The sequence below is a fragment of the Neolamprologus brichardi genome, chromosome 17 (genome assembly GCF_056152115.1).
Source record: "Neolamprologus brichardi isolate AB-2024 chromosome 17, ASM5615211v1, whole genome shotgun sequence".
Taxonomy (NCBI): domain Eukaryota; kingdom Metazoa; phylum Chordata; class Actinopteri; order Cichliformes; family Cichlidae; genus Neolamprologus; species Neolamprologus brichardi.
Window position 1 is genome coordinate 26,240,876 of NC_142120.1, and position 60,349 is coordinate 26,301,224.

General features: G+C 41.1%; 2 protein-coding genes across 3 annotated transcripts; one reads left to right on the top strand and one right to left on the bottom strand.

The window, feature by feature from the left end:
- Nucleotides 1–12,820: 12,820 nt before the first annotated feature.
- On the top strand, nt 12,821–31,851 carry igfbp3 (insulin-like growth factor binding protein 3). 2 transcript variants are annotated; one of them, XM_006797854.2, is made up of 4 exons: nt 12,821–13,287; nt 16,935–17,182; nt 19,604–19,723; nt 31,595–31,851. In XM_006797854.2, the coding sequence occupies exons 1-4, from the start codon at nt 12,924–12,926 to the stop codon at nt 31,718–31,720; spliced, it is 858 nt and encodes a 285-aa protein (XP_006797917.1). In that variant the 5' UTR covers nt 12,821–12,923; the 3' UTR covers nt 31,721–31,851. The 2 variants fall into 2 exon arrangements, with proteins under 2 accessions (XP_006797917.1, XP_006797916.1); XM_006797853.2 differs by having other exon boundaries at nt 16,935–17,178.
- Nucleotides 31,852–36,788: 4,937 nt separating this feature from the next.
- On the bottom strand, nt 36,789–39,512 carry igfbp1a (insulin-like growth factor binding protein 1a). Its single transcript, XM_035910767.2, has 4 exons — nt 38,980–39,512; nt 38,685–38,857; nt 38,248–38,376; nt 36,789–38,083 (listed from the first exon to the last, which is right to left on the bottom strand). The coding sequence occupies exons 1-4, from the start codon at nt 39,359–39,361 to the stop codon at nt 37,973–37,975; spliced, it is 795 nt and encodes a 264-aa protein (XP_035766660.2). The 5' UTR covers nt 39,362–39,512; the 3' UTR covers nt 36,789–37,972.
- Between the last annotated feature and the right edge of the window lie 20,837 nt (nt 39,513–60,349).

Here is a 60,349-nt window from a genome sequence, read left to right on the forward strand (position 1 = left end):
CGTTTGACTTTGGGACCTGAGGCGGATGGAGTTTTGGACCCAGATTACTCCGCAAGGCTCCTGACTACGGTAGCTGTAATGCTCCGAAAATCCATCAAGCAGTGCGGATTATAAGGTGCATTGACAATTTTTGAGAAAATTAAAGGATTTTAAGTGTGCCTTATAGTGCGGAAAATACGGTAATCACATGCATACTATACCTGACACCAGCTGAAATTAATCTGGGCCCACCCTTTGAAGTATGCATGCAATGATCATAATAGTAGTCAAATGAACTGGACAAGAGAACAGTTGCACCCAGATGGCCTGTGAGTATGGCCTGTAGAATAGCAATAAGTGTCATGGTAACAAATTAAAATACATTAAGTTATGTTATGTTATTAACTGCTGAATGAAGATGAATACCGTCCATCTGGAAAGAATTTGCAGCGCTTCACTTGTTCCACATTTTGTCTTGATTGTATGATTGTATCAAGGCACAGATTTGGGGAAGGGTACGGAAACATTTCTGAAGGTCCCAGTGAGCACAATCTGACTGATCAGTGTAGAAGGGCCTTATTTGGGGAGGTGACCAAGAACCTAATGGTTACAGTGACAGAGCTTCAGCATCTCTCTGTGGAGCAAGGAGATCCTTCCAGAGGACGACCATTTCTGTAGCAATCCACCAATCAGGCTGGTATGGTAGAGTGGTCAGAAAGAAGCCACTTTCTAGTGAAAGGCACATGACACTCTGCCTGGAGTTTGCCAAAAGGCACCTGAAGGGGTCTCACACAATGAGAAACAAAATTCTTTGGTCTGATGAAACAAAGATTGAACTGTTTAGCGTGAATATCTGGGGTACACCAGGCACCACTTATCACCTTGCCAATACATCCCTACAGTGGAAGCATGGTGGTAGCAGCATCGTGCTGTGGGGATATTTTTCAGCAGCAAGAACTGGGAGACAAGTTGGGGTCAAAGGAAAGATACAGCAATGTACAGAGACATCCTTGGTGCTAATCTTCTCTGGTCCAAGTTGCTGTGGACCTTAGACTGGTGCACAGGTTCATGACCTTATGCACACTGTGAATGTCTGAGAGCTCAGACTTAAACCCAATTAAACATCTCTCATCTGTAAATGGTTGTACATAAATCCAGCCTTAAGCAGTTTTACAGGTTCTGCAAAGAAGAATATGAGAAGCTACCCAAAATAGGTGTGCCATGCTTGTAGCATCACAGAACTAAAATGGTTTTGGGAGCAACAAAGAAAAGTATTGTGCTGTAACATCTTTTTGTGTCTTTCACACACAGGGGACCTCTGGCCTATTCAGGCTTGACTAAATTTGTTCTTAGGAGCCTGTGGCAATAACATGTGTAAATGTTACATACTATACCTTTAAAGAAGCATTCTAGTTTCATGGCAAAAAATAAATAAATTCAAATTGCACTTTACTGGTCGCACATACATGCACACAAATACATGTACAATGTTATTAGGAACATGGAGTTTCTAATAATTCTAATTATTAGAAACATGGAGTTTCTAATAATAGCAAAGAACTGAGGAATGGATGTCAGAAAGTGAGTGCCATACATTATCTTACAGGTGGAACATTGCAGCAGCGCCACACCAAAATCTTCTGTTAAAGCCTGTAAGTCCCTTCACATGCATAAGATGGAAGACATCCATAAGAACATGGCTAGGTGGACCGAGCAGCTGTTAGTTGGATGACTGTAAGTTTAGAGACATTGTGGTGTAAAGGGCTCCACATCATGACCTAATCAGTCACCCACAATCCAAACAGCATGTCAGATGCACAGGTTTAGCAGGCGGTAGGGCTTAGACAGATCCACTCTGCAGCTGGTGCGAAGGACATGCTGCTTTTCACCCAATTCAAACACACAACTGCTCAGTGTCAGGTCAGGCCCCGATGTATGTCAAAATACAAAGTATTACACTCATACATAATGGCCTACACTTTGATGTTTTTGACAGCACACTCTGGAGCAGTAACATTTTATCAGTAACAGAGGTTTTTTTAAAGAGGTCTTTTAATTTGAAATCCATAACCCTCTTAATATTTAGGATAAGATGAACTTTATTCCCACAGTTGGGAAATTCAGATTGTTATAGCAGCAGAATGGACAGGGCAGGAATAAATAGATGGAGCATAACTTAACAACACACACACACCCATTGCAAATGTGCACCCATGCAATCCTCCGAAATCCCAACACGCACATTGCATAATGTGAATAGAGCAACATCCAGAGGTCATAACTTTACTCCTCCAAGGTAAAATTTCTAAGCCAGCAAACCTGAACATGACATCCTAAATCCTTGCATATTTTTTTTTTTAAGTTTAAGCAGTCGTGCCAGCACAAAACTGCAAATCAAACTACATGTCTCGTTCAGATTTGGCTGAAATGAGCGTCAAACAAAATTTGGGAACTACTGCCAATAAGAACTAGCTGGTGATACCATATAGTAACATCAGAAACTTTGCCACATCAGAGTTCTTTAGCAATAGGTGAAGCACAAAATAAAGATCAAAGATTAAAAATAGAGTGAAAGGTACAGACAGTGGCTGCAGGAGACACTTTCCATTTTTTTTAACACTTGGTATGTTGGAACTTGTTTTTTGGGCCAACAACATCACAAAGACGAGCAGCCCCCAGACTAGTTTTACTACATATTTTTTACACTGCCCCCACCTGACAACAGACACTCCCTGCAGGTAGATGGGTCATCTGTAGCTGCCCATGGACTGCCAACACACTGCCACAGAACCTTAATTTTCTCTTTACTTGTCATTAGCTCCCAATAATAACATGTTAAAAGGTCATCCCAAATTGCAAAAAGCATACTGATGTTGAGATGCCTGTTTCCACACTTGTATTTAAAGCCTTTTTAGGGTGAGTCAAAGTCAAGTCACAATTCTTCACTGACAGTTTTAGTGTTTTCTCTGGATTAAAACTTGAGTCACTGCAATGTTTTTGTGCAAGTCTCAAGACTACCTCTGTGAGATCTTACATGGTGAAGTCTATTCATCTTATGGTCAACGTCAACTCTTTGTCTGTTTGTCCTCATTAACCCTTTTAATTTAAATTGTTATCAAGGAGCATTGCAACAAGGAATGAGCTTAAGATTAACACATCTCTGTGTAACATCCACCAGGTGATTTGTGATCCAGCTTGGGTTCGGTAAACATTCACTCCTTTTAATAGAATTCAACTGTTTGAAACACCAAATGGTGCTTTACCTTTAATGCCAAAATGAATAACACTTTACATGAAATGTAACGTGTTAAAGTTTCAGAAAATTTGAAGTTCTTAATGGTTGAAGAAGAAGCGTCTGCAAACATTGTTGCTTTTTGAAACAGCATGCACTATAGGCTGAACACATACTGGCGATTTTGTTAGATAAACCTTGCTAGTTAGTACGAGGTTGGACCAACTTTTGCCTTCATCATTACACCGCCACCAGAGTGAACAGTCGATATATGGCAAGATGGATCCATGCTTTCATGTTCCTTGCAACATATTCTGACACTACCATTTTAATGTCACAGCAGAATTCAGACTCATCAGTGCATACAGAACTTTTCTAATCTTTTATCTTCCAATGTTGGTAATCTCGTCCAAATTGTAGCCTCTTTTTTGTTCTTACCTAACAGGAGCAGCATCCACTGCGGTCTTCTGCTGCTGTAGCCCATGTGCAACAAGATGTGTCCAGAGATGCTCTTCTTAATAAATTAGCTGTAACGAGTGGTTATTTGAGTTATTGTTGCCTTTCCATCAGTTCAAGAGTGTCTGGCCAGTCTCATCTGAAATCAATTTGACATTTTCACCCTGTCACTGTGTCAAGACTAAGAGCATTTAAATCAAGCCTTTGATTTAAATGCTGGTCAGAGAAGTTCAACAGGTTAACTGTGAACATTAAGGGCTGACACATTAATAAAGCTGTTTAGGAATGAGGGAATGAGGCAGCAGACAAGTAGGTAAGTCAACAGATTTAGTTGAATAGCTTTGTTTCCACTGCAATATCTCAAAGTCACAAAGCACAGAGGGAAGTGAGGTGAGTTCTAAAAAAATCAACACATAACCCCAAAAATCCACAAGGCAAAACACAGCACAAAGAAGCCAAACCATGGGTAGTGGTGTCTGATCGGACTGCTGTCAAACAAGGGAATTCTTCAGCTTTAAACCCTGGTGACCTATCCAGGGTGTACCCTAAGACAGCCCCCCCTGCCTTAGGGTACACCCTAAGGCAGATGGAAACAACTGATTGTACCCAGTTGAATAATTGCTGACAGGTGTGAACCAGGGGGGCAGGGAGTCCCCACCCACCAGGAGGGTGTGTGAGTAGAGTCAATTTTCTCTCTCTCTCTCTCTCTCTCTCTCTCACACTCACACACACACACACACACACACACACACACACACACACACACACACACACACAAAGGAAAGAGAGAGATAATAAAAGCAAAAGGAGTGAAACAGACCTGGGGACCATGATGGGTTGTTTGGGAAAATTCCAGTAGATCATTAGTTTCTGAAATACTGTACATTTCACATTAAAAAATGTTAATAAGGTTTGATCAAATTTCCCACACAACCTCAGGCAGAATAAAACCATGCTCAGAGAGGGGCAGCCATCTGCTGAAAGAGCAGAAAGCAGAGAGAGACAGGATAAAAGGTAAACAATAGGAGAGACAGCCAGAATTTAATAATTGTTAATGATTAAGTACATCAGTGTTGTATAAGCACACAGAGATTGAAAAGAGATGAGCGAAGAAGAAACAGTGCATAATCAAAAGTACCCAAGCAGCCTAGGTCAATAGCAGCATAACTAGGGGTTCAGGGTCACTTACAAGCCTTCACTATAAGCTTCATAAAAGCCTAATCTTAAAAGTAGAGTCCTGAATCCAAATTGGGAGCAGGTTCCATAAAAGAGGGACCAGAAAGCTGAAGGTTCTGCCTCCAATTTTACTTGAATATCCTAGGAGCCACAAGTATGCCAGCAGTCTGAGAACGAAGTGTAATAGTAGTGAGCCTTAATAGTGTAGTGGTTAACACATTTACTTAGCAAGTGAAAAGTTGGTGGGTCATTCTAGCCATGAACATAAATCCCTTTTGTGATCGTCTCAGAAAGAACAAAACTCTGCCAAATCAAACATTTGGAGCAACCTGTTGAGAAAAGAGAGGAAAGTAGCTTCATCATCTACATAGCAATTACATGTATGCACCATTTTCAAATATTATCTGCTAATGGAAGCATGTATAATTTAAAATACTCTAATCTCTGTAATAAAAAATTGTGGTCAACAGCGTTGAACGTGGCACTGAGGTAAAGCAGGACAAGCACAGAGATGAGTCCACTGTCAGATGCTATAAGAAAATTATTTGTAACCTTCACTATAGGTCATGCATCATAGCTGTTTCTGTGCTATGATGCATTCTTAACCCTGACTGAACTTGCTAAACAAGCCATACCTCTGCAAATGGCATTAATGACATGTCTGTGGGATGGCTGTGAGTAACTTTTTTTTCCTAATGGTTAAGCTTTTATTCACAAGACTGTATTCAGCTCTTTTGAAAAGAAATCTAAGGTTGTTTGTGTGACACATCAAACTTATTGGTAATGTCACAAGAAAAACAACGGTGTGCTGTGTTCCAACCTAACTTTATTCTTTCATGAGTTATTTACAAGTTTCTCTTTGTTCACAGCCATTGACATGTCAAAGAGGTTAATACGTGAGGAGTGGATCGAAATTGTGTTGATATCTGGTGAACTCGGTAACCGGGTCATTGCAGCAGATTTCAATGCAAGACACCCTATGAGACCACCCATCTCCCATGCTACAATCAGCAAACTGCTTCCTAAGTTTTGTGAAACTGGTTCAGTGTTGGATTTGCCAAAATGTGGACGCAAAAAAACTGTCACTAATGAAGAAACATCAGTGGCTGTCCTAGCTTCATTCAGCAAGAGCGTAGCACTGGCCGCATATCACTGAGAGTGGCATTAGTCGAACATCCCTTCGGCAGATATTAGCTACTCACAAATGGCACCCTTACAAACTCCAGCTACTGCAGCATCCCAACGAGGATGACCCAGATCGGCGCACAGAATTTGCAGAATGGGCAAAACAAAAATTGGAACAGGACCCTCAGTTCACGCAGAAGAGTTTGTTCAGTGATGAGGAAGAGAAGAGTTTGTTCAGTGATGAGGAAAACTTTTATGTGAATGGTGAAGCTAACAAACAAAACCACCGCTATTGGTCTGACACTAACCCACATTGGATGGATCCCTCCAAGACTGTTGGAACAACAAAAGTGATGGTTTGATGTGGTATATGGGGTACAACGATAGTGGGTCCATTCTTCATCAATGGAAACCTCAAGGCCACTGGATATTTGAAATTGCTACATGATAATAATAATAATGGATTGGATTTACATAGCGCTTTTCAAGGCACCCAAAGCGCTTTACAATGCCACTATCCACTATTCATTCACTCTCACATTCACACACTGGTGGAGGCAAGCTACGGTTGTAGCCACAGCTGCCCTGGGGCAGACTGACAGAAGCGAGGCTGCCATATCACGCCATCGGCCCCTCTGGCCAACACCAGTAGGCAGTAGGGTAAAGTGTCTTGCCCAAGGACACAACGACCAGGATAGAGAGCCCGGGGAACGAACCGGCGACCTTCCGGTTACAGATACGCTTCCCAACCCCCTGAGCCACAGTCGCCCCTTGAAGATGATGATGATGTGTTTCCCTCTTTATGCACTGAAGCTGGCACGTTCCCTGAGTTTTTCCAGCAAGATGGTGCACCACCACCTTATGGGTACCAGGTCCGAGCATTCCTAGATGAACAGTTTCCTGGAAAGTGGATTGGTCGTCGTGGGCCAGTTGAATGGCCCCCTGTCATGATCCTGGGTCTTATGACCCAGCGTTTTGAGTTTTAGTTTATTTTGATGTTTATAGTATATGGTTAAGCTCATTAGGTTTTCTAGTTCATTTGTTATTAGATTCCCCTTGTGTCTTCCAACCCCTGTTAAGTCTCCCTTGCCCTTCATGTGTTTCATGTCTGTTATGTTGTCAAGTTCATGTAGTCATGTCTGCATTTCATTAGGTTTCCTATTTTATTTTCTAAGAGGTTCTGTGTTTTGTTTTACTCTTTCCCTGTGGCGTTGTTATGTCCACGTTGTGTCTACTGTGCCTTTCTGTCCGATGTTTCAGGTTCCCATGTTCTGTCTCCCCAGTTGCTGTTAAGTTTACATGTTTAGAGTTCAGTCAGTGTGTTTCCTGTTTTACTTTCATGGTCCGTGTTTCATGTCAGCGTTTCTAGTTCTGCTTCCCTTGTCTCGTCCAGCCTGATTACTCCCAGCTGTGCTCTCCTTCTGTGTCTCATTCCCTCGTTATCCCTCAGTGTATTTAAGCCCTGTGTTTCTCTTTGTCAGTGTCGTTGTCTCCCACATGGCTGTGTTTTCCTAAGTGTCAGTTTATCCATGTCCCAGTTTATTTTTGTTATTTTTCATGCCATTCTGCAATAAAGCAGATATTTGAGTTTAATTCCTGCATGGTGAATTTGGGGTTTGGGTCCTTCTCCTGCCTGCACACAGCCGAAACATGACACCTCCAAGGTCTACCGATCTTGACCCCCTTACACTTTTATCTTTGGGGTCATCTGAAGGCAATTGTCTATGGTGTTAGGTAAATTAATTTGATTTGTGTTATTATTACTTTTATGTGATTTGGGTCTTGTAATAATACCATGGTGGTATTATGGTTTCTCTATCCCAAATACCCATTCACAGATTCTGCTAATGGATTTGTTAGTCTGCCTGTTCAGCTGTCATGTGACTGCATGTGAAGTCCCAGAGCAAGCTGTGCTACACCAAGATCCAAGATTAGACACGTCTCTACGTCACATACTGTGTCATAATGCTTTTCCTCTGTCTGGATGTTCCCTTTCTATAGAACCGATTTCAATACCTTACCTCACAAATCTATTTTGCTCCTGTAGCAGACCTTTGCCTGCTTCTGACCAGTAGAGTTTCTCGTGTTTTTGTTGTTTCCGTTAGAGTCCAGATTCCATACTGCAAAATCCCACTAATTTAGGAAAGCTTGGAAAAGTGTCTGAAAATTTGGTGCCTGATGAACAGCAATCCTGAAGATTACTGAGTAGTGCTAGCTGAGTATGTGTGTCATGGCAGAAAGGGGAAACTGATCCTCTTAGCAGCCTGGAATTGGCCCACTCTCAGGAAAGTGTCACTTGAGTTGGTCAACCTGAGAGTGCCAGGCAAGATTGTCTAGCCGTGTATCTCCTTCCCATAGCAACCTCCTACCTCCGCCAACTCGCAGTGGGAGTACTTCTGACCTGAAGACAATCAGCACTTGTGAGCACATGACTCTGATCTTTCCTTGAAAGTATGCCAAAGCACGCTGTACCTGGCCTCAAGGCACAAGTTCAATCCAAGGTGCCACACTGCCTGTTTGTACAATTAGTGAGCTTCTGCTGGGCAGGACCTCCTGCTGAGAGCTGCCAGGCATACCAAACTCTAGTCCAACAGAGCCCAACAAAAGACACAGACCTCACCGCAAACACATCATAACACATACGCAAACCCTAACTTCTTTGTCTCTTTGCTCCTACATGTAGTTTCCTTGATTTAAAAAATGTAGAGCTTGTGATCTTTTTTTATTCTTTTTTCACCTTTTTAACTCCCCACATTCCTCTTCTTGTCTTTCTTTCTTGCCTCCAGATGTTTCTCTGCACATGTCACGCAGACAGTGACAGAGGGCCGTCAAGCCATGCTCATTCCATCAATTTATTGAAAACAGATACACAGATGAGTTCATTCCTGAAGTGCAGCCCCCATTGTAACAATCAATAAAAGAAGGGCTGGTTTTGAAAGCATGCTTGGCATCTGACTGATATCAACAAAAAGCTGTACCATTGTCTCTAGGAAAGGCCTCCATTATGTTACAGAAGCAAAACCTGTGTCACAAATTTGCAAGTGAAATAACAAAAACACATATTCTATTTTTGTATATTGTTTCAAAAGTCAGCACTATGCTTTCTAAGAATGTACATCCCTATGTCACTTTGGTTGCTGTGTGGAAGAGTCATGTCTATGCAAGTGGGAAAACTTTAAAAAAAACTATCAGGGAACATTAAGAGAAATTCTAACTGATGTGACTACAGTAACATCAACTGCAGGCCCTTAAGTTTCTGGAAAACAATTCAACTGTCAGTCCTGACCTCAAAACAGCCAAATTGATAGGGCCCAAGGATGGTGGTTAACAGAGGCAGATGTCTGCCACCCAAGTTGGCATCCAACATATGGTTACATCCCTTCTTCTTTAATTTGCTGGAGTCAAAAGACAGCTAAAAGCATTAAACAGTAATGTTAAATGTCAGTTCTGATTATGATAGGGATAGCAGATTCCCAAGATCCACCAAGAAATCCCTACATTTTTCTAAGTTTACCAGATTTTACTACATACTTTACAGTCTTGTCATTTGAGGCCCCAAACAGCCCAGAAGCAATTATCAGCCTGCAGAAAAGATCCCGGCTTCATCAGCCCATCTACGTGTTCCACCATGATGGACGAGGCCTGTCTTTGCTGTCAGCACCCGGGTTGAGTTAAAGAGCACCAAATGATTTTCCTCAACATGCTGTTGGCAGTACACATTATTTATGCCTTTTCTCTGTAAGCCACAGTCAACATAATTCAGACAAATTACATGTTAATCATCCTTCTGATGGGAAAGCATCCCAACTCCTTAGAAAAATAGTTAACATTGAAAGTGGCTCAGCAGTGCAAATAAGTGGAACTACATAGCAAAAAATCTTCAAATATTTGGGCTGCAGTTTGAGGATGTTTGTGAAGCTGGGATGGATTCTGTTGATAAGAAAGACCCTTATTTGACTGCTTAAAGGAATGCCTGATTTTTTTTTTCATTTCACTTCGACCATTGGAATGCACTTAATGCCATAGGAAGATACAAAAAAACGAAAATATGTGAGGAAGTGTAGAACTAATTTTACTGTGATGAAGAGTCAAATTGGAACAGAAGAGTTCAGGTAAATTTAGGTCGTTTGTTCAGTCATCCTTTAAGAATGAGTTGCTCTTAAAAGACTATGGAGGGATACATTTCTTTTTTCAAGAGAGGAACTTTTTATATTAATTGATATATTTTTTTTTATGATTTTAATTTTGGCCATCATTTCAGTAATGTAACAGACCCTCAGAAACTCGGTGCACTGTCTTTATTGTTCCTAGGACTGCTTCTGGACAGAGACCTCTGGTGTTCTCTTGGGAATCTGCTGGAGTCGCTCTTCCAGTTAGTATGGTCACAGCTCCGAATGCTCCTGTTACCATTATGACCACTTTAGACTTCATATACACGTAGCCAATCACAAGGGGGGCTGAAACAGACTGAGTGCAGGGGCTCCACCAGTATCCCATTATTGCTAACAGCAAGGTGACCTAGTGTTTTTTGTGGGTCACATTTAAAGTCCAACAAAATCTATGCCAATCTCATTCTTTCCACTATTTCTTGATAAAAAAAAAAAAAGAAAAGAAAAGAAGAGGTGATAAGAAAACAAGATCTCCTGTAAGCAAACTAGAGGCTAACTGCAGCACACTGTGATGGGCTTGAAAGTCAGCCAAGTAACATATCACTAAGTAACAGTGCTGTCAACGTGATCTATGAATAGAATGTAAAATGAGTGTTTTTATATGAAGTGATCTGCAGGTCATAATGTGGTCAGTGAGTGCAGTGCCTGCTGATGGCATAGCCTGAATATGAAGACAGTACATGTTGACAGAAAGGAAATTCACTTCTTGAATCACTCTTAGGAGAAGGAAATAAATAAATCAGCTCAGAACCTTTGGGCTTCACAAAACCGCAAATTATAATGTACATTGTGCCAGTGTTACTGAAGACCATCAGTGACTTTGTGTTTCCAATTAATGATTTATGGCCTGAAATGTGCTGCATTGTGAAACTGTATCACAAAGGAATGTTGACTGGGACACTTTAAAGAAGAGATTAATAACCAAAGGATATCAGATTCCCCGAGGCAGAGGAAGACAGAGAGGGTGAAAGACAAAAGTGCAGATGCAAGACCAAGACAAGATTGTTGAGTGAGACAAATAGTATCTCTTATTGCAGTTTGCTGAAACTGCAACAGAGACGAGTTGAACATATGGTTTAGGAAATGAGATGTGCATGTTTTTGCTAGCAGTTATCTGATTTCATTTTATCATTTTATTATACCCAAACTGTCCCGAGGCAAATTACAACATACTCTGTTCTGACTCCTGAATCTTGAAATCAGGAGGATCCAGTGAATGTCTGTTTACCTTTGCCACATGCCATTGTATATGTTTTGCGTTTCGCAATATCTAATCAAGCAAATTGTCATAAAACTGGAGAACAGCATATCAAGTCTGTTTACATGTTTTATATGAGGGCTGGTTTAGCGAGCCAAACAATAACAACGCATCACAATGAACCCGGTCACCCCTTACAGACACAAACCAGAAGTTTTCTGTATTCATACGAAGTGGACACAGTTTTCCAAAAGTGTCTTTTTGCTGAATTCGTCTAAACTGTATGTTTAGCTAAACCCAACCCTGGACAGATGGGCAGACAATAAACAAGCCACAGATCAGAAGCTAAATATTTCAGATGCAAAAAAAGCTGAAAAATGCAAAAAGAGAAAAAACATGTCAAGTAATGAGAAAACTAATCTCAGCTGGAGACATTTTCTCGCTATTCTGGGGGTGTTTCCTTACCTAGTGCTTGTTTTTCATAATAGAGTCTCAACACTTTTTCTGCTTCTGTGGTGGAAATCACACAACGGACTATACTTATTACTTTATTTTCTCAGCGTGTGCCCCCGTCTTGCGTTTGTTATTGCAGAACACAAGGATATGCTGAACGTAGAGGGGGGCAGATGCTGAGCCTGCACAATCACAACATTTTCTTTTTAATAATTGGAAGTCCTGTGGGGTCAATGACAGGGTGGAGGCATCCAGGAGGAAAGGCACAAGGGGGTCTGGATACCGAGCGAAAAAGGGTCAGGTATGCAGTCTGGTCTGCACGTGCTTGGTAGCTGGCATGTGCATCCAATCTCTGCAGCTTTAGCAGACCAGAGCAGTTAAACAATACCTCTTTGGCTGCACCCACAGTCCAGCATGCGGTCACACTTATGCAAACACTATATGCAAAGAAATTATTGTTATAGTATGAGGCCACCTATACAACTACCCAGAGGAATGTTTTATCAGTATTGCGTGTGGGTGTGGTGGGGGAGCTGGGGGTAACACCAGTGGCACTCACTCACATAGGATTAATGCCAGCAGGAGATGCGACCAGTGGAGCAGAACCCTCAAATTCCCAAACCCGGAGTTTTGGGAGCCGTCACCACATGAGAACTGTCCTTGGTGCAGTTTGTTGTCTTATCTGCAAAATGAAAATGAAAGTGATTTATACTGGTAAACAGTATATAAAAAAGCCAACAGCTTCAACCTGCTGACATAACTTGACTTTTCCTTTTACAGGGGAACCACATGGACGAAGCAGATTTGGAGCTGGAAGCGCACTAAATGAACAGAACTCAGTAAAATACGTTAAAGGATTCAAAGAGTTGAATGTTTTCAGCGGCTGCCCCCCCACTCACCCCCACCCGAGACTGGATATAGCGGTCCCTCATATCGGGGCTCTCCATTTACATTATTCATACGGAGGAGGGTGTGACCTGTTGGCTGTTTTTTTCTGTCTGTATAAAAACGAGAACTTCGCGTAAAAGAAAATACAGATGGAGAAGGCTAGCCAGCTCGCTGTGTCACAGAGAGTCCCCTTAAGCCTACGTGACAACTCACATACTGTCCCTTTGTGACCAGCTTAATCGGTAGAATGCCCGATGTCTGTGTGCTTTGTCTGGTTGCCGCGCTGGCTGCATTCGCCCGGCTCGCCGGCACTGTGGGCCCCGTGGTTCGATGTGAGCCTTGCGACGCCGGCGCGCTCCTGCAGTGCAAGCCGCTGCCCAAAGACTGTGTGGAGCGGGTGAAGGAGCCCGGCTGCGGCTGCTGCATGACGTGCGCCCTCGGAGAGGGACAACCGTGTGGAGTGTACACGGGGCGCTGCGGCTCCGGCTTGACCTGTCGGCACCAGCCCGGGGAGAGCAGACCCCTGCAGGCTCTCCTGGAGGGACGGGGAGTGTGTTCGAGTCCCGCGTCCAAAAAACTGAACAGCGTTCTCATGCCACCGCAAAAAGAAGGTGGGAAGTCTTTTCTTTTCTTTTTTTAATGATCCCTGACACCTTGTTGCCCGTGTGTGCGTGTTTGTGTGGGTATGTTTGTGTGCGCCCCTGAATGTTATTATGCATTGACTTTGACAGGCGCCCTGCCCATTAGGGTGCTGTTCTTCGCTGACCAAGTCCAACAGTTCCCTCCTGGGTTAAATGTGTGGCATTTGTAGTGGCTGGGCTAAAGATGCTGTGACAGAGCTGCTTGTGATTAAAAAGCACAAAGAAAGATGCAAAAACGTATTTTCCGGTCTTTTTGGCAAATCAAAACAATACGTGTGTGTCTGTGTTTGGGGGTGGGGGGTTACATTGCACAGTTGTGCGCTGGCCTGCGTTAAACAAATCCCACTAGACTCCTAAAAGTTTGACTTCATAACAGGAGTTTCTAAATTGGAGGGTCCCGCGTCAGCTAATACTGCTTTACTACAAGTCCCTTTGGAACATCGTCCGTAAATACGAAACAGAACACGAGGAGTTTTATGATTTACACTTGTAAATTGTTTTAAGAAGAGGACACTACTGCTCCTTCCCTTTCTTCATAATGCACACAGTAGCATATGCACACACAGAGTCCCCCAAACCAGAATTAGCCATTTACATTCTGTAAGTTTATGGTTTATAGTATTTAGCTGAGGCCAAGTGCAGACCATGTCCCTATCTGCTGTAAAGCCCTTATGTTAAAGCTAATGGATTCTTGGACACAGCATGGATGTGCACAGTATGTGCTTCCCTGGTGCAGACAGCCTAGATCACAGCTGTCAATGTCATTTTATATCTAGGGCCAATACAGCCCACTTTGATCTTATGTGGGCTGGAACAGTGAAATTCCCCTCACTCATTTTTTCTACATGCCTCTGTAGTAAATGGAAAATATCTGTCATAACTATGGGGTCAAACTGTAAGTAGTAAATGTGTAAAATACAGATATGTATAACTTAACTATTTTGATTTAATATAACTGGATGTGACAAAGGTCTTCATAAATAGGAAAAGCTGTAAAACTTGTGAAACTACAGTTAAAAGTCCAAAATGTATGTCCTTCACATTCTCCAAAGGTATCCAAAGGGCCGAATTGGCCTCCGGGCCTTATGTTTGATACCTCTGTCTGACAAAACAGGGATGAAATTCCCAACGCAAGTATTCAAACACACAAACACAGCCAATTACCATTGAATACCAATGTCAGATTTTCTAACTGTCACACTGAGAGCCATCCTATGCCTGGTCTTTTATTTAAATGTATGGCTGCTGCTCACACTAGTCAAATGGCACACATGTCACCTACATGTGAATACACATGGTTGTGCGTCTGGGCACACAACTGACGTCAGGCACCCAAGAGCCCGTGTGTGTGTTTTCTTTTTCCTGGTTGTTTGGTTTGGCCACACTAATGCGTGGTGTACAAGCACTCAGCAGTCACAGTGTCATACAAACATAAACACACACACACACACACACACACACACACACACACACACACACACACACACACACACACACACACACACACACAAATACAAAGTTCTCACTCTTTCACTTACTTTCCAGCTTTGCTTCTTCTCACTACCTCACCCTCTAATTTATGACAAACTAAACTCATTGGGGAGCAAAGAGATCCACCTAAAATGAGAACTACCAGTAACAGCATTGACATGGGTATTGATCTGTTTCCTTCTCCATCTGCACAACTGGAGAAGAGATCCAGAAAAGGAGGCGGAGAGGAGGAAAATGACCCCAAGTGCCCCTGTTGGTCAGAGTGTGTTGATGCAGCTCAGCGGTTTCCACAGCCATGTCCCCAGATTCAGCACAGGATCTCCTCCCAGACATTAACAAGCTCTCCTCCTCACCACAGTTTGTGCTGTTTACCCCTGTGCTATTATACAAACAAATTGCGTAATGTGTCAATCTAAAACACCCCAGACTTCCTAGAAGGGTTATAAAAAAGTTTATATTGACAATAAAAAGGAATGCTTGCAGAAATCTAAAACAGGGCATAATTCTTTTGTCCCTGCTTGTGGACATATATGGCTGTTATTGAAAAGTTTGGGGCAAAACATGTGGAGGGTGCCTCAGGTTGAAAGGCACTTTCCGATTCTGCTCTATTGCAGCACACGCTGTTGTTGACATCTAAGTTGTTGTTCTCAGTTCTCGTGAGCCTGGGAGACTGTGGAGCTCCACCGCATCACTAACTGATCAGGTGGTCACAGAGAAAGGGTGGGCTGCTAGCCTGCCTGCCCACACGAGCTACACCCCTACATGCCCGTCCGCCGCCTTCACCACAGCTCTTAAACACAAAATCTGCTTTGAGTTAACAGTTTAAAACTGTGTTTGGGTGTGTATGTGTGTGTGAGTCGCTGCATGTGTGTTCCCATCATCCCTCTGCCTCTCCAGGACGTCGTCTCTGAGATCAGTAAGCTCCTTCCACTGTGGCCTTGCGGTGGTGTGGTCGACCGGGTGGCACATGGGTGGTAGTTTGGTCCTCTCCTATTTCAGTGAGGAACATCTGAAGCCCCCCTCTTCTTCTCAGACAGATGGTCCCTGATTTGCTGTGTTTAACAATTTGACAGGAATCTTTGCCAACACCACTGGCTATTAATATACCTGTCCCAGCCTTCTCCCCACCTTATATATGCACACATAAACATATATACAACCGTTTCTTCTAAAGGTCCTTAAAATGTCTTGTTTACGCTCAGTTCCTCCTTGTGACTCTATCTCTTGGCCTGCATACTGTGGAAATTTGTGGATATGAAATTGTCATGTTTCTGTTTATTACTTGGCTTCAATTCTGGCTCCAAACATCCCACAAGGCAATGAGCTAACTTTATTTTGTCTGCTTTTAACAGGGTCCTCATACACAGTCAAGAATTTCCTGCTGGATTGAATGAGCACAAGCGAGCATTTTGCAGTCATTTTGTAATATGGCAATTTCTATACAAAACAGAACAGCGATGACATGTTGGCTTTTGATTCTGAGGTCGCAGCTTAAGCTCCACTTGTGCTTCAGAAAAGAGATAATAGGAAGATGTTTCCATTAAATATTAACGAAACAAAGAAATGGCAATTTTACGTCCATATCAAACAAACCTAAATACACTTTCAATTCAGTTTCATTTATACAGCGCCAAATCACAACTACAGTCACGTCAAGGCGCTTTATATTGTAAGGTTAACCCTACAATAATACATACAGAGAAAAAACCTACAATCATATGACCCCATATGAGCAAGCACTTTGGCGACAGTGGGAAGGAAAAACTCCCTTTTAACAGGAAGAAACCTCCGACAGAATCAGGCTCAGGGAGGGGCGATGATCTGCCATGACCGGTTGGGAAGAGAGAAGGAAGACAGGTTTCACACACTTGTGTGTGGCTGACTCAGATTTCAAAAAGCTTCTTCTTTACATTTAGACAACTTAACACCTAACAATCTCTGGTGTCTTTTCTTAATTTAATCCAGATATGACAAGTTTTAAAACTGACTTGAGGGTTGTAAAATTTTTACAAGAATCAAGACAGAGAATCAACCATTAAATGTCACTATTTGTCTTTATTAAGCACCAATTTATATGTATGAAACCATAAAATTGTTAAATTGAGAACTTTTCTTTGTCCATGTAGAAAATGCTGGAAATCAGGTCGAAGACTCTGCCAATGTCACCCAGACAATTACAGTGCTTCCTGGCGTGGGAACTGTGAAGGATGGACATAGTAGGGGCTCGATGGACACCAGGCCTCCTTTGCACAACATATTAATTCAGAGGGGTGAGAACAGGAAGACCCAGAGCTACAAGGTGGAATCATTATCAGGAGGAGCCAATACGGATGTGCACAACTTCTCTGTGGAGAGCAAGAGGGAGAATGAGTATGTAAGTCACACCAGGCAATGAAATTTCTGTTAAAACTATGAGATTATTGCTATTTTTCGAAAAAAAAAATACCTGGAATCTCACTAAAATATATAAAATGCCCATGCCTTTCTTTGTATGTATTGTTTTGGGGCATTTCAGCCTGATTTTAATAAGCTAGTGGACAGAAGACAGGAACGCTGGGAGAAGGACCAAGGAGAAGACACAGTAAATGCCCTCAGGGAAGCTTCAAACCTAGGCCTCAGTATTTAGGCCTTTACACACCAGACGTGTAAAATCTGTGTGACTATATCATGCGTTAATAGTAGTTTAAATTATGACCTCGTAATTTTGCTGGACAAATTTGCGGCATTTATTTTTTCTAACCAAGTTTGATATTTCAGATTTTTTGAATCTGATTAAACAGATTTGAATAATGAGGCCACTGTAACAATTTTGACCATAGCTCAAAATGTTCATCTGTACAGTAATAGTAAATAGTAAAGTAACACTAATTTTCCTCAGACAAATTTTCCCCAAACACAACACTTTCATTGTGGATATACATTACACGAGCAGTTCAGATCTGAAAAATTTGTTATTTTGTGTCACTTTTTCGCATCATGTGGATTGCTGAATCAGCAATCCACATGCTTATGGCCATTTTTTATTTGCTGTCAAATAAAACGTGTTTACCAAAAGGACTACTGCACACCTGCTTTCTAACAACACTGCCTTGCACACTGGCCATCCCAGTAATGGCACAAATCCCAAAGATGAGACGAAAGACTAGTGTCACAGTCTCAGCAGAATTTTTTATTTTTTTTTGCTAGCCAACTAAAATGAGCTCTTTAGCCATTTTGTAACACTATGGGGGAAACAATTGCAATCAAAACAAAAACAACCAATTACAGAAATGAAAGTAAGTTGCTACTTGAAAAGTCTGCAACTGAGAGTTGTTAGGAGGTTGTTAGCTTGCTAGGTTTTTAGCTAGCTTTTTATCTGTCCTAGCTCTTTTCACTGCAATAATTATTGTACTTTAAGACTAATATTAATTTTTGAACTCAAAGGTAACAGTAGTTGGTCAGCTGCATTATTTATAAGTACTTTTTATTAAAACTGTGAGTGTAACAGTCCGTAATAAAAATCCCATTTATATTCTCCACAGAGATTTTCATTACGTACCATAATTCTGTAACCATAAAAGCAGACTTACTGTGAGCTATTACATTAGCATGTAGAAATTCAGCATGATATCCACCTTGATTTAATACAAAAGCGTTTTATTCATGATGTCATGGAAAATAACTATAATTGTAAACTGAAACAGAGATGTTTCTGATATGTGAAGGTGATTGCAACCACAAATATTTAAACTGGCAAACTTCAGGTCACTTTTATACACACGTGCAATACAATACAAACTACAATATGTATGCAAAGCTATTATCATATGGCACTGATAACAAATACTTTTGAGACATTACATTTGAGAAAAAGGTTGGAAATGCCAGAGAGTGAAAATAGAAGAGTGTTCAAATCAATAGCTGCAATCAAGACATGTATTATGCTTGCTGATATGCCACGATGCTGCGGCACCATTTGAAGCAGTGAAATGTAAATGATGATATGTGTTTGCCTGTTCTTGAGGAATATTTGCAACCCAGGTTTCAACAAACTATACCAAGTTCTGGCACTATTTAGTGTTGAATTAACAAAAGAAAGCTCTCTATAAAGAAGCAAACTGTGCATTAGCCAGTTTGTCTCATAGATAAAGTGGGTCAACATTCCACTGTGGCCCAACTATGATCGCATAAATGCATACTGTCAAGCCATGGTAGGTGGTATGAATGTGTAGCTTCTTTCACGTGCAGGAAAGAAACAAAATACAAACAATATGGCAAATCTCTCATTATAGCGGAGCTATACGGTGCAATTTGTGGTCCAAAAATCCACAGGGTACTTTTATGTTATCTACTATTGTTTAAACACCAGTAGTTTTGATTACAAACATTTTGTAACAGAAGGTACCACTTTTTCACAAAGTGACTATCTCATTTTGGGATTTAACCTCTTCAACCTGGACCTTACAGTGTGTTTGTTTCTGCACTTCAACACGGGCTCAGCATAGGTTGCTCAAACTTACAGAACTTTATTTAAAACCGCAGGGAAATTCCAGAAGCTCAATGGCATGTTAAACATATTATAAGAATAAGTATAAGAATAATGGATTACATCAGAATTGATATGATACGTTTAGCTTGTAGCTTTGGAGCCGATTAGTAGGATAAAAACATTAAAGGTTCGACACGGTACCTTTTATAGGCTTTGACGTTCACCACAAACTTTTGAACTTGCATGGCTGTGCCCGGTGTTCTTCCTGTTTGTGGATGTGTAAGGATGGCGGCCTAATATTAATGCTTTTGTTTGCTATGTTGCTAGGGGCCATGTCGGCGGGAGATGGAGAGCATCCTTAACAGCCTTAAAATCAGCAACGTGCTTAACCCGAGAGGCTTCCGCATACCCAACTGTGACAGGAAGGGTTTCTACAAGAAAAAGCAGGTGACTGGTTCTCCCTGCTGTTTTATCTCTGTTGTTTCTTTATACCTCGTCTCTGTCCCTCAAACACACACACACACCCACACACACACACCTGCGGACATACAAATAGACCCACCGCATGCCTGAACACTTCCAAAGAATCCTCAAAGACTCATCCCAACCACCCACACTTACACAATCCCCCTTTTTTGCAGCCCAGGTTGCCTTGACAGCCACATCAACACTATATTATCAGAATGGCTAATAACCATGTATTACTCCAGTAAATGCACTCCAGCCGTCTGACTCATGCCTCACAGGAAATGAAGTCGGTCAGGTGTGTTTGTGGGTGTGTGGTGTGGGAGAGTGTGGGGGGTAGGGATGTAAGAATGTGGTCCAGGAGTGTGTGTGGCATGGTAGATGTGGCAGCAGGGGAGTATATGTATGGCGCTTGTTTGATGGCAGTAGTTTGGTGTGGGAGAGTAGGTGTGGGGTGCTGTTGGCGAGGTAAAAAAACAAACAGGCTGTCACTGGTTTAGTTTTTCGCGTTCGTAGTGCAGACTGGGGCCACCCATAGGCTACTCATTTGAAAGATGGCGGGGAGGGGAGGGAGAGCAAAGAAGCTGACATTTGGCAGAGCACTGTAGGTGGGTGACATGTGCTGTGACCTGAGGAAAGAAGGGATAAGACGGGGGAAGGTGGTCGATGAAGAGGAGGGCTTGTGGGGCATTAGTGAGACACACAATGTGACAAATACCACTATCCAATTTCCTGGGGTGGGGAGTCTTATCGGAGGGATTCCACAGGCCCATTCTGAGAAAAGCATGAGTCACCGAAAACCCCCTACAAGCACCATGAGTCAGAGTCCAACTCAAGCCGTAACACACACACAGAAAAAAAAAAGAAAGAATTGTCTTCTAAATTCTTACCTCACTCGTTCCCCACGGTCTCTCCACAGTAGTTTCATTGCTACTTTCATTAAAGTCAGCCTCTACCTTGCTCATTTCCTGGATTCCTTCAACAAAATATCTACCGGGAAAGTGTCAGTTCTGGTTGGAGTGTTTGCAAATGTGTGTGTGGCAGTGTGCCAGCTCCTGTTGCCCTTTTCTCAGAGCACCAGTGGGGTGCGGAGTGTTGTGTTAAATCCGTCTCAGGGGATGTGCCTTCACGGTGTGTTGTAGAGATTTATGACCGGAAACATGGTGAAGAGGAGACCGTGTGAACCGTCTAGGGTGACAATACTTTGAAAAGAAGGGAGCAGGGAAAGGAGGTGGGAGGGATGAGGTTGGGGGGAAGGACTAAACAGAGGAAAAAGTAGCATAACTATATACCTAATATGCAGGTTCTGTACCTCTGTATGAGTATATCCCCTCAAATATGAAATGCTGTAGAAATGTAGCTTTTTATTTTACTTTTAACGATGATGGCTCAGAGGGAACTAAAATTGAGAACTTTAAGTCAGCATTTTGCATCCTTAATTGTGTTACAGCACTTTTGAAGCGCTTGTTAGGAAGACGCTGATGATGGATTCAATAACATTTTCACACACAGATTCACAGAAGTGAAAAAGGAGAACAGAAGTTATGCTATCCCAATTGTGTCTAGGTTTCTGAAGTTCCAGTAAATAAGTGTGTGTTTATCTAAATCTGAATTGTGCATGCTGCGTGTCCGTCTCTGCAGCTTAAGATCAAAAGCCCTTAAAGGGCACATATAATTGTCATTTGATTTTTTTAAGTACAACAGCAGACAAAAGCGATTTAATAGATGTTGAATTTCAGTTGCAGTTTATTGGGGTTTTTTTTCCCACAACTTTTGCTTAAAGTACTATCAAGTCCGACAGTTGATAATACGAGACCTCTTCCTGGTAGTTTCAGGGAAACCAGAAAGTCCTGTACTCAGTTTAGGGACTTTTTTTTTGAAAGGCAGGAGCTCAAACCATTTTATGTGCTAAGTGTAACTGCTTTTCTCATTGAAATCAGGAAATGGGCCTTAAAGATTTTTTCAAAGTCAGTGCATGTGGGTAGGCATGGATTTGACTCACTTCAGTAACAGTTAATTCTAACAGTGACATTTTTAATGGCCAAAGACAAAAAAAATCAATTAAATAACCACTTGATAGCTTATATAGCTTATATTTCTGCTGAACTCTCCGTGTAGTTTGCTCAGTTGTTGCAGAATGTATCTTTCTGGGATTATGCTGGCATGTTTGTTGTTGAGCCATTCACTGTGAAAGGTTTTAATTAGAGTTGGGGAGTAGAGAACGGCATGTAATAAAACAAGTAATTTAACAACATTTTCCCGGAGCTTGCTGGTAGTTAATTAACTTCTAAAACTAAAACTAAAATTGTGGGCCATAAAAAGAAAGGAAGTTTAAAAAATATCACTTGTCTACTGTAATAAAGGCTCTTTTCCTGTCCAGATCCTTCCCACTATGATGGCATACCCAGGTAAAGATCCTGTCATGGTACTGTGGTGGCCATCCATAGGCATCCATAAGCTGTATTACATCAGCAGGGGTCATTGTTAAAATGTGATAACTTTTTTTGTAGTGGGCTGAAGCTGGACTTTGCCCTTTGCCACTATTTCTATTTGCATTTTTTTTTTATTGGATAGAATTCCTTGGTTCAGCCAAAGTGCGGTCAAGAAAATGGTGGTGGTCTCAGGCCATGTCCACACTAATACATCTTTTTCTCTTTGTTTTGGCTTTCTGTCCACACTGAGACGGCGTTTTGAAAACGCTCTCCAAAGCGGATACTTTGGCATCACAGTGTGGACACAGCGTGGACAGCGAACAGTGTGGACAGTGAACCCGGAGCCTTTTGGAAAACGATGACACATTTTAGTCATGTGATGCAGTCATGTGACCAATGAAACTAAGATAGAGGAGGCATTAAACAGCAGTTGTTTTGTTTGCTCTCAATCTATTAAGGATTGATATCAGTCTGTACATGCTCCACATAGCTTTTCTTCAAATTCTTTAATTCTCGCTCGCTTTTGCAACTTTGCACTTTTGTGTTACTCACAGCAGCAACTCCACCTCATTGTTAGTCCATTTAAAAAAAAGGTCGAATCGTCTTGCGTTTCACGCATGCACAGTACTGGAATGTAAGTGTTTTCGACCTTTTCAATGTGGACGCACAACTCTGTGAAAGCGACTGAAAACGATAGTGCGGACGCAGAGCGTTTTCAGACGAAAACACCGTTTTCAAATTCATCCAGGCTACTGTAGACGTGGCTTCAGGATCTGCTCTCTGCTTTTTGCAGACGATGTGGTTCTGTCATCAAACAGTAACCTCCAGGTCACAGTGGCAGTGGGGTGGTTTGCAACAAAGCGTGAAGCGGCTTTGGTGAGAATTAGCACCTCCAAGTCTGAGGCTATGGCTCTCAATGGGGAAATGGTGGCATTCATACTTGCCCCCAATCGAGGAGTTCATATCTCAGGGTCATGTTCATGGGTACCCTGCCATCCTTTATGATGGAAGGATGGTGTGGTGTCTATGATCAAGAGCTGTGTGCGAGGAGCTCATTTCCAGTCAGGGCAGGAAATAAGTTTCTTGTTCCGACTCTACAATAGAGGCAGGATGAGGAGCTTTGTGATTCAGAAGTGATCCTTCCACATTGGAAGAGCTGGTCTAGGCATCTGAATAGGATGCCTGCTGGTTGCCTGCTTAGTTAGGTGTAGTATGTAAATGAAGACATTTATGAAAACAATGCGTGGCTATGAATATGGCTTAATGCATTTGTCAAGACAAAGTAGACGCTTCTGGCACACCATAACCTACTTCCAAGACAACAAATTATGAAGCTGTCAAAGCTGACCCTAAAGACACATGCATTTGGTCAAACATTGTTGCATGAGTCAAACAAAAAGGTTTTTATGTATCCTGCAAGTGTTGCTGGAGTTTTAAACAGGTAACCCTTAAAGTGACGACCCTAACTTTAACCCCAACCCTATATTTTTGAGAAATATATGTTTTTTGTCAAAAAAGAAAAAATGTAAACAGTTTTTAGGATCAGTTTGAATGGTTATCTTCTTTGTTCACTGTTAGCCAAGACTTGAGAAGAACATTTTCTTAAATAAAATAAGTTAGGTTATAGTTAGGGTTAGGGTTTGGATTGTCATGAATGACGACTTAGACCACAGAGGGTTAATCCATAGGCAACTTGTGGAACATGTGCAAAAGGGTGAGTGTGGCTCAGAGCTCATACAGCAATGTCATTATAGATAAACAAATGTTCAGACAAGTTGTCACATGCTATTTGAGCTGAATGAGTTATTCTGCTGCATGCAATACCCCCACCTGGACTCAAGTCTCTAGAAGGCAGGGTTCTGACTCACAGACATGTATGTAAACCCAAAGCTGACTCAGTTACCAACTGAATAATGTACATTGAACTACTTTTTTCTCAACAGTTTAACATTATTTTACACCATTGGTTAGGTTTGCTATGGTTCAGCTTGTTCCACTGTCAAGTTAGTGGTAATTTTGAAAACAACACTTTCAAAGTGGTTCCCCGGCACTATTTTTATTTAACCATATTTTGGAAAAAGAAAAAGAATTCAACTATTTAGCTCCTATGGACTGTCCATATAAGTGCATATACTCCCTCTCAAGTCAGTTCCTCCCATCCTGGAATGACTCCAACTCCACTATAATGAACTGCAGGTAGCAAGGTTAGTTGTGGCTCTTCTGCAGCCCTGGTGAGTTTGCTTGCGTGGCACATGGACGGTTTCACTATCTGAGACAGATTCTAGTAAGAGTTGCTGTCTAGCTAATTCCATTTTTCTAGAGCAGAAGAAGAATTACTGCCCCCAGTTGCATTCTGCAGCTGTCTGGATTTTAGCTAAACAATGCTGAGGTCCATCACAGCACTAGTCAGACTAGTGTTAGGGGAAGGACTAGAGATAGGGGGTTAACAGCACCTGAACTTTCAAAAATAAGAGCAATAGAATGAAAATGAAATAAATGCTGAAATAAGTCATAATTAATTTATTCCTCCAATAAAAAATCTATGTGTCGGAAACACTTCAAGTTGCGTTAATCATTCAAGCTTCATTCAACCTCTGTTGCTGTACTTTTCTATTTAAATGCAAAATGGTGCAGTAATGTAGCCAGTGAGGAGAGTGAAAGCAATAGCCTTGACCTCTTAACATTCACCCAGTCACAGGTGACTGGTTTAAGGGTGGGGTCAGGGTTAAGGTTAGGTTTCCATCTTACCTCTTTGGCATACCCATGCTCACGTATCAACCCTATAGTGGTGTCATTTTCATATAAGAAAGGTACGTGCCATTAGCAAAAAACTGCAAGGAGGAACCTATTTTTAGCTGGAGTTATATGAATTGGCTCAGTATCCCCATTCAGGCCAGACATTCCCAACACTGACCACTCATTACATCCCTCAAAATCTCACTCTCTCTTTAATTCATCATTTCACCACCCATCATTACCCCCATTGTGCCGTGCCTACGGTCATCCACACATCTTTTGTTCTGCTTGCCCGCTCCATCATTCCGTCCATCCTGCCCTTCCACCCACCTGGCTTTTCCTTCCTTGTTTGGACAGGAATCACCCCGCAGAGGGTTGTGAATGGAACGACAGTGTGTGTCTCTGTGTGTACTCTTTTAGAGTTTAGAGTGTGTGTCAAGAGGAAGAGGAGCAGGAGGAGGAGGCCGTGGGTTAAGGATTTGAGCCAGGTGCCTGTGTACCCTTCTGCGTCCTCATTCACTAGGTCCTGACACTGCCAGGCCCATAAGGGTTGACTTATTGAGCGTGACTCAGAAGGATCTGTGGAAATGTACACACCAACCACAATGGCTTTATAATAACTGGCCAACCTTTGGGGATCCAGACAGCTATTTTCACCCTGTCTCTCTCTAGTTCTCGTCCCTCCCTAGATTTATAATCCATCTCTCTTTCTTCTTCACTCTGAAATATAAGCCTTTTTTTCCAGTGTCTCATGCATAATACGCAGAGCAGGGGAATATTTTTTATTATTGAACACAGACACAACACAGTACCTAAATTTAGATGCCAATAACCAAACTGTACTTCTCAGTAGTTTTACTTGAGCATATAAACATTTTCAATAAAGAAAAAAAATCCCCTTTTCATGCTGCAAATTAGGCAACTCTGTAAAGTCCTGAAAGGTGTTATTCATATTCCTGTCAGAGGAATTTCCATTTATTTTCATATTTCAGATAAATGTTTGAAATGTATTCAGTTTAGTGGCAAAGTCAAGGAAATGTGTGATGATGATATTTCTGATGCAAAAAAATAAATACCTAATCTTTTATTGGTGATTGCAGCTCGTGAGAACCAATATTTAATAGCGCAAACAAAACAAAGTGACAGACCTAAATCCCCTAAATCAAAGTCTGAATCAGTTGCCACAAGGTGTCAGCAGCAGCATCTTGTAGTGTAACTGTAGTGATACAGCGTAAGTCAATATGTAAGCACAACAGCAGCATAGGTGGTGTTTTTCTCTGAAATTTTAAGTAAAAGTATAACATGACTGCTTAACACTTTAGTTTACACACAAGTAAAACTTTGAAACTCTTCCCCAACCTTGTCACACAAAAAATCTGAAAGTGAACATTATTTTCTACCTACAGTATTGTGTTATGTCCCAGTCTAGGAGTACTGGAGCGCAACAAAAGGGTTCAAAAGGGTGTCCCCGCCCCGTCCCCAAAGCCAGACCCAATAGCCGTTTTATCATTAAAGGTGAGGTTTATTGCTATACCAATAACACCAAAACTGAAAGGATAAAATCCAGGGTGAACAAAGGCCAAAATAACAAACCAAACAAGCTATTCCCGAAAAGTGCTACCTCAACCCTACATGAAACAAAACCAAACAAAAGACAAGTGCTACCTCTAACTCCCTAGCTTCATAAACAAGACAAAGCGTGCAAAATTATATAGACAGTTCACCTCTTCTGCTTTAGTGCTATTTACAGATGGACACGACTAGTTACAATACTATATACAAAACCTAGATGTTGTCAAAATACACACAAGATCAAGCACTGCAAGTTTGGAGGCTGAAGACAGATCTGCTGCTGCCAGTTGCTGCCAGGGGAACAACTGCTGGAGACGGGCTTTTTGAAGCAGCCAGTTGATAATGGGGGCCAATCAGCAGCCACCAGGCCAAAGCCGGCCCAAAACAGCTCAACCAATCAGGAGGACCTGGAGAGACTCTTAAAGGCACAGAAGACACATACAAAACACAGTCCAGACATACTGACACACACTAATTCAAAATATGGCTGTATCTTGGGTCGACCTTTTTAAGTAGTTGCTTAAAGCCCTGCCTTAAGCAACTACTTAAAGCAGCACCATTAACTCCATCAGTAATCCATACACAATTTATTCTTCCTCTCATATGGAATGCATTTAGCAAGTGCTCCGGCAGTGCTGGGTTTGAGCCATTTATTTATTTTTGGGTTGCACATCACCAACTGCCAGTATTTCCTCTTTGTATGCTATGTGTTTTTGCCTCAAGTGGTGAAACAAGTTTGTTTCTTCCACTTTTAGCAGGAAGCTCTCTGTTTAGGCTCTCAGATATGCCTGTCTTGTCATTCGTGATAGGGAACGTAAATGCACAGTGCTCTACCATTAACAGTAATGTAAATATTTTTTTTTTATCATGAAAAAGTATATCTGTTTTTCAATAAATTAATAATATTTCCAAATTTACTGACCAAAAATAATGGTGATTATTATTTTTGCTTTAATTGAATTCAATTACATGTGTCAACAAACATGTATGAATGTTTTTTGGGAGGTATACATCCATTAGCTGCAACATTAAAATCACTTGCCTAATATTATGTCCCAGCTCTGTTCTGACAGGACATGCTGGCAGAACCTCTGGGGGTGTCCTGGTTGTCACTGGAATGTTGGCAGTGATTCCTTTAGGATTCTGTGTGTTACTGGATGCAGGCTGTGGAGCAGCGTATCCACAGACGCTTGATCAGGTTAGCATCTTGTGCTGCCTGCTGTTATTGGGGTGGGCCATTGGCATTTTAAGATTCATATCGTACGTATGTGTCAAATTAACATCCACATAAGTAGTCAGACTTAAGGGTTACCAGGAGAAGACAGAATGATCCATGTTATTCACCTGCACATTTTTTTTCCCAAAATATCCCTTTTTGCTTTTCGCTAAAACAGAGTAGGGTCATGATAAGGATTATCAGCTATGATGACTTGGATCTCAGAGGGTTAATGTTGTAGCTGACTCTGTCACACTAACTATATTACACTATATGTAACACTGTTGTATCTAAAAGATAATCAATGTTTATCATAATAATATTAAATAGATCGATGTAGCTTTAACACAAGTAGAAATAAATGACGCTTTAATGTGCAAATATTGGCTAGTAGGTGGTTATGTTTATGGTTAACAGATAGAGTGCTTAACAAATTATTGATGTTATAAATTTATATTATTAAAATTAGACATGACTTTAATCACTGAGCTGAGTTAAATTAATTATTAAATTAAACCCAAACTTGACTACCATTAAAATTAATTTTCTGCTGCAAGTAAACAGCAATTTGGCCTTTGAATTGAATTTGAACTGTAAAACAGTACATTTGGAAATTATTATTACATAAAACAGCAATAATTATATTTTACTAGTAAATATTTTTAATTATCTTTAAAGAGCTTGCGCAAACTGGGGGATGAGCCATTAGAGAAACATCAAAAATTAAATATGTAATTTTTAATAATGTTAATAAACCTTACATTGGGTGGTGGTCTAATAAATTTGTTAAGCAGTGTATATGTAGAAATCTTTCTCTTAGAGATAATCGTCCAAATATGCTGTTTTAAATTTACCCTCTTCTCCCTCTCATGGTTTGACCACATCGAGTCATTACTTATATTGATCTCCCTTCTTCCAGTCTACCACTTTGTAAACTTTGTGAAGGAATATTTAAGACTCTATTTTAAAGTTTGTGTGTTGCCATTCTTCTAAAACAAACAAATTATTCTGGAGTTCTCTTCACTTAGTCACTTTTTTAAAGAAAAAGCAATATCCTGCAGCTACTCCCAAATGCCCTTGCAAGCACATACAGATGCCCGCTTGATTACACAAATACATATACATGCGCCCATACACACACACAAACGCATTGCATTTTATGAGCTGGTGTTTATCCAGTGGTCAGACCAGGCTCTTTTTAATGTGCGTGAAGCCCAGCAGTCTTGCTGTTAGCTATTAAGATCAGCATTACAAGAGCTTGCATTCATACACACAACGCACATGCATGCACACCTCATAAAGGTAGCATTATGGCTTTTCAAGGTAGATGAAATATGCTTTGTTTTTTGTTGCTTTTTTTAGTGACAACCATGTAGACCAGGCAGGGCTAGTTTTGGGGCTATGAGGCTCAGAATATAGGGCATGGGCTTTAGGCTGGCGCAGGGTTTGGACTCTGCGTGTGATCGGGTGACTGTGGAGGCTGTTTGAGTAAAGCAAACTCATCGTCATGTTAAGAAACCAGTTTGAAATGAGCTTTGTGCCATGGCTGTTATCCTGCACTAAGCCAGCATAAGATAGTTACACTGTGTCATGAAGGGATGGACATATTCAGCAGAGAGAGTACATCCATGGAGAGTAAGAGAGAGTAAGAGAAATCAGGTGAAAAGAAACAGTGAAAACCATCCACTGCAGCTGCTGTCTGTCCTTTTTATGCTACTTTTTGTTAACTTTTGTTCTCCCTTCTTGGTGAACTTAGCTGTTGTTCCCTTTCCAACTTTTCAACTGGTCAGCATTGGCTCTGTGCGCAGCGTCATCTGTAGTGACATTCACTGCTTAGTGGATGTTTTGTGCTTATGCGTGTGTTGGGAGTGAAGCACTAAAGAAAGGACTGCAGAGGCTTGAATAGAAATTAAAAGGTAGCCAAGCAACAGGGATATGCACACATGCACATTTTTCCTCTCCTTTCCATCTTTCCAAGGGGACAGGAGTAGGAAGACGATACAACCAAAATACTGAGTTCACAGACAAGAATGCCTGGATGATGTTAGGGACACATGTGGTCGTGTACCTATCTCCAGACTCCACTAGTTGTTAGTGAGGTATTTTAATAGATTGCTGTCTCTATAAAGCTGCCTTTGATCATGCACTCAGGCTGTACATGAATCTTGATTACACTGGAAAAAGGACACCTGATCACACTCCATCTGTCTCCCTGTGCCAAGGAACATTGCAGTTTTGTTTACAATGTTTACTGATAGATGTTAGAAATCTAAGTATAGCACTCAGTTTAAGATTGAAGTGCAGATTTTCAGCTTTTAATTTGTTGTTTTTTACATCCCTGACTGATACACTGGCAAGTTAAAACACTTTAACCTGTGTCTGACTTCCTTCACTGCTCGGGCCATCACATTGTCACTGCAATCTAACACTTTCCCTAAATGGGGTAAAGCATTCATTTAGTTTAGTCTTTTTTTTTCTTTTTTTTAAGAAAAGATGGGCTTAGAGATTAGAGATTCAGGTTCTCAGGTCATCATCAATGATAATTTAGACCTAACAGAGCTGTGGGTGATTGGTGTGCATAATGTAATAAAAGTTAAAAATTAAAATTAAGTATGAAAGGCTGAGTGAAACAGTGTTTTAACTCATGCAGAAAAGACATAGAAAGTGTTGGTGTGCAAAGCAAAACATATGTGCTCTTTGCAGTACATACTTTCTGATCACACACCTAGACTGCCGGTACTTACCGACGGTTGCCATTGAGGCAGACAGGCGTGTCTCGGTCGTGGCTGGACTTCTTACCTCTCTCTCACCACTCCCACGGTGGGAGATAATGGGAGCTACGAGGAGTGGGACAATTTGAGATCTGAACCTGGTTTAACTGATTGTGCTGTTCCATGTGTACCCCCAAAATACACCTCATAAAGTTGCCACTCTACAAAGCCGAACCTCCTGTGGGACATCTGATATTACTGCGTACATGTGTGGGAGCAGGTGGGGGGATGGGGGGGTGTATGTGTACAGCACATACAATTCTTGTTTGTGTGCTGCTGCGTGTTTGCTAACGTGTGTTTATACTCACATGCGCCCCGTGCACTGGGGCAAGCCATAATTAACTCCAGATGATTTTGAGTGCCTGCCAGCTTCCCAGAATAGCAGCGCTGGTTTGCAGCCCTCCAACTGGCCTTGGCAAATATTTTAGCAACCCCATGTTTACCTTCACACTCTACACTCTCACTCACTCAGAGCATTCCTCATTTCAAGCGCCTCTCTATCACAAATAATCTGCTTTTTCATCATTTACCCCCAGTGGCCGGGAGCACAAAGTAAACTCCTCCACAGCACCTAAATTGGGCAAACTCAACAGCACGCTGCCCACACGTAATGCTGCTGCAAAAGCTCTCCTGCTCTAATCATGATGCATTTACTACTGTCTTACACAAAGCAAACCCCTGCATTGTTTGCGCTGTGTATCGCTGATGTTTTACTCACATAAAAACTCAGGTAGCAGGGCATTCCACTCCGTGATCGACAGGTTTGTCTAATGAGAGTTCTGCTGAGGCATGACTTGGCCTGCTGACAAGCATCTGAGATCTGAAAACCAACAGAGGGATGGGGTGTTATTATAATACAAGCATGCACATTGAAGGTGGTGTTGTTAAAGCTGTGTCAAGGCATTAATTCCTCTCCGTGGAAACGCTAATCTGTTTTCCCAGTGTGTCTCAGAGGGATAAGTCCTCCGCTACCTTTTTAACCCCACCCAAACTAGAGGTGGATGTCAAAGCTCGATGAGCGATGGTCTTTCTTTTGACACCGGTTGGTTTACCTTTGGTTCTGTGAAATCGAACAAGTGGCAGACTAAACTTCTTTGTCTTCTCTTCCTCGTGTTTTTTTTTACAGTGCCGTCCGTCCAAAGGCAGGAGGCGGGGCTACTGCTGGTGCGTGGACAAATATGGGCAGCCTCTCCCCGGCTATGATGGCAGGCAGTGGGGCGAGAAGCAGTGCTACAACCTGGAGAGCAAATGAGAGGATGGAGGAACGACGAGTGGATGGAAAGGGGAAGACGGTGTAATATGGGGGAGGGATGGGCAAGGGGTGAGGGGGGGCGAGAAAGAATGAGATCCCACTGTGCTCTTGCATTTAGTTTTATGTAAACATCTGAAAGAACTCTGGACCTCTGATTTCAGGTCCTGCTTCTGTTGGAGGAGGGAGGGGGGGGGGGGGGGGGCTAGGGGAAGGTGAGGGGGAGGGGTAAAGGATAGCACACAGCCTTCTGTCCATCACAGCTATCTGTCCTGTGCTAGGGGGAACCACCTCTGTCCTTTTTTTAAAATAAAGGTTTAAGCTGAAAGCTGGGGAGGGGAGGGGGACCCGTCAACTGCACTATTCTTTTAGAGAGAGGAAGGAGGGATTTTTCCACTCACTTTAAAGAGGAGTTGTTTGTGACTGTGACCTGCACCCCCACCTCTTAAAAAACCAACGCCATTGTTTGTTTGTTTGTTTGTTTGTTTGTGTTTGTGTGCCCATCTGCCAGTTAGTAACTACGTGTGTGTGTGGCTGTGTAACATGCATGCACAGCTGCATGTCTGCACGCAAGTGGTGTGTGAGTTTGTGTGTTTGTTTGTGTAAATACTGCATGTCACTAAACTCAGTTTAGAGATGTCTGACTACCCATCCCCAGGCCCTGCTCCATTAAACAATGCAGAAAAAACATAGCACTCTGGCTCAGGGTCCATTATTAAGTGAAGGATTATAAAATATTAGATGGTAGGGCTTTAACTTTTTAGTGCAGCTCGGGGGGCAGCCTTGCTGTTTCTAGTTCCTTGTTACTAACCTGCAGGGCAAAGGGATTGGAGGCAGTCCATGCAGCCACAGTGCCTTAAAAACTAGCCTTTCATTACCTCCTCTTCAGATTCAGCTCTTCCTCTTCTTCAGTAGCATAAAGCAATACTTCACTGAAAAGCTACCTTATGAGTAACGTGCTTGACAATTTTGAGGCTTGCATCTTTGATGAGGAGAGCAGCTGTAACTAAAACAGTATACACAAAGATCCTGATACAGTGCCATGAAACAGTATTTTCTCCTTCTCTTCTTCCATTTTTTGTATATTTGCCATACCTAATTAATAATAATAATAATGGATTGCATTTATATAGCGCTTTTCGGGGCCCTCAAAGCGCTTTACAATTCCACTATTCATTCACTCTCATATTCACACACTGGTGGAGGCAAGCTACAGTTGTAGCCACAGCTGCCCTGGGGCAGACTGACAGAAGCGAGGCTGCCATATCGCGCCATCGGCCCCTCTGGCCATCACCAGTAGGCGGTAGGTGAAGTGTCTTGCCCAAGGACACAACGACCGGCTCGAACCGGCAACCTTCCGGTTACAAGACGAACTACTAACTCTTTGAGCCACGATCGCCCCACAATTGTTTCAGGTCATCAAATGAATTCTAATATTGGACACAGATAGCCAAAGGAAAGACAAAATGCAGTTTTCAAATAATGTTTTTGTTTAGCAAGGGGAAAAAGCTGTTCAAACTTAGCTGCATCTGGGTGCATTTCAATGATATTGGAGACGCAAACCTGAGTGCAGAATTTATAAAATTAGGAGCTGGCTAAGGTGATCCCAATTCTTTTTTTCCATTGTGGAAAACAAAAGTTTTCAAACTTTTCCAGGCCTTAAACCTGATGCGTATTCTCCCTCATAGTAAATGTATAAAAATAAGGTGTTTAGGAAAACAGTGAATAAAAAATTGCTTTTCTGAAAAAGACAAAATTTGCAGTTCAGTATTGAATATTACATAAAATAACCTATATATAAAGTTTCTTTGAATGGCAGAGATGCGGAAATGTGTGCATGTAGCACAGAGCCGTGGCTCAGTGTCTAAGTGTCTTAATGAGAATGTGCCTTGAAGCGATTTAGAATTCTTATCTTGTTTGATTTGCTGCTCACCATAAACAAGCACAAACAGAAGTTTTGGATTTTTAACTGTATTTTCATAAGTTTGACGGCTTTTGATATTGATAAGAACCTCCTGTTTTGGCCATTCATATTAAAAAAAAAGTAATGGGATTTCTGCTCTTCTAGAAAATCCTGAATGAGAATTTCCGACCATCAGTTTGTGCCTTGAGCCCGAAGGGCACTTAGGTAATGCAGCAATACAATAAATTCAAGGCACCCCAGCAAGTCCACCTCTGCATGGCTCAAGAAAACAGTGGACTAGTCGAGGTCTAGTCTGATTAAGATGCTTTGGCGTGACCTTAAACAGACCGTTCATGCTCGAAAACTAGGGCTATCTCTGTCTAACATTAAAATTTGTTAAGTGTGATTAAAATGCAAAATAACTAAACAAAAATCAGGGGAAAAAAAGTTTTCATGGCACTGTAAACTTCATAAACTGCTTTTGAAGGAAAAGCTTTTCTGACTCAGTATATATTTTGTCTTGTCTCCCTCCCATCACCCCCAAGTGTTCATGGCAGATGGCTGCTCCTTCCCGAGCTTGGTTCTGGTCAAGGTTTCTTCCTGTTAAAAGGGACTTTTCCTTTCCACTTTTGCCAAGTGCTTGCTCATATGGGGTCATCTGATTTTGGGGGTTTTCCCTTTATTATTGTTGGGTTTTTACCTTGGAGTATAAAGCGCCTGATGTGACTGTTGTTGTGTTTTGCAACTATTGAATTGAATTGAATTGAATTGAATTGAATTGAATTGAATTGAATTGAATTTCACCAGCTTCTGAAAAAACATCCACTAAATTGGCATAAAAAGTGGAAGAAAATGATACAAAAACTCTTTTGTTGATGTGAAAAGCCAACCAAAGTGAAAATGACAATGGGAATGAGCAGTGGAAAGATGGCTTATGTAGCAACAGCAGGAATGTTTAGTGGAATTTTGCATACTTTTTTGGTAACTGCAGCTGCCAGTCCCCGCAGCAATAGCAAGTCACAAGCTCTTCAGAGTGTCCTGTCATGCTAACAGGTTCACGTTTGATATCTGAAAGACATATTTTCAGAGGAGTATTAAGCACTTGCATGCTGCTCTGCAATTTTAGGGATCACTTTGGCTAGTTTAACTTCTCATCTTTCTTTTTGGTGCCCCTGCTCTTCTTGTCTTCATCCATGTCCCCCTTTGGCCTTCAGCCCCTCTGTCATACATCTTCTCACTGAGCCCATCCAACCTCTCTTGTCTTCACCCCTACTGTTGGAAGGTTTGTCCTATTCGTGTGCCTAATTTCCTCTCTCCAGCACCCTGCCCACCTCCAGTACTCCTCTCTTGTCAGTGATGCAACCTGGTGTAGGTTTTTTTTTTTTTTAATCGGGGTGAGCCCGGTATGACTGGCTTGCATTGCCACAGGTGCCAGCTGCCCCTCATGCTTCAAGCACAAGCACTTAAAGCACTTTAGCTGCACTGCTACTTGTCAATGCATGCAGTTAAAGACAATTGGACCTATCAGCATCTGCATTCCTTTCGTAGGTAATGTCAGATGAAAGAGTGTGATACAGTTAGAAAAACAACAACAACAAAAAACAATACTAACCTATGGAGGAGGAGAAAAAAAATGTAAGAAAGAAAGAAACAAAACTACACCAGGACTTCTGACAGCAAACTTAGAGATCACCCCCTTTAGAAGTTTTCCATTCAATGCAACTCTTTCTTTTCTCTTTTCTTTTGGTTGTTGTTGTTGTTGTTGTTGTTTCTTTGAAAAAACTTGCTTGTATGATCGTACGCCAACAAATTTCCACAAGGTGAACACGGCACCAAATATGCATTCACACAAGTGGTAGGGGGTCCGAGGGAGGAGGTGTGGTCCTCCCCAAGGAGCTTCCTGCCCTGATGCTCTCCTGCGTCCTGTGTAAAGACTTGAAAAGTGGAGAGAGCGCCGACAAAGAATGCTTGCCCAGTAGCTTGGTAGCATAAAAAACATCGGCTGTAAACTTCCTCTAACAGACAGCAACATCTTAGAACCAGCCTGTTGGTGCTATATCCAATCTATTCAAAGACTTGATGTTAAGCGGGAGGACACACATAAAAATATGTTTAAGCTATTCCCTCCCTAATATTTGTGTGTCTTTTTATATATTATTATTATTATTTCCTGGCCAGCTTTGTGTCTGACTAGACATCATGTACAGTACGTAAAAATAAAAAAACCTTATTTATATAAGAAAGAACTATAAGCTGATCCAAACTTCTTATGAACACCAGTGACTCACCAATTGCACAGCAAAAGTCTATGATTCAGTGTACTTTGGGGAATATAATCACTAATGAATGTTTTCTTCTTTTTTTAAATCAACCTTTTCCTTCTGTTGCTCTTTGGATAGCTCTGTGCACATCTACATCAGTCAGACATTCAGATACATCCTCATTGTAGTTCACTGCTTCTTAAGGCCAGTGAACCTCTCACCTCTCAGTAAGTCAGTTCTCTCCATGCACACCCAGCCATCCTGCCCCAGTCTGTTAGCAGAGCGAGGGTCACACTTGTGTAATGTCACCTTTTATCTTTTCCTTTCTTGTTTTTGTTTTCTTCTTGCTGGTAAGACTCTTCTCTGTTCACGGGTAAATGTATTCAAGTTTATCATGCAATGATTTTTTTTTTTATCATATCTAACTAGAAATCACACAGCTATTATTTTTCTCTGAGAAAGGAGATGATTTTGAATATTTAATGACTTTTTTTTTAAATAAAAATGCAACACATTTTAATCTGCTGCCTCTGTTGTGTCTTTTTCCCCCACTTCTCTGACTTGTCTTCATCTTAATTTCAGGAACACTATTTTTTTTGTGCTCCTGTTTTTTGAATGCAGTTGGGCTCCCTTCAGTCTTGGAATGTGTCAATAAGGATAAAGCAAAGGTTCAATTTGTAAAGAACAAAAATAAATGTGGTGGTGCCAGGCAGGCTGGCAGTGGGCATGAGAGGTTGAGGCAAATTCCTGTGCCCGACCAAGGCAAACAGAGAACAGGTCAAAAGGCAGCGCAGAGCTGCTTGTCCCAGAGAACCGGCTAAAGTTAGAAAAAGGACCTCCACTTTAGATCACTGTGATAACACTGCTCACAAACACACACTGAATATAGCAAAAGTGGTCCGGGAGAGCATCGACACAGCCTCTGCCAATCATGTCCTGATGAAGCTGTTATTATTATTCTCATGTTTTCTCCACCTTACAGTGCACAAAACAAGCCTGCTTGTGGGGAAAGAAATGTCAGGAGCACATAGCTGAGATTAATGTTTTTATTAAATATATCACCATTTTTTCTCTCTCTCTCTTATATCTCAATTACAAAAGTGTACATACACACGAGTGAGCAGTTAGTCACTTTGGAATAGACTCACATAAACAATAATTCTCTCTCCAACAGCAGCATGTGGCTAGAGTCGAGCCAGCGCACACAGCAGGGCTTTTTTTTTCTCTTTTTTTCTTGTTGGTCAGAGAGGAATGGCAACATGTATAAAGTAGCAAATCTTTTTTTATGACATCTACACAGGTGACAACAGACACGTAAATATCGGAGGTAGGTAAATGTTGAAATACCCGTCTGAGAGGCGCCGAACGTGAGCAGCCGCCGCCTGTGATGTTATCTGCATCCCCACGGGATCATGGGGAACATTTTCTGAGTATTTAAGGAGTTCCCAACTGAGAATTTTGCATTCACTGACAAAAAATAATAAAAAGACAGCAACAACACAAAAACAAAAACAATGACAAACTGGAACATTAAAAAGAAACAGCATTCAGAAATACTTCTAAATGACATTTGGTCACTCAGTGCTTTTGTTCTTGCTTGGTTCATCAAGCAAACCTCCAAACAACTCCTTAAGGGTAGAGCGAGCTCAACTCAGCAATGGAGTTACTTAGGGCCAAGATACATATATACACTTTATACACGTAGATAAAAATAATAATTATAATATAACAATAACAATAAGGCAACGCAAGATGATATAAATACTTATGAAATAATTACAAATAAAATGCAATACAATTGAAATAAATAAGGCTGAAGAGTAAATACATTAATATTAAAATCTCCTTTTCAGAAAAAACAAAAATATATTTTTTTCTCTCTTTGGGATGGGTGTTTGAAGAAGGAGGAGGTGGGGGGTAGGGGATCGGGGTGGTTGGGACCCACAGTCCCGTAATGACAGTGTACCTGAATTAAACACCACCATGGACAAGAGCAATAAATAAACAGATATTAAAATAAAGGAAACATCAGTGGCTTGCGTCTTCTTTTTCTTCTTCTTCTCATGAGATCTGCTTCAGTGGTTGATCTCTTTAAGGGCATTCGGCATCTGCAGACAGTTCTGTGGAACCTAAAATCCTCTTGCCATTCCAGGAATTCACACACCAGCATCGACCCCTCTGTCCGTCCAGCGAGGATTCACACTGTGGAGAGAAAGGGAAGAAGAAACCCTCTTATTCAGTGCCTTTGTTGGGTACACACACACACATACAAAATCTCTCATTCACCCACAATTATATTACAGCAGGGTATTGGGAGCTCTCTCTCTCACACACACACACACAGTCCTTTTACTGAAGGTACCAACCTGCTTGGGTTTGTAAAGCCCGTTTTTGTCACAGTTGGGGAGGTAGAATCTGGTTAACTTGTCCCCCAACTTCTGCTGGGATTTGGCAATCTTTTCCAAAGCCGTCTGCAGCTCTAGGTGACAGGGCCCCTGCACAGCACACACACGATGGAGATGGGTTAATCTCAGTCGATACAAACAAAGTATTATCAGCCACGTCTCATTATCAGCAAGCACGTAGGCTGACATGAAACTACATATCAAACTTGTAATAATAAGTCTTCAATAAATTCAATAAGTCTGCAGACACACACACGCACACGTTTTCCATTATTTCAAACAGCACACGAGCGCGCCCTTGTGGCGCACCAGCCCTCTCTCAAACCTCCCAAAGAAACTTTTAGCAACACATCGCAGTGAGGATTTTCAGCACAGTAATGCGGACCCAGTGTCAGTACCTGCTCTATCAGCTTCTTGCGGATGGCGATGAGTTTGGCTTTCATGCTCTCCTGAGTGTCGGCGGCAGCCCGCGGGTCGTACGGCCTGCCGTGACCGGGGAGATAGTGGCTGTAGCCGGGGTCCGAGATGATGGCTGCGTTGTCCATCTCCAACGGCTCTGGCTCTTCCTGATCTGGAGAGAAAACGCGAATGAATGAATGAATGAATGAGTGCGACTGTAAAAGATCCCAATGTTGAGGGTTTGCTGAGATGATCTGAAACACTGATGGAGAATGTGGAGGTGATAGGCCTTACCTTGTGTCTGGGGCTCGGGGGTGGGCTCGGGCTCAGGGCTCTCCGTGCACACGGCTTGTCCGCGGGTGAGGGAGTGCAGAGGCCGGGGGTCGCCGGGTCTCGGCACGCACCTCAGCCCGGAGCCGCACGGCGCCGTGTAGATCCCGCACAGCTCCCCTGCTTTCAGAGCGCAGGCGAGGCAGCATCCACAGCCGGGCTCCCGCAAGACCTCGGCGCATCCGGGCGCCACCGCTGGACACTGGCTCAGCTTCTCCGGAGTACACGGGGCGCAGCGAATCGGCTCTGGCCCCACCACCGGGGACCCCAGCGTCCCTGTGAGCAGCACGGAGCACAGAGCCGCCGTCACGACGTGTCCTACGTATAATCCAGCCACGGCCAGCATTGTTATCTGGATACTAAATATGAAATGTAGCGCAAAGCAGAGATGATGATCAGAAGTACGAGCCGGGTCGCCTCCTGCTCCTCAGTTGTGTCTTTCGTTTGATTTTGGGAAAATGTCTAACTGTGCGTTGCGCGCAGCCGTATTTATAGCCGGCTCCTCTGCGAGTCTTTGACGCGTCGGCGTTATGAATGATTTCTGAAAAGAAGGTGTAATGATACGATGGGCTCTGATTGGCCCGTCCACGTCCGGTCAGGCAGCTCATCTGAATACAACATTCGCGTCAATATTTAGTTTGGAACAGGCAGTGCTTTTTGCGTGTACCGCCGATGAGTGACGACACCAGTGTTTGCTGTTGCAATCAAGGACCCCCTTTCCTCACCCGGGTGCCACACTGAACTCCAGAGTACTACATTAAAGTAACAAGGCGCGGGCAATGAGTTATCAGCACCGTTTTTCTCTTGTTTATTTTTGTTTTTCTATAAGTTGTAAAGAGGACACGCATAAACTGACTGAGGGGAGAAACAGTTCCTTGTTTTTTGGAGGGGGGGGGGGGGGGGGGTGCTTTGCTGCAGATGACCTCCTCTGGAACAACACTGATTATTCATGAATTGGTCCATTCATAAGAGGCTTTTATTAATTGTCCTCCACAAACTTCTTACACAACTTTGGAAAAGAAAAAAAATAACAACAATGGGCGCAAATTACGCACGCCCACGCTGAGCGCCTGGAGCGTGGGCCTTCCGAGAGCGAATAGGTGGCTCTAATTTTGACATGAGAAAGCATCGGAGCGTTGCGAGGAGATAATAAAACTCCAGTTTCAGAAATAGCTCCGTGAAACGGGGTCGCCGTTTGGAGGGCTCGGGACTCTCTGTATGAGATCCCCGTCTACCCCTCGCGCGCGCACTGGAGACGGCTTTGAGCTTCATCCAGGAAATGTCCCGTTGTAATTATCTGTTTCCGGGGATAATAATAGACCAATGCTTTTGAATGGGGGCTAGCCTGACGTGGCCGCAGACACGTCCCAGGCCTCCCAGCCGCTCTCTGGGGACTTTGATGGTCCCACAGTGGACGACATGCACATTTTCACGGCTTGCTGCAAGGTATTTTCAGTCTTGTCACTGCTGACGTGCATGTGAGAATGTTCCCTCCATTTAGAAAAGACCCCCTTCCTCCCCCAGCACACACACACACACACACACACACACACACTAAAGGGAAAAAAAAGATTTTCCTTTCCCAGTGCACACTGTCCCCTATTTAAAAACCCTCTTTACACGCTATGATAAATTATCACCTAATATCTGACTTTCTGATGCAATGCCCTGCATGGTGTCATTATCTCTATGTAACTGCTTTGTGAGATTGCATCATCTGCCAATTGGTTTAACAGCCACTCAAACTCATTGCCCAGATTTCTGTTCCTCCAAGCCCTGGGGTGAAATAAAGATTTAGGGGACTCGTAGCTAACAAGCTGAAGTCCTGTTTGAATGTAATATGTAGATCCTGGGGTTTATTTGAGCTGGTTGTCCTCCTCTGGAAATTTTGAACATCCAATTCACTTTTTTGCGCACAATTTTGTAAAGAAAACATAAAAATCAGCAGCAAGGTGACAGTTCAATACTGCATTCATATGCTACAGTAAACAATGTGCTCCGTGATATTTTATATCATTTTCCAATAAATACTCATTCTCAACTTCTCTGATTTGATATCATCCCTGCTGAGTCCACATGAGTAGAGAGTTTCTTTACTTCTCGTTTGGGGAGGCCACTTGTTTAAATGTGTTTTTAACCTCTTTTTACAAGTGAACACATAAAGCCCCAGATTTATTATATGTTTTGGCATATTTTGAAAACACATCTCGACTACATTACTGATTCTGACCCGAAAAAAAATTGAAAGGGAAAATTTTTGATCTTGAATTCATGGTCTCAGAAGATACTTTCAGGTCTTCTTGAACAAAACATATTCAATATGTGAATTATGGTTCCATTACAAAAACGAATGTCAAACTCATTTTGGGCCACGTACAGCCCACTTTGAGCTCAAGTGGGTAAAACACCCCTGTCCTTGTAAAGAAGTTTAACCACACTTTTTTACCTTGGAAAATAAAAAGGATATTTCTATAGGAGATACTAAAAAACAGCAATCCTTTTGTCGTGTAATTGTTTGTAATTGTTTGTCTGTTACTCAGTTACTTTGTTGTTATATGAATGGCCATGGTCTTTATCAGTAGTAAAAGCTGAAAGCCATGTTAAATACAGTTAGAAATCCAAAATTTATGCCCTCCAAAGCGTTTCCAAAAACCATCCAGTGGGCCTCATTAGAGTCTTTGTCGGGCCAGTCCTGGTCCTTGGACCTTATGTTTGACACCCCTGGTTTTAGGGTGAAGCAGAACTTTAGTGTGTGTTTCCATGTGTGATGTTCAAGTTGGTATGGATGTGAGTGTCCGATGTCCTCAGTTTCAACATGAGATGACAATGACCAAAATTATAAACTCGAGGGCTTGAAAACAGGACAAACCAAGGGGTGACGTCAATAGTCCATCTGGTAACAGACCAGTGAGGTTTAAATTGTGGTATTTATGTACGATATTTAAAAACTTTATTAAGTACTCAAATGCCTTTACTCTACTCCCACACAGCACTTTATTGTATGCACTTTAGTCACTTGTTGTTAGCACTATGACCATATTAGTTTTTCCTTGTTCGACATAAACATAAAGACTTGAGGAGCCGAGGGATCAAACCACTGGCCTTCTGATGGCTTCTGAAGTCTGGGTGACCCCCTGAGCCACAGCAGCTACTTTTATGAGGGTTAAAAGGACAGAGGCAGCATTCAGGCCATTCACCAATAAAACACGTGCACATGTGCAGCTTATACACTATGTCCTACAGGATGTCCTAATGGTGTTTATTTTTTCTCACTCTCACAGGACAGGAAGTCCTTTGACAGCATCCTTTCTCGACTTAGAGTTGGCAAAACATTTTTTTTCTTTTGCAAGGGCTGTACAGCATTTTATTTTATGTTTACTTGTATTTTATTTATCTCATATATCGCTTTGAGAGTTGCACTTGATTGCATTTAATTCACAGTTTTGAGTAGGCAGGAGATAAATGTTGGTTTGATAAGCTGACTGGGAAACAGAAACATCACAATTCAGCCCCAAGTATCTTACAGACTGTGTTTGTTTATCTTGGTCTCATAGTTGTGAAGCTTTTACTAACTGAATATGAGGAACACCTTTTTAATCTTAAAAAAATAGGCTAGTGCATAAAGGGTTAAAACTGTCAGACAGTTCAATCCTAACGAGCTACTACACAGGAAAGCAGCTTACATCTAAGGTCCTTTAATGTTCCTGACAAAAGTTCAGCTGTCTCTGGGGCTTTGAACCATAATCCATAGTCACTGTGCACATAATAAAATATCCCATTAATCTAATGCAATGTCAGCATAACAAAAAGTCCTGCTGTAAAGTTTAAAAAACAAAAACTCCTATAAAGCTTTTTTAAACTTTACAGGAGTATATAGTTTATAAGAGTGTATAATTTCATATCAAAGGATTTTAACCAAGTTTTCAAACAGTTCGATATCATTTTATTCATAATGCTGCAGAGTAGTATTCATAATATTGGACATTATTTTACAGATGCAGTGCCAGTGCTATTAGCAGTACATTTCCACTTATTAATGTTATTACTGCAACCAAGGAGGTTCTGCTCTTGGTAGTTTTTGTGTGCATGCGTGCCATTCTGTCTGCAAACATAGATCAAGAAGTTTTGAAAGAATTCTGATAAAACTTGTATGGGTGTAGAGTTCGGTCATGTTAGCGATCCATGAACATGTGACTTACTTCCACCAAGGTCTCCGAAGTCAGCTTACTGTAATGATTTATAGGTAAAAACTGGACAAACTTATAACTTTGAAAATATAAGGTGGTGTGTGTTGTAAAAATATATACAAAGCATCGTATAATGATTTAAAATGTCATGTCACATCTGACCTCTGACCTCTCCTTCAAGGTCAATAAATTAACCTGAAGGTCAAAGTTATAATAATGCTATATAGAGCTATTTAAAACCATGTTTCTTCCTGCCATTGTTTATATTGACACCATATAGATGTATAAGGAATGATATCTAGGAATAATATAGGGATAAACATAATGTTAGTTTGGACCTCTGACTTCTGCTTCAAGGTCAAATTAGCCCAAACTGTCATAAAATGTCTTTTATCTGCAAAACAGAGACTAAAATTCTGCAGCTCAAGTTATCCATGTCCACTTATTTACAAATCAGTACCTGTTATCCATGACCTACTCCTGCATCACCAGTGCGTCACTGTGTAATAGCAGTAAACATCTGTCATGCTTCCCTTATCTGAGTTTTACTCCACTACAAATTTCTTAAAGTATGTTTAAAAAGAACAAAGAAAACAGCATGAATAGATACAAAATACAATACTATTCCCTTAAAAGTAAATACTTCCCAGGGAGTGAAGTGCTTCCTGTTCTGTTTTTTTTTTTTTTAACAAAGTCATCATATGAGCAGATATAAAGTTGTGCTGAACATTTTTTTAACTTTAGTGTTAACTGCCACTTATCTCCCCTGCTGCCAGTTTACCTGTTCAAACAATACGCTGTCATCAAAGTCATCAAAGTCATGTTTCCTGGGGTATGTGCAGCATCTGTCCTCAGCTGAACTGTGATTTCAGGATGATGCTTGCAGTCTATGTCCTTGTGAGGGAATCTGGTCTCCAGGGTCGCTGGGAGCTGGCTGCACTTTTTATTTTCATGTGACCCAAATGTTCTTTGCTTTTTTTAAAAAAATAATAGAGAATGTTCCTTAACCCTAAACAGTTCAAAATATTTTTTACAAGCCCCTAAATGCCCCCGTGTAAAGCTGGTCCTTGTGATACTGTGTGATATTGCCTTACATAGCTGTAAAGCACACATCTGTGTAATTAAAGGTTGATATAAAGAGGGAGAGACATGAGGCATTAAAACATGTGAAGTATTCTCATAGAAAACCTACATGTGGTAGCTGCCAGGCTGTGTGGGGTTTTCTTCTGCTGTCAGATCAGAGAGGCAGACTGGTCAAACAGAGCAGCGTTATCTCAGGTCAGAGTCGGCCCTACTTTTTCAAAAACACACGAACGCAGCCAGATCCCTAACAACCCGGAGACCCTGAGCACAAAGCCCCCCTCCCCGTGTGCTTTCTGCAGGGTTTGTGTTTGGGAGATCCACGATAAGAAGGGCTTTCCACCTCTTTCAGGTGTCACATGATGAGGAGATCAAACGGCACATGGCATTGAACGTCCCAAGACTGGAATGTTTACCTTTGACAAAGAGCAACGGGAAAAACAGTCTGGTTCTGTCAGGAGCTACTCACGCCCACATATATACGCAAGCACACACTGACACATACACAAACACGCATGCTGGTCCCCCAGATTCACTTAAGGTGATTTAAACCTTGCCCTCTTGAGGGCGTCGGGAGAGGCGGGGGGAGGGTGGAGGTTTCCACGACAGAAGGGATGAGAAAAACAGGGCTGTTTGCAATCACACCCACTCAAGGAACGCACACCTGCACGAGCGCTGACGCTGAAAGTTCTCTGAGGTTTACATACAGCACTGTGCAAAAGTTTTACATCCACTTAATGTGTTTAGATTCTCATCTGTCACACATTAACACCATCAGCACGTGTTCGTCATTAATCAGGCAACATCTGTGGCATGATGACACAGGAGTACTGCAACAGATGGTCTGGCCCCCACAGTACTCTCTCCATGAGTCAGTCCAGGATTACACGAGAATACGATAACAAATTCAACAAAATCATCCCAAAGGACCCGACAAGAAACACTGTGCAAGAGGAAAATGCCTGCTGCCTTATAGTCAAAGGCTGTTCACAGTAAATATTGATTGAATAACATGTTGTTTTTTCTCTTCTTTACAAAATTATGAGATTTATACTTGTCTTTTATTTACTTTGTTCAGCTCTTTTCAACATTGTATTACTTGTCAGTCAGCTGTGCAGCACCTGGATTCACCCCAAATCTAAGCTTTTGTTGAGACAAAAGCTTCTATACAAATAAAGTTATACAAACAAATTCTGAAAACACAGACTGCATATAACAGAGGAACGTAACTTTCAACTATGAAAAATGAAAAGAACGTGGAAGTAGCTGTATTCTTTCCAATGTCCAGCAGGAGGCAGATTGTCTGAATTCAAAATAAGTCCGATTGTATAGAAGTCTATATGAAAATGGCCCTTGACTGCTTTGATCTGTGACCTAAGCAAACTCTTACATCCTAGATGCTGTTCATTTTGTAATTTGTGGTCCCTATTAGAGTAAAGAAAGGGTGTAAAAGAACCCACCCACCACTTTAATCACACTCTAGATCTTGTTTTAACATATGAACAGTGTTTCCTGAAAACCGTCTCTGTTCTGATCATTTCATGACAACATTTAAATCTGATGTCTTTCTGAAAGCGCTGTAGTTTAAGAATATAATCCAAACACTGTTATCGTCTTCAATGCCCTGTACCAACACAGAGCAGAGCAGCTACCTGAACACTACTCCAACAGAAGTAAATTATCTTGTTAATAATTTTACCGCCTCACTACGTATGAAACTGGATACTGTAGCTCCTGTGAAAAATAGAGCCTAAAATCAGAAGTACTTGACTTCCTGGTATAATTCTCAAACACGTAGCCTAAAACAGACAAGTCGTGAGCCGGAGAGGAAATCGCGTGTCACAAATTTAGAAGATCATCCTTTAGCCTGGAGAAATAGTTTGTTGCTTTATAAGAAAGCCCTCCGTAAAGCTAGAACATCTTATTATTCATCAATGATTGAGGAAAATAAGAACAATCATTGCAGACCAATCTCCAACCTTCTTTTCATATGAAAAAGTCTTGAATGAGTAGTTGTCAAACAGCTAACAGTTTGTCTGCAGAGGAATAGCTTATTTGAAGGGTTTCAGTCAGACACAGTGACCCATGGCACAAATGACAAAGAGATCTTGTGACATAATTATCCACACTTGTTACCGTCATAACACTGACATCTTGATTGATGTCTTGGGGATGAGAATTTCATTTCAATTTAATTATTCACTTTTATTTACATAGCGCCAAATCACATCAACAGTCCCCTCAAGGCGCTTTATAACTTAGGGTAAAGACTGTACAATAATACAGCAAAAACCCCAACAATTAGCTGGTTGACTATGAGCAAACAGTCGGTGACAGTGGAAAGAAAAACTCCCTTTTAACGGGAAGAAACCTTCAGCAGAACCAGGCTCAGGGAAGTTTACCCATCTGGCTCAGTGCGGTGTGAGAGGAGGGAGACGGGACAAAAACCACACTAGAGAATGAGATGGAAATTCCCTTCAGTGAGTCTCAACTAATAATTAGCCATTCAGTCTTGATGACATCATCTGTTAGCCTCCTAAAATCCACCAGGCACTTCTGCAAGTAGGAATTTTGTTTGGTTAAAGCTGGTCAATCTAACACCCATACCTTTAGCTACCGTATCTGTGACTGGAAGACTATTTACTTTGGTAAAATAGTTTTTAAAATAATAAAAACTACGGTTATCACATATCAAAAAAAATATGCATTCAGTGTCTTATCGTTTGATGAGCCTCAATTATGTCTTATCTTTTCATTTTACATAAGAACAAAAAGGAAGTGTTTTGATAACAATAATAAAAAACGAACGACCTTTCATGACAGGCATAAAGATACAGCAATGTGGGCAAATCTGTGTGTATACAGTCATACTATACATTATTACTTGCAGCTTATGGTGCAAAACAATCACCAGATTCTTACATGGCTGTGGATGGTGGATAATGATTGTTGGGTTTTCTCTGAATCCAATATTGTATGATCTACTGTACAACATAACCTTCCTCTCGTGTTAGGGTCGGCACCGACCCATTTTAAATTTCAAATGCATAAAAAAAAATCACAAACATTTGTTTATTGTATCAAGGCTTTTTGACTTTGTCAGGAACCTCTATTTATACAAAATAAAACAAAAAAAAATATTTTCACTAAATTATAAAATGCCCTAGTTGAAATTATGACCTTTGTGTTGTTAGGGTCGGTTTCGACCCAGGTATAATATTATGAGTATAAAGCAATAATTAAAGCCAAAATTGAAATCATAAGTGCACTGTCAGCTAAAACATTGACAGCAAGCTCCTCTCCTAATCATATGAGCTTTAGGGGATTCTTATTTTGCGTGTTTTTTGCAGTATACCTGCACAAAAACAAAACAAAATAAAGACGGGACATGTCAAGAATTTACTCATTTGAGTGGCCATTTGACTTCCAGAGTGCACATTTACAATTTGCAGCATACAAAAATGAGAAGAAGATTCACAGTGAGCCAAGTTCTGCATCATATTTTTGGTGAAAATGAAGGAGAGGACACAGAGCAGCATAGCGATTCAGATGGGCAGGTTTCTAGGAGGAAGACAATGTGGATTATCATCCAGAAGACACAGACACATCTGATCATTTTTCTTTTTTTTTTTGCCTGTCCCATTTGGTTCTTTAGCCGTCAGAATTGTTGTCTGAAGACCAACAAGGATACCCAATGGATTTATTTTGCCAAATGGATCATCATGGCATTGCCGTATTGGTCCATTTGATCGACCTTTGTTTTTATTATTTATTTTATTTTATTTTCAGTTGTTACAGACGGGACAGACATGAGTGAGGGATAGGAAAGGGAGAAAGAAAGAGGAAGGAAAAGAAAAACAGAAGGGGAGAGGGACAGTGAGAAAGGGGGGAAAAAATATCTCCGGGATCACCTGTTGAGAGAAAAAGAATAGAAAACAAGCAAAAAAAACAAAAAAACAAAACAAAGCAACATACTATACACAACACCATCGCATTAATCTAGCTAAGTGTAAACAGCAGTAAATACTAAATATTGAATGTTGTTGTGCAGCACGCAGGACAGACAGCGCACAATGTGCTTTGAAGTAGCAGCCAAGAAAGGTGTGATTTAAGTCTACAAACAGTGAACACCTGTGTGCACACCTGTGTGGGTCGGCGCGCTTGTATTCAAATGGTTTCCCCATGTAATGGTCTGCAAGAGGATGTAGAGAGCCATAGCCCTGTCCCTCAGGGCATGAAGCAGGCATGGAGGAGATCCAGGCCCCAGACATCCAGAGGTCCCAGAGTGCAAGAGCCCAAGGAGGACCACCGGAGGGGCATCCGTGCCACCTTCATGGGAAGGGCTGAGGATACCCAGACGAGGGGTCACCCAGTAGCCACCGGGCAGAAACTAGAGGGGGCTGCACCGGCGTGCCCGCCGGCTCCGCCGGCAGCCAGCTGTGCCAGAGTGAACCGAGCCGCAGGCACAGAGGCCGGAGGCCCGAGGGCCCTCCGCGCCCCGGAAGAGGCCACATCTGATCATTTTCTGGGCAACGATGTCACTTCACACATTTGATTCAGGAGTCCTCAGATTTGACAACACAGAGACCAGACCGAGGTCTGACAAGCTTGCTCCCATCAGGGATGTCTGGGAGAGATGGGTGCAGCTTCTTCCCCTGATGTTCATCCCAGGGCCAGAGGTGACAGTGGATGAACGTCTTGTCCACTTTTCGAGGAAAATGCGGCAATACATACCCAGTAAGCCAGGGAAATACGGCAGAAAAATCTGGGAAGCCTGTGATGCAAAAACCAACTATGGCTGGAATGTACAGATTTACACAGTCAAAGCTGTGAGTGGCACCCCTGAGAAGAAACAATGAAAATGTGTGGTCCTCGATGTGACCACTGGACTGCAGGATCACAATATCAGCTGTGATATTTTATTTTATTTTTTACCAGATATGATCTCGGACAAGAACTTCACAAAGGTGTAACTGTATCATTGGGAAGTGATAAAAAGCCCACAATTACCCACGACTATAACCAAAAGAAAGGAGGAGTGGACTTTTTCTTTTTTTCAGTTTATATTAAAGGTCTACTGCTAAAAAACAACAAAATTTTTTGTCTTTTTTTGATGTAAATATCTATGGGTCGAAATTGACCCGTAACACCATAGATGTCATTTTAGTAATTAATCTTAAAATGAAAAAAATCAATAAAACAGATTTATTTAAGAGATGTGTCCTATACCCCTCAGTAATAGTCAGGTAACACAAAAACCTTTTATTTATTAATATGATTCTCTTGAGGTTAATTTTACAATTTTTTTTAATTAAAATCGAGGGGTATAGTGACAAAAAAAGACCCACAGGCCCACACCAAAAGTATTAAAACCAACATTTTCATGGATAAGGAAGCCTAACATGATAACCAAGAGATGAGAAACAAATTGGATGATCACTTATTGTTTTTAGTGTATTTTATAACTGATTTAATTCACGGGTCAAAACCGACCCGTTAACATAAGAGATGATAACAGAAAGCTAACACAAGAGGAGGGATAAAGCACCTTGAGGCGACTGTTGTTGTGATTTGGGGCTATATAAATAAAATTGAATTCAATTGAATAATGCTACTCTCTATCTACTTCTCTTGAAAAACTGAAAAGGTGCTTGAATTACTTCTGTGTACTTATTATTGTCTTCATGCACAATAATAGTAATCACAGTGAACTTTATATTTTAAAGGCTCTATAGAATTACAAATGGAACCTCCAACTATCCAGTAATCCTCTTTGTGCCAGCACTAAAACTCCCTTTTATCAGGAAGAATGGTCTGGAAATACCAGGTACAGGGTGAGGAGAAAGCAACGAGAGAGAACAAAAGAGTGTAGAGGTAACAAATAACATTCAATGCAACAAACAATCGAAGCGTGGCTGGATGGTGAGGCCACTAACCACAGAGCAGGAACACGCAGCTCTGCAGCCTGAGATACCTGCAGAAAGGAACAAGGAGACTGGACAGAGAGAGAGAATCACAGACTGTGGGAGAGATGGTTAACAGTGCATCTATGATCTCTGGTAAGACATACGTGCAGGAGTGTACAGTAAGGTAATAAACAGACTCAAGTTTATGCTCAGAAATTTCAGCTCAGTCTTCAGTTGCTGCTCAGGAGGCAGGGCAGGTTGTCTCCCAATCAGAATGTTGGAGGTTCGATCCTCGTCTCCTTTAGTTCTTGGACAAGATGCTGAACTCTGAGTTGCTTCCAATGCATCCATGTGAGGGTGTTAACGTTAGGTTAAATGTGTGCGCGAATGAAGTTTTCAGAAGAAAGTACCTTGAGTGTTCAAATAGAAAAGTGCCATTTACAGTCCATCTTTCTTAGGTCTGAAACTGCAGAGATGTCAGCAGGATCAATCAAAGTAGTGAAAACCTGGAAATGTTTGATTGAGATGCAGACGATCCCTCAAGAAACGTCTCCACAATATGGGGAGTCCATCCAAAGCAATCCATGCCACAGAAAAATCTGTTTAAGAAATAATTCATACTTTTTACCATGTATGAGGCAAGGGGAACACACTTATAAACACATATTGTCTATAATGTTTACGCATTTTGCACAACTGTTCGTGTCTTTATCTTACTTTTTTTTTAATGTAGCGTATATCTAATATATCTATATCTAATGGCCACATTTGTTTCATTTACTTTTTTATAGTATTATTTTTATCTAAATAAAAAACAAACAGCTGTTCTGATTTACCCTCTGCCAGATCCAAATTCTTTACAGTGTTAACAAAGGGAAACTGAACCTTTTTAAATCCACTTTGTCCCACAGAAAATAGTTTTTGCTTTTTCTAGAGGAAGGTTTTGCATCATTTGATGTGTGTAAAGTTTGGATTTTCTTCCCTCTAATACAATACCATTGTGTTTTTGGCATTTCAAAGTCTGACGTCCGTTAGTGTCTGTTCATTTTTATTATAATTGTGTCCTTTTGAATACAAAACAAGTAAAAATAGCTTTGGGTCTACCGGGAGTTGTTTTGAAATAATCTCCCCATGTGTCAATTTGACCTCTTGCTCAAAATGTTTTAATCTTTCTGACATTTAATTTCGCAGGAGTTACACATGCTAACATTAACTAGAGGTGTATAATCAAAGTCTGAGCTCCAGCACAAAGTGATTAAGTGACTAAGTCTTTGTTTCATGCACTCAGGTTGTAATGTTAACTTTCTGATGGACAGAATGGAACATTTCATGCACTTTCACAAAAATTCCTGCATGATCTGTGTTTCACCAGGTGCTTGTCGAGGGTCTACTAAGTGAGTTGAGTCCACCTGCTTTTACAAAACTTCTTAGGTGTAGCTATTTGAGTGAAAACGAAGCTTCCGTTAAAGCGGCATTATGCTTCAATTCTTCAAAATCATCAGTTTAGATGATAGATGAGATCTTGAATTTTATAAAGTCCTTTGGAAGCCCAGACTTTGAATGTAGGACCCGCAAAACTGTTTCTCCAGTGTTGATATATATTGTGACGAAGACTCCATCTGTTTTAAATATTTTCCCACAACCCACATTCTTCAGAATTTATTCTACGCATCTTTGAAAGAGGTTGGGTGTATTTGCTTGTTGAAGAAAAGTTTCCAGAAAGCTTTTTAAAGGGCCTGAGGATGTCAAGCGAGGCATTACATAGAGAAACAAAGTTCATGTGGGAGTGGGCTGGGCTTAGTGACGGTGTCAAATACAAGATTTTCAACCAGGACAGATTTTGGATCCTGCTTGGGTTTTTAAAATTAGACTTCCAGTTTGTTTATCCACCAGCCAAAACCAATCACCATAAATGTGGACATTAGAGGACTGTGCTCCGACTTCACATTAGTAAATGATTTAATATTTGATTAATAGACTGGTTTATTTGCCTTACAGAAACCTGGTTACAGAAGGATTAATATGTCTGATGATACCCAGTTATATCTGTCTATGAAGCCAAATGATCAAAACAATTAATTAACAATTAAAACAGTTAATTAGTTGTTACTTGGTCTTAAATACATAAATACAAAAACAATACTTAAATACATCTGCACAATATTTCAAAAATTAGAAACCTAGATTATATTTCTCCTATTCCGTCTTCATTGCATTGGCTCCCAATCCCTGCAATCCTTCTTCTCACACACATGCTTTGAATAATCAGGTCCCATCATAGCTTAAAGACTTCATAGTACCATATTATCCTAATAGAGCATTTTGCTGTCAGACATCCTAGAGTTTCTAAAAGTAGGAGGCTTAAAACTTATAATTTATTTTTTGATGAAGCTTATAGTTAAAGCTGGATCAGGTGATCCTGAAGCGTCCCTTAGTTATGTTGCAATAGGCTGCAGGACTTTATGCAGGGCACTGTATACTTCTTCTCCACACACCTGTTTTCACTCCCCATGTATTTATATACCACGGCAGCATGTTATTACATTTTTGTCTTCTCTCTCTCCCTTATTTCTAGTCAGTTTTGTTCTGTAACTCTGTGCTCTGTGTTCCCTTTCTCTAGTTGTTCACAGAACAGTAGTACCAGGGGTCAGAATCAGCAGTCAGGAATATGATGTGAGTGGGCACAATGACGCTAATCCCCAGCAAAGTTGTTCTTTTTCTTCTCCTCCCCTTCTCACAAGATTTCCTTAATCGGATCATTTATGTCTTATTAAACAGCCAGTGCAGATCATAGATTGGGGTTTGGCATCGGGGGCTGCTCTCACCACTTTAAGGTTGTGAATAGGGGAACGGATTTATCCGTTAGACCCGAGCATCTTGGCATGCTGCATGATGGCTCACGTGTGTGTGTCGGACAGTGTGTTTCCAAATGAGTGTATATGTTTGTGAGCTTGTGATTGTACACTTTTGTGTGGGAAACCCAGGAAATCCAGTCTCCCATGCGCCAGCATCCATTGTGTTTAGTTTCCTCCTCTCGCTCTCTTTCTGAGTGACTCTGTGTGTTTAGCTGCAATGCTTCCCTCTTCGCTGCGGCTCTAATGAGAAGTAGGAGGAAGCCCAAGCCAGAGGATTGCACTTGGCAAAGTTAACTGGAAACAGTCTCATGAATGGGTCAGGGGAGTTGTGTTGGTAGGATTAGCTGTTATTATCTCCCTGTGCAACAGGAGTTTTCCATCCAGACTCATGGTTACTTAAGATACACTCCTCCCCTACATTCCATCCAACCTATGTCCGCAGATCCTTTCTTTATTCACAATAGAACGATCTGTCCAAAACATCCACATCAAAGAATCCCCACTTGAGTAAATAGAGACTGAAGGCTCATGTACAGTTAGGAAGAGCAACAGCGAATAAACACATTCACCACCCTTTGTGATACTGACAAAGGTTCAGCTTCACCTCTTTTGTCTTTTAACTTTATTATCTCCAAATGGGGTGAATAATACACTCACATAACACACTCGTCCAATCATAAAGAGGTTTAAGAAAGATACATTTGATTTACATTAAAAGGACAATATTGTGTTTTATTTTCCAGGTTAATTGTTTTATTCCAACACCAAGACAGAGAGGAAATTAATTCAAACCAAAAGTGATTAATACATTCTCTGATTTGAGGTGTTGTAAACCGAAACCAACTTCTGCTCATGAAGTCATCACAAAGTCAAAGCAACAGATTGTACAGTTTTATTAACTATACAGCTGCACTACCAACTACAGTTATATTGCTTCTGAATTAAGTAGCCCTCTGTTGATTTTGATGTGTCTAGATACTGTATGCAATTGATCCTTTAAGGCAGTGGTGTTTAACCTGGGCACGAAGAAAGAGTTTTGTATTTTGTTATAAAAAGTATTTCAGTTACATTAATGTACATATTGGGTATGAGTCAAAATGTTTGAAGTTTTTTTTCCCTTATACTAAATACACTGAAGCTATTACATAATACTTGAAGAATTAGGTCAAAATAAAACTTTGTAAACAAACCAATATGTGTGGATTTTGTATTTTCCAGTGTTTCGAGCTTTGCTTGACTATTGGCAATATGTTAATAAGCCAAACATTTGTTGCTACACAGGTTGCGATGGTGATTACAGCGTAAAAGAAAATAAATCCAACTGCAAACGTTAAATGTGTCACCACCCACTCATTAGTAAACAATATGAAACAGTATATGAAAGCTAGGACTTTACAGCAGGTACATGGTAAACAGACTAGTTTTTCTACTCTGATGACTCAGATCACTTGACATGCAACAGCCTGCCCAATAGCTTTTCATGCTTTATCTTCCTATTTGACTATGCTGTTTATAAAATGGATATAATTTTTGTTCATTAAATGATGAAACTAATGACTGAGACCAGAAACCCGTCAGGAAAAGGGGGGGAAAAAAGAAAAACACAAAAGGAGTCGCCCCCTGCTGACCTTTATAAAGAATGCAGGTTCTGCTTAAGTTTTCAACATCGTTCATCGTCCAATATTAGCCATAATCTCTTTTCTCAAACAAGATCCTTTAATCTCGGTGTGTGACAGTCCACCTCTCACATTAACTGTACTTACATTGTGACAGGGAAATGTAAACATGTGACATGCCTCACAAATAACTTCACATTTTATGCTCAAAGAGATAACTACTGCTCTTTGAGAGGTAGATATCAAATTAAACAAAGCAAATTAACTTTGCTTACAACATATATTATATATTAAATATATATATTATAGTTTGGATGCTTTATGGCATTGTTCCCACATAGATCCAAACTTATGGAGGTTTAAAGTTATTTCAGCACACCATTTTCATGTTTCTTGGAAGTGGCTTGTTTGATCTCTTTAACCAGAGGAATAAAAACAATCTTTGTGAAAGGGAAGTTCAACAGGCTGTCAACAGTCTCATCAGTAACCATAACAGATAGAGACAGATTGTTTCACCCCAATAACAAAAAACACAAGCCTTATTTTCTCACCACAAGACATAGTGTAGATGATTTCTGCTTTAAATTCCAGGATTTGTTTTTACTATAAAGTAACAGCAGAGCTGAGTACTAATTTATGACTATAAAGTATTGAAAATGCCTATAATCCAGTATAGCTTGCATCTTGCATTACAGAAACCATATGCAGGATACTCCACAGGACAAGTTTGCCTGTGGATTATCCTAAGAAACCAACATGTGGTCTTTGAAAGATCTGCCTCTGAGCATCCCCTCAAAATATTACCTCTATTGTTTTGGGGTGGAGGCAGAAACTTTAGATATTTCAAAGTCTTGACAAATAAACTCCATACTACCTGCTTGACTAGGGTAAGGGGGAAAATATGTGTTGTGATGGGAGGTTCTCTGTGTGTGCTTACAGATGTAAGTCTCTAGGTCAAACTATTGTTATGCTGCTCTGTTTTTCAAACGATTCATCAATCTACAGCAGGTCACATTGATCTGGTCTGTTTGTAGAGGTTATTACAACATTTCTTGCATGTTTAAAGCTGTTTTCTGGCACCTCGTCACATTCCATCTTCGTGGTTGTTCAGAAGAGACCAAACACGAAGGAGTGGTACGAGTAGGTTAGCAGGGGTCACTGCAGTTCTTACACAACATGGAGTTCACTGACCCTGCCTGTATCTGGGCTGATGTGCTTGTAGGAAAAACATATTGTAGAAGACAGAAGATAACACTCATGCATTGGGGAAATCTGTGATGAGAAACAATCTAGTGGGAGGATGTTTTTTTTCCTCAGCTAATCAGAAAAGAGTAGTTTGTGTTTTGGGCTCCTTAGGAAGCATTTGGTTTCACAACCTTGCAGAAGCTTGGTTGTGAAACCGCTTTTCTTGGAAACTCATTTTAATGTTTTGTCCACTGAAAGTATGTGAAGATTTAGGGCTTCATATGGGTTTGATAAAACCTGAAAAAACAACAACAAACCTTAAGGATGACTCATGTGCTTGAGCTCTACAATTTGTCTTGTGCCTGACTGTATAATGTGAAGCCCTTTAAAGCTTAAAAACATTACTGTATGATCTTTGACACTCACTGATACCTAGAGTTTTAGATGAACCCTTGAGTTCAGAATTCTTGGAGTCTTAAAACTCTTCAGGATTTCACAGTAGAGAAAATATCACAAAAGAATGAGTTCATTTTGAAAAATTCAACAATTATGAATTTCATTTGTTTGTACACTAACCAGTGTACTCCAAAAACATAAAATAACAAAGTGATAGGAGACTGCACGGTGCTGTCAGGGGAGAATGTGGCTAGGCAGCATCAGATGGTAGCCTGCATGATGACTTTGGTAATCAAGAAGCAGTGAAGTGAAGGCAGAGAGCAGAGGTATGGATTAAATGGTGGAAAATGAGGCTAGGCAAGGTGGAGGATGCACTCCTAGCCATGTAGCCAGTGGTCCTTCGTTTATCACGGGAGTTACGTTCTAAAAAAAATCCTCGAGGTAGCCAACTTTATTTTTTACAATTATTACAGATGTTTTAAGTCTGTAAAACATCTGTAATACACACTTTAAACACTTTTCTCAAACAGGCACGGACATTTTTACATTTTTCTCTCTTGTTTAAACACTCTCAAAGTTCAAACCTTCGTTAAAAAATAAGTCCAGTATTATAGAATGAAATCAAAGGCACCCAAAGGCTCCCCAACATGTGTTTGTTGGGGAGAAAACTTACAAACATGCAGTACAGCACTTCAGTCACACTGCTAGAGATCGAAGATTTATGTAAAGCTGAACACATTCTGTACTGTACAGGAGACACGGCACGAGATTGATTGACAATGGTCTACAGCCAATCAGGATGCAGAACACAAAAAAACCATGCAAAATTGCACAAAAAAAATCCTCGAAACAGGGAGGCCGCAAATTGCGGTGCGAACTGCTGGTGAACTGCGTTATAGTGAAGGGACCACTGTAGCTGGGAGGATAGGAGTAAAGCAAAGACAGAGGTGCCAAAGGAAAAGGAAAAAGCTTATAGGAAACTGTACACTAAGGAAGGTGAAAATAACTTATATCAAGTGTCTAGATAAAGTCATTGAGCTGGAAAGGTTGTGTGGCAGCTTAGGGGCAGAAATGGAAATGTGCTAACAAATTAAGACAATGTGTTGAGAAGATGGAATAAGTACACTGATCAACTCATTAATCATGAAAATGAGAGAGGATGGATATAATAACACAGCAGTACTGGAAGCACAGAGGATTAGTAGAAAGTGAGGGTAACTGTGAAGAGGTTTGCTGAGGTTAAGGGACTAGAGAGTAAATGGGAGGCAGTGGACTTTTTAAGCACATTATTTAACACAATCTTGGAGTTTGGGCAGATGTCTGAATGAAGAATGAAGAAAAAGTTTTCTGGTACCAGAGATGTAGAGAGATGTAGTAATTACAAAGGGATAATGTTGATAAACCATAGCATGAAGATACGGGAATGACTTGTTTAAGCTAAGTTCAGCAGTGTGGCATCATGCTAAAAAAAAAGAAAAAGAAAAAAAGAGCACTATAGATTTAGTGTTAGATGATCAGAAAGAGTAGCATTGTGTCCTTGTGGATCTAGAGAAAGCATATAAGTTCACAAGCATTGTGGTACTGCATAAGGAAGTCAAAGAAGTATGTGACAGTGATGCAGGACACGTATGAGGATAGAGAGATTGTGGCGAGGTGCTTGGTAGGAGTGACAGATCGGTCCAAGGTGAGAGTGGGAAGGTTTGAATCCAAACCATCTTGTACAATGGTGATGGACAGGTTGACGGATGAGGTCAGGCCAGAGTCTTCATCTACTATGATGTTCACAGAGAACATTGTGCAATCTGTAATGAGAATAGGGAGCAGATGGAAAAGAATCTGGAGAGTTGGAGGTATGCACTGGAGAGAAGAGGAATGCAAGTCAGCAGAAACAAAGCAGAATACATGTGTGTGAATGTTAGTAAGGCAGTTGGAAAGGTGATGATGCAGCTAGTAGAGATAGTTAAGGTAGATGAGTTTAAATACCTGGGGTCAACCATTGAAAACAATAGAGAGTGTATAAAATATAAGGTGGAGAACAGAGTGGAGGCCGGGTGGAATGGAGATGAGTTTCAGGGTGTTGTGTGATAGAAGAATAGTAGCAAGAATGTAAGTGTTGCTCTTACCCAACTCACGAATAAGACATCAAGATTGAGATACAGTGGTCCCTCGTTAATCGCTGGAGTTGCGTTCAAAAAATAACCTGCGATAGGTGAAATCCGTAGCCAACTTTATTTTTTACAATTATTATAGATAAGTCTGTAAAGCCACTCACTACACACTTTATACACTTTTCTCAGACGGGCATGAGCATTTTCACACTTTTCTCTCTTGTTTAAACACTCAAAGTTCAGACCTTTGTAGAAAATTCAGTCCAGTATTATAGAATGAAACCAAAGACCAAAGATGTTTGTTGGGGAGAAAACTTACAAACATACATGTACGTAAACGTACAGCACTTCAGAGTCACACACTGCTAGCGATCGAAGATTTATGTAAATTTGACACGCTGAATGCACGGCACGAGATTGATTGACAATGGTCTACAGCCAATCAGGACGCAGAACACAATGTGCTGTAAAAAACAAACAAACAAACAAAAAAAATGCATACTTGCACAAAAAAATCAGCGAAACAGCAAGGCTGCCAAAGGTGAACCGCATTATAGCGAGGGACCATTGTATAGAGCAACTCCTCTCCAACAATGTTGTGTGACTAAAGTTTACAGTGTTGTTTTTCTTCTAATGATGATTTCATATGTCTTAGTGTATTATATTTTTGATCTAACAGCACTACCATACCTTAAATTGCTCTTTAATATCCTTAGGCTAGTTAGGTTCTTGGGTGGATGTGGCCAATGCAATCCATGTTTGATGCTGAGCTGCTAGGTCATCACTTTGTTTGGTCTGACTCCCATACAAACTGTAGTCTGCAAGTTAGTATAAAAATGCTGATGGCCACTCAGCCTTCTAGTAGATCAGAATCAGAATCAGAAAGGGTTTTATTGCCAAATGTTGAGCAGGTTTACAACATTAGGAAATTGCTGTAGTATAGTGCAAACATACTGTCATATAACGCTTAAATAGACATAAAAATAAAAATAAGAATTAAAGATGCACCTGGTATCATTTTGAAAATCCTAAAGCGCCTCATCCTTGAGTTATCACACTCACAAACTTGGGAGTCCACCCCCAGCAGGGTGATGACACTATCCCATCATCCTTTTAAAGTAGAGGGGTTAAAATGTTGCATACATCTATGCAGTTAATACACACAAACGCTGTTTTGGCAGTCAGGTTGTGTTTTTCCTCCTCCAGTGTTGACAGCAACGTTTACAGTAAGTGATTCTATGACACACAGAGTCATTGAGTAAGCAGTGTAGTAAAACTATCCATAACCCTTCAAAGTGTCTCGGTCAGCCTCATTGCCGTCATCATCTCAGCTCTGCAGTGTCTGATTCAGGCTGCAGATAGACGGCCGTTCCACTACACCACAGCTGTAAATGAGGTCCAAAAAAGACCATTTCCGTTGCTTATCTCGCTGTGTGTGAGTGTTTACCTTGGCACTCCTGACCGGGCGTCTTTGATCATATTGGAGAGTCCATCTGGTGGTAAACACACACACACACACACACACACACACGCAGAGTTGTAAATTTTTTGGTTATCAACAAGTGGAATATTGACATCCCCTGTGGTGATTGCACACAATCAGCACAGCAAAGCTAATAGAAGAAGAACAAGAGTGCGGGTTACTGGTTTATCATTTACCCGTTGAAAAACACAACCTTGGTTACATGTCAGCGTGTATTCTTGTCGTGTTGCCATGACAACCTGTCACGCAGGATGCTCCGCAATGCCGTGGCATTTCCACACCAGTGGTAAACACACACACACACACACATTTTCACAGCACTGATGAATGTTTAGAGGTCGGGTCTTCCTGTGACAGGACTTGAAACATTCCTTTTCTCTCACCAAAGCCTTCGGTAGTGTGGGGTGAGGTGGGTGAGGGTGGGAAAAGACACAAACGAATACCCACTGAGGTCCTGATGCCTTTTACATGTAAAAATCATGAGAAACTTACATTTTTCTCATAAGCAAAAAATTGTA

What these genes read in the sequence shown, in the direction of transcription:
- igfbp1a (XM_035910767.2), bottom strand. Translation starts at nt 39,361, where the DNA reads ATGCTGGCCGTGGCTGGATTATACGTAGGACACGTCGTGACGGCGGCT. An exon ending in CCCCGAGCCCCAGACACAAG is followed by an intron (nt 38,858 to 38,979) that starts GTAAGGCCTATC and finishes TTTTCTCTCCAG; the next exon opens with ATCAGGAAGAGCCAGAGCCG. An exon ending in GGCTTTACAAACCCAAGCAG is followed by an intron (nt 38,084 to 38,247) that starts GTTGGTACCTTC and finishes TTCTCTCCACAG; the next exon opens with TGTGAATCCTCGCTGGACGG.
- igfbp3 (XM_006797853.2), top strand. Translation starts at nt 12,924, where the DNA reads ATGCCCGATGTCTGTGTGCTTTGTCTGGTTGCCGCGCTGGCTGCATTC. An exon ending in CATGCCACCGCAAAAAGAAG is followed by an intron (nt 13,288 to 16,934) that starts GTGGGAAGTCTT and finishes TTGTCCATGTAG; the next exon opens with AAAATGCTGGAAATCAGGTC. An exon ending in GAGAGCAAGAGGGAGAATGA is followed by an intron (nt 17,179 to 19,603) that starts GTATGTAAGTCA and finishes CTATGTTGCTAG; the next exon opens with GGGCCATGTCGGCGGGAGAT.